Genomic DNA, 71,072 nt, shown 5'->3' with positions numbered 1-71,072 from the left:
TGGGAAGGTGGTGGATCTGCAGTGTTAGTGGGAACAGAGTTTAGCTTCTGTTTATTGCCTTTGCCTTCTGCCGCTCTTAGGAGATACCCTGGTAATGCATGTGCTGTGAAATCTGCCTGAAACTCTCAAAGAAGGTGAAATGGGATGAGGGAAAAGAGGTTCTCTAGAATAAATTGTAGGAGAAGAAATACTTCCTTGGTAGTTTCCTTTCATTGGTTTTTATTTGATTTGGACTTTCACTGTGATGTCCATCAAATCAAAAAGGTTCTGTGCATCAAAAAAGCGCCAATACATAAAGCAAGAAATGCTGCTCCCTCGCACAATTAAAAGCAGGTATAATTCCAGCGCATCAGTGCTCTTTCAGGAGGTAGCGCTGCCTGACAGCAGTAAGCACCACTCACACGTTTACAAACATCTGCCAGAATTATTTCCTGAGGCAAAGTGACGTCCGGCACAAGCTCTTGGCTGAGTTCATCCTGGCTTCCAGAGCTGTGCATGTAAAGAACCATGCATGCTTCCAGCAGATACCCTCTCATGCTGAAATGCTTTGGTGGGAACTGGGCTGGAGGAAGCAGCACCCACTTGGTCTCCACCCGTGCCGGAGGCTGTGAAGCATAAGCATGGATGTAATAAATCAGGGAACGGGAAGAGCCCGCTCACACTCGGTACCGCAGGGGCTTGCTTAAGACCGGCAGCACAGGAGTCAGCCACTGCTCCAAGCTGGCACGCTCTGAGAGCTGGAGCCAGACCTTCCAAGCCCACACTTAGTGTCCTTTTAAGAACTATTCATTCATCAGAGTATTTCATATAACCTGGCAGGAAATTATATTTACGATGCTTTTAGCTCCATTTGGGACATTTTTTTAATACTACTTCTGGGATGTAAATTATTTAAAAATCATCAATTTAGTTCTTTACATGAAGAGATGAAAGCTTAACCAAAAAGCTTTCCTGCTCATGGCACTCAGATTCTGAGGGAGATCTATGTGGTTTTGCTTAATTGAACACCTAAAGAAAAAAAGAGCTTGGCCTCATAACATTTTTAGTAGAACTAAATGTTAGATTTATTTAGCCCCATTGACTTTTGAAATACAACCACTAACAGCATCTGTTTAAATATTGTCCTCCAGAATGGCTAAAGCGTTTTAGCACTTAGGCATTAAATCCCCTGACGGAGCACTTGCTGTACCTGTGTCCCTTGCACAGCCTCTCTGGCTGCTATTCCCAGCAGTGGGGCAGGATGGGCTTCCCTAAGGAGGAGGTGTTGGGTTTGGGGAAGGCAGCTCAAGACCCTCATCCCTGCAGCAGGGATCCCCTGGGGGTGCCTGGGGGATGCTGGGCCTCAGGACAGAGCCTGGAGCCCTCCTGCTCCACGTTACCCATTCGGAGATGGGGAGGTGCCCATGGCAGTGCTTGGTGCCAGCTCTGCATCTGCTTCTTCCCGACAGCCAACCTGGTCTGGGTACCAGCAGGGCTTGTCCTGTGGTGTAACCTTCTGGTCACAGACCTTGTCCCTTGTCCTGAGGTGATGTTTTGGGTTGAGGATGATTCTTTTGTCTTGGTAGTTCTTCCAAAGAAATAATGGCTGCAGTGCCTAAGAGATACTTGAACATATGGCAGACGTAAAGCAGACATAAACAACCTCAAAGACCAAAGACAAATGAGAAATAAAGCCAAATAAAAGATGTCTGTATGGATACCATTTTCCTCTCTGAATGTTTCCAATCCCAAACTAACCCTCAGGAAGGAAGTATGGGGTGGAGCCACAAAACTGGCTCTCCAAGGAAGGGACTGCTCTAATTGCACAAGAGAATTGCAGTGAATGGTTTTGACATTCTTTCAAAACCAAAATACATCTGTCATGAATAGGAGTGTGAGAACTTGCTAAATATTCATGAATCTGAGTTTTCTTTTGTTCCAGTTATTCAGGCGGAATATGGGATGTTTCCTCCCTACCAGTTACTGACTGAGGGCAGGAGGACACACTTCCCATCGAGGTGCTGTGCCTGATGCTGACCTTAAAATCAGTATGTGAAGAGGTGGTGTTTGCAGGCGAGTGTCGCTGCAGATGCACTGGAAACGCTGGATTCCCCATTGTCGGTACATTGATTCCATTTTCATTTGGGAGCTTTGTTGTCGGTGAACTCATTAAATTGTGACCTGCAAGCAAGACTTGCATTTATGCTCTGGAAAAGTCAGCATATTTGCTATAGGTTATTATACTCCTGAGGCTGGAGTTGTTTAAATGCATGTGATGAGAGGGCTGTTTAGAAATATTTCAAGAAAGAACTATAAAAGCAGGTTCCAAGGGTACTTTTTTATGGCCAGAATCTGTTCTCTTGCCTAAATGTGACATACTAAAAAGGCAGCACTCTGTTTATAAAACCAGCGTGGAATCGCAATGCCTGTGCTCATTGTTGCTGATGAATAGGGGGTGGCAGCAGCACTGATGGAGCTTGCTTGGAGGTTGATTTGCCTCAGTTATTGCTTTCTTTAGGAGGACTTGATGCGGTTTTTTGTGTGTGACTTCCAAGTGATGCTGGAAATCCCAGATCCAGCACAAGGTGCAGTACATCCAGAGGGGCTCTGCAGAATCCCACAGGAGTCTCAGGGGAATTTATTCCCTGTGTTTAAAGGGCACGGGGAATAAGAAAGGAATTGAAGTGGGGGAAAGACAGGATCATCTTAGAGCGGCAAGATGGTGATTGGGCAGTTGAAAAGTCTCCTCCTGAACAACTTCTTTACTCTTAACTTTATCAACAGATGTATTTCCACTGGGACCATGATCACACTGCGCAGTATCGCTCGGCCCTGTTCTCCTCCATCCTTTTTCCCCTCTCCTCACATTTAACCTCAACTGCTTAACTGGTTATTAGGTTATTGTGGGATGGTTTTTGTCTTTAGAAGTCTTACAATTTGTTTCAGTTGATGAACAAAGGACTCAAATTTCCTTTTAAGCACTAATTGGGAATGTGCTTTGTACTTCAAGTGAAAAATGCTCTGAACATCCTTGTGCTGCTGACGGGGCTGAGGATATTTACATGACTTATGGTTCTGTTCCGTTATTAAGCTGCAACACAAGTTTTGACCCTCTTGTCAGGGAGAGAAAGGAGCAGCTATTACACAGCCCGGTGCCATTTGATATTAACCAAGTTCAGATTTTGTTGCAATTATGGGGCTGGTTGGTTTGCCAGTGTCAACAAGCTGCACTCTATTGCCTGGCTGGGCGGATCTTGCTGGTTCGTGCTCCCCACGTATCCCATTGTCCTGCAGCAGCTGGTGCTTTCCTGCAGGATGCTCTCACTGCCCCCAGCAAAGGAACACCCTTTGCAGAGACTAAAGAAATAAGGACAACCTAACCGGGGTGTTAATGGCTTGTGTGCAAAGCTGAGCTTTGGTTCAGATGTAAAGGTAAGGGTTAGTGTGTGTTGTGGATCAAAGTTGGAATACTTGGGATCAGCTGCAAAACATCTTTTTCTTCTGTTTTCAACCTAATCAGGAAACAGTTCAGTTGTCTTTGGTCTAACAGTTCTATCATCCTGAAACTCAGCTTTGTCAAAACCAATCTAGTGAGCTCAAAAACTGACCTGAGAGGAGCATCTCCTCATCCCGGTTCGGTTCCAGCTACTCACTGCATCCCGGGATATTTGGCAATACTGGTTCTGATGGCATTTTCACAGTCAAGGTCAGAGATGTTAAAATCTCCTGGAATGGTACGATTTCCAATAGCAATTTTTCCTGTAATAACACTGTGGCTCCTCCTCTTCCTGCTCTCCAGTACACCTCACGCTGACTCAGCAGACTTCCAGTGTCAGTGCAGTCACACTCCTTCCAGCAGCTTAGTCCCTTCTTTTGGGTTTTCTTGGTGAAATCTGAACATCTTCATCTAACCCAGGGCTCTCTGGAACACTGAATTGATGAACCTTGCTCCTCAAGCTCTTCCTTTCAAACAGGAACCGATGAATGACTTCATTTCACTGCGTGAGCTCTGCGGTTGCTGCCTGGTTTGGCACCGGTGTAACTGGCAGGTGTCTGAAGAGCTCCTGACAGAGACAGTGCTGTCAACTCTGCACATGGGTCTGAGGGGTTATTACACACTTTGGTGGTTTCTGTGGGCTTGAGGCTTTTTCACTTCTGGAGTCCAACCAGGAGTTACACTCAGTAAAGCAATTTATTGTCCCCACTCTTAGGCCAGTACTCACCAGGGGGCCAATTAAAATAGTGCAGTGCTTGTTAATAATAACTCAAAGTAACTTTTCAGTTCAGTTTTGGTTTACTTAGGGATGCATACTGGGACATTCCCAGCATGCTTCAAAAGACCAAGTGCATTGCATGCACCAGACCTACCCCAGGTTCTCCACTCTTTTAACCGTGACTTCGAGGGCAGCAGATGGCTGTTTTACTGAGCCTCAGTGGAAATACCAATAAATTAAGGAGAAACTAGCACAAGGTTTATGTGTCGTTTATGTCCCACTTCACTCCTGGGTGCTGAGGTGGAATTTCAGTTAAAACGCTGTTCTGGTTCTTTGCAGCTCTGATGGATGGTGTCTCTGCATTAGTCATGTACTACGTAATAAACCCGTGGCATGATTTACATACATCACTAAGTAAATGGACACACATCCGTAAGTCTCATAAACTAGTGAAGCTCCAGTGATTTCATTCTCACAGTTAATGAGTCGCTAGAATTAATTACAAATTTGGTTGATGATATTCACCTATATATGGCTTTATTTAAACCTCTCTCCTTCAAAAAGTGAGCATGTGCTGAAGTTACTTGTCCTCAAGGCAACTCTGACCTGTGTTTTGTTTCAGATACATGATTAAGTCTTAGTAATCTCCATGGTATCCTTTACTGAAAAGAGGGATTGTCTTTAGCTGTGCTTTAGGGCGTCTGTGTATGGTGGCAGCTTTTGTGTATGATCAGAAAGTATGGGTATTTTGAAGGGGGAAACAATTATTTTCTTAGGCCTATTGATAGAGCTGGCAGATGTAAAACTGTTCTATGCCCTTCCTGCTGGCTATGGCTCATGCACACACAAAGCCTCTGGCCTCTGGATGTGGGGAATTCCTCAGGAACCCCTCAAGATAAAGGCATCCGTCAGGTCAGAGCCTGATTTCCTCTTGATCTGAAAACGCATCAGCCCGCAGGAGCTCTGGGACTCAGTGCTTTCTGATAGAGTTGTACAGGATTGGTCCTGAGGGATCTCCTGCTGCTGGGGGCAGAGTGGGCCTGGTACAAGGCACAGCCTTTGTGCGCTTGCTTTGCTGGAGGACTTTAGAAAATATCCCATCTTCATCTCTTGGACTAAAAATGCTTCCTTGCCTCCAGTGCGGCTCTTGGGCACTGCAGCTTTCCTTGAAACTCTTCCCCATACGGTTTATCTTTGTCAAATGCAAGTTTTGCTCTTCTCTGCAGCCTGGCCTCCCATCAGTGCTGTGGTCCAGATCCCCCAAGTCCTGGGTTCAGAAGGCTCACACTGTGCTTCCCTGTGAGCGTGTGTTCAGCTGACTCCATAAGGACGTTATCATAAGCTCTACCAGTTTGGTACAATGATAATTTTCCTTAAAAAGTGGCTGTAAGTGTGAATTTAATCTACTTATTTTTGATGTCCAGTGAAGCTTTAGACAGCAATTTAATCATTATTATTGCTATTGTACAGCTGCTCTCTGGAGGAGCTTAAACCATCTCAAAAAGGGAACCAACATAATGAGTCTGACAGAATTTCAGAGGGAGCGATTAAATTCAGGATAATGAGTTCTGCTGAATTTTTAACGTTAGTGTAACAATTCACACCACTGCAGCCTGTTCATCCCGGCCTCAGACTGAAATGTGCGATTGGGAATTGGGCCGTGCAGGTGTGCGCTCTGCCAAGGCTGTTCCTCGTAAGACAGAAAGACCAAGACAAAAGCAATGCTGCAAGTTCCTTGCTGCCAGCCAGCATTCCCACATTCCAAGCCTGTGACGGGCACACCTTGAGCCCCACTTGAGGGTATGGGGGTATCTGTTCTATTCCTTCCTGTAGCTGCAGGGAAAGTCCTGGACTCTGTTCAGGGGATGCAGCTGCTGGACCAGGATTTCTTCCATCCTGAATGATGCACTGGTGAGAGAAAGCAGAAAGCACAAACCAGCTCACACTTAAGACATTAAAAGAGAAGCAGCAGCCCCAAATGCTGCTGTTACTCTGGTTTAATCAGCCCACCCTACTGCTCCTGCCCACACAGAGTATCGGTTGCTAAACCCATCTGTGAAATGTGGCATTGGACTTGCATTGGCTGAGAATGAACAATACATCTAATGGTTGCCTAATCTGTCATGTGTTTTTTTCCTGGTGTGATGATGTGCCAGGGTGAAAGCTGAGATGTCTCATTTATTAGCTCGGTATTAGGAAGTATAAGGATGTAATTAGGATTTGAGAAAATTAGGTTAAATACCCATTTCCTGATGCAGGGACATTAAGGCTCATCCCATTTCACATTAAGCTCTGAACTGGAGGGCAGGCAGGTCAGGCGCCCTGTGATGGGTGCAAATGACACTGGACATGCTTGAGAGCACCTCAGGAACTTAACTCCAGCTAATCTGGCTCACGATGACCTGCAGGAGTCCTGTGTCCTCACACTGTCACTGCAGGCTAAATTGCCCTGGTCCTTGCTTCTCCTTGGTAAGCCAAGTCCTGTTTGCAGTTCAGATCTCAGCAGCTTCTTGGTGAAGTGGATAGTCTCCATTGCTGCTGTCTCTGCCTCTTCTCCATCCCCTTTCTCAGTCTCTCACCCCTCTCTGATGCTGTGGCACATGAAGGGAACTCAGTGTCCTTATGAGAGGTGCACACTGCCAAAGCCTCCCTATGTCCCTATGCTGGGCCAATTAAATCTGCTTCTTTCTGGGTGCTTGGATCAGCTTTCCAAAAGGGCCTGATGTTTGGAGATGCTATAACCTCTCTGAGCAAAGAATTACACTGCTGGGCTCTTAATCTTTGAGCCAGCTTGGGAATGCATATTCCCAGGATAAGCAGAAATGTACAGGGGAGAAGGTCTTAAGCAGGTACCAGTAGCTGTACATTGGTTATTTCTGAGTGCTGGGATGAAATGGAGCAAACCCTCCCAAATCCAACTATCCATAGTCCTGCACCCCTGCAGAATCATGGGATGACTGTCCGTGTGGAGTCAGGAGCTGTCGGTTTGCAGCAAAGAACCACCCTCTGTTGATAGACCCATGGCATTTCCTTTGAAATACTGATGAATCGGCACAGCCTTGTCTTGCTGATGAAATTCAGCAGCTAATTGGTCCCCAGACAAACGGCCTTTGGATGAGGCAGGGCCTTTGGATGAGGCAGGGCCTTTGTCCTGGAGAAGACCCTCAGAAAACCAGGTTTTTCTTGAAGAAAATATTTAAAAAATACAGTTCCTTTCCACTGTGTCCCCTGGCAAACGGGGAGTGATGTTGTGTAAATGCCCGTTGAAAAACACCCTCGAGATGAGATCATTAGGATATAAAAAAGGTTTCTTAACAGAGGCAGCTTTTGTTGGAAACCTTCACTGGTGGTAGATTGGGAGTAATTAAGTGCAATGTAATTTAATGACTCAAAACAACACAGAGCCTTTGGCGCAGCAGTGTCTGAGCGCGCAGCTCCTGGAGAAACCTCCTTGTCTGAACTGAGCGGCAAACCAGGGGCTGCTCCCGCGGGCGGTCCCTGCCGCGGCCACTCCTCGGTGCTGTGCTGGTGCGCGCCCCGCGCTGCGCTGCCCCCATCCCCGCTGCGCTGCGCTGCCCCCATCCCCACCGCGCTGCGCAGCCCCCATCCCCGCTGCGCTGCCCCCATCCCCGCTGCGCTGCCCTCATCCCCGCTGCGCTGCGCTGCCCTCATCCCCGCTGCGCTGCCCTCACCCGCACCGCGCTGCGCTGCCCCATCCCCACCGCGCTGCGCTGCCCCCATCCCCGCTGCGCTGCCCCCATCCCCACCGCGCTGCGCTGCCCTCATCCCCGCTGCGCTGCCCCCATCCCCACCGCGCTGCGCTGCCCTCATCCCCACAGCGCTGCCCTCATCCCCGCTGCGCTGCGCTGCCCTCATCCCCGCTGCGCTGCCCTCATCCCCACGGCGCTGCCTTGCACTGCTCTCATCCCCGTTGCGCCGCGCGCTTCTCTATCCTGGCCTGGAAGCTACTGGGGACACTGACATCAGGTCACTGTGGCCGGCAGTCTTGGCTGTCGGTCTGCGTTCCTGTTGTCACCAGCATTCATGTGCATCCTCTCTGTGTGCCTCCCAATCCTTCTTGTGCTGCTGAGTGCAAGTGGTGGCTTCCACACCAAAGTGGAAAACCCAAATGCAAACGAGAAAGTGTTCAGTGATTTACACGGGAAGTGACTGCTGCGGGTGTTGTGCTCCAGCTGAGCGATGTACCAGGAGTCTTCTGGAGGACAGTCAGTCCTGTGGTGCTGTTTAATTCCTCCTAGAGACGCATGAAGATGAGAAGTTCATTTTCATGTCTCTTCTGTAGCTGCTTTGTAATTAATTTCTCTGAACCAGTTTGTTTTTCTGCTGCCAGACCCTTCAACACTTGTATGTAAATTATCAACATCTGACGCTTGCTTTCTTTGGAAAAGAATACAGGGCAATCATCAGATAAAAGTCATTACATATTCAGAGCTATTCTGCTTCACTGATAATAAAACATTCTTAGGGGAAGGTGACCTTTTTACAATAGACTTATTAATGTCAAGGACTTCAGAATTGTCTTTCCTCCTTACAAGTCTTACCAAAAGCATTAAAAAGAGTGAAGTTTATGATCTTAAATATATGTCAAAGCACGGTCCTTAAAGACATTTTCACAGAATGTTATTTATGTAACCTATTTTTTGTGTTTTCTGCGGCAAGTATGGAGAAGTTTAACAGAGCTCACGATGGCTTCTGCTTCTGGCCTCATTCTAGGGGTTCCAGAGAAGGTTTTCAGCACTCGTGGTCATGGCCTTGGAGATCTTTCCTGGCTGCCTCTGTGCTTTGGTTGAGATGGACTCATCTGCACTGCTGCCTCTGTCGAGGAGCAAGGAGTGAGGACAGTTTGAGGTGAGGACATACACCATTGTTCTGCCAAGCGAGCTAATGAGAACTCTGCTGTATTATTTAAAACAGGGTTTAAGAAAAAGCTTCTAGTGCCAACTGTAAACATGGAGGAGGATGTTCACTTCCCTGGGGAAGGATTAGTTCCTCTTTGGGAGGAATTAGAGCACCCACTGCATTAAAAAGAAGCCAGTCCCAAAGCAGCTCATTCAGAGGGCACAGGCTGGTGAGAGACCCGGAAAGATGCAGGGTGTAAAGCTGCAAGTTCAGGGAAGTTTTGTGGGAAAAGAATAAAAGTAAAGTAAGTCTGGTTGGTGGTTATTTCATGTGATTGTCTAGTTAAATGAGCTGGTTTGTGAAACTGGTGTGGAAGCAGAGGAGAGAAGTGTTGGAGTGTTTTAGCTGAGATGTGTGACAGGCTTTAGCAAAGGGAGCAGAAAGAGGAAAGAGAAAACTGTGACTTAACTTCATAAATTTATCTTTGAAAACATTCACAAGATTGAAAGGTGAGCCCATTTACCCAGTGAGTTACAGTGACAATGCAAGTGACAACTTGATAGGTCTCTATCGTCAAATATTCCCATACACATGAGGAGAACATCAGCTCCTTCACTCTGAAAGCATTTTTGTGTGGTTCTTGCTCTGTGAAGTTGTTCTGGGAGATGGATGAATCCTTCTCCCTGCCGCGGAGTAACTGCTGCAGTTGGTGATGCTAAAGCAGGCACCAGCCACCCCTCCTGCTTCCTCACCAGTGCTGCCTGTATCACACCTCTGCTGGCAGGTTTGTGTCTGGTGCTATCTGCCAGTGGAGCTGTTTAACCCTGCTCTCGATGGGATCACTGTTAATCCTCCGCTGGCTGCCTCTGTCTCCAGTGATGGATGAAGATGAGGAGAGGTGCGGGGCTCGTCACGGCGCCGAGCTGCCGTAAGCCACAGCACACCCCTGTCAGCAGTGGTCTCCTGTTGCCCCAGGTGCAGGGGCACGTAAGCCTGAGCATTCCCAGGGCCCCATTGCCCAGGGACAATGGCCACGTGCAAAGAACCTTTACCAGAAAATGGACTTTTTAGTTCCCTCTGAATCTTCTGGCTTTCCTGAGAGTGTTGGTGACATTTCTTACCAAAAGGCTCTTCCATTGCACTGGTCCAGGATATACAGAGCCCACTGTACAGTCGTAGTTATGCAGAGTTACCTTTATCTTATGGGAGATCACCACTGACAGGGCATCTGTGTCAGTATTGTGTCCCTCAGTGTGGCATCTGTGTTTAAAACTGACCCCTCTAGTTTGTCTGCCATAGGAAGTCATTTTAATTGCATCTGTAATCAGGGTGTCGGGCCCTCCAGTGCCTCTGGGGCTTCCAGAAAAATAAAGGACCTTGATTAATGCAATCACAACAGCGACTGAGCCAGGACTTTAACTGCAGGGAGCCTTGACAGTGCCTGCTGAATATGTTGAGGGCAAATTATCCGCAGCATATTATTTTGATCATTTCCTTCATTATTTGGTCTTAATCCTAACTTGATACCTTAGGCCAGATGATACAATTCCCCCATTGCAAACAAATTATACTCCCCACTCTGAGGGTTTTGGTTGCTCTTGCCAATGTGATTTCCTGGAGGTGGGCTTCCCCTCCTGCCCTTCCAAACCATGTGTTTTTCATGGCTCTGATTTTTCTGCAGCTATTTTTCCACTAAAGGAAAGCAGAAATCAGACCTAACAAATCTGCTTGGTTTTTATCTGACGCAGCTGTGCTGGGACAGAACCCATCGTTCAGATCTGTTACCTTTTACACAACAGAGATAAATTAATTACAGAGCTTTCCCCTGACATCCAGGCTCTTGCCTGCAAATGTTCACATAAAAGATGAATGACAATGAGATTCTCATTACAGGTTGATGAATTAGCCTTTTCACTTCGGTTACAGCAAAGTCTGCTTCATGGTCAACAGCCTTGTTTAGGCCCAGACATATTTTCCTCTCTTTGAATTCAAATCAAACAGTTGCTGTCAAACAACTTCTCCGGGTGCAATCCATTATTTTCCACTGCCCATTGCAGTTTTTCACTTTTCCAGGGAATTTGCTACACTGATTTCCCAGGAAAAATATTAGTCGGCAACAGCATCTTCCTCCTTTTCCTGAGTGCAGTGTGCTGCAAACCTAAGGCTGCCTTGAGTAGAAGCCTTCTGTAAAACAAAGAAGGACCAGAAGACATCGCCTCTGCAGTCCTGGGCATGACCCTCCAGTGAGGGGCCTGCAGCTGCCTCAGCCCCTCTGCTTGCCCATGGTTTGGTGTCTCAGCAGACAAAGCCGCTGCGATGGGGTGGAGGGGAGGTGGCTCTGTCCCGTGTCCTCCTGCTCTGCCTCTGTGGTGTTGGGTGTTTGGGCAGCTTGGAAGTGAGACTGAGCCATGAGGTCTTCAGCTTTATCAAGGGAGAGATGCTCTGAAATCCTGCGCATCTTAATGCAGTGCCTCTTTCCTGTCTCTGTTGTGCTTCCTGCATGGCAGTGCTTTCATTCTGCTGCTATTTGTTCGTTTTAAGTAGCAAAAGCTTAAAATAACATAAATATTGTCTTTGGCTGGAGTGGATGGGGTGACACAAAGCCAGAAGGGACAGAAACCAATTATCCTGCACTAAAGCCAAGTGGGATGACAAGGGCTGCACCAGCCCACCGGTGTCCTGATGGAGCCTGCGGGACGCGGCTCCCCCAGGCATCTCGGTCCCCAGGCATCGCGGGTCTGTGGGAGCCGCGAGCTGCTCCTGCCGGCCTGCTCAAGGCTCCCAGCGCTCCCATTGAGTCCCGGTTCTGGCACATGATGAACGTTTCCTCTTCGGGTGGATGGGGTGAAGCTGTAGGATTCCAGGAGTGGGAAGGCAGCGTGTGCTCGGGTCGTGTGCTGGGTCCTGGGGAGGGCTGAGGTCTGTTGGTCTGATGGTTTGTGCCTCTGACAGCAAACGGTTTTGCTGGGTGATTTGAAAAGCCATTGTCTACACAAAACCAAAGGCAAAATAAGCATTTGTTGCAAAGAAAGAACATTGTGTTTCTTGCTCGTAGTGCTTGGCAGTTTATCATGTTCATTTGCTTGTATCTCTTAAGTGTCAACACCTCCAACAATTTTATTGCACCTGCCTGTGGTCAGAACATTACTAGTGGCAGCTCTGGTTGGTGTTTGGGGACAGAAAAAGTCATTTATAATGACCCTAAGTGAAAACATCAAAACATTGGTAGAAAAATAGTAGCCATAATGTCAAGCTGTCATTATTACGTGGCAGGATTGCCTGTACATCTTTTCTGTGTATCCTAGTGCTTCCCAGGCCACACTTCGCTTTGCCAGCTCCTCTTGGTTTTAAGAGGTTTGTGTGCTTTTGGAAGCGCAGAAAGGGCAGGCAACAGGCAAAGGGGCTCACAAGGCACCGCGGGTGCTGCTGCTGCTGCAGGAATGAGTAATCTCGTGTGGGAAATCCCGAATACATCAGATGTAGAAGGGCTGCTGGATGGAATTTCCTGGAGCGGAACTAAGCCCTTTGAGCAGTGGCGCTGGCGTCCTGTCCGCAGCAGGCTGACACTTGACTGGCAGGAGGGATTGAGCTGCTTTGCGGGACATGAAATGTCAATACTATTAATTTTATGGTGCAGCAGCCAAAATGCTTGTAACTGTCAAGGGCTCCCCTCAAAGTAACATCGTTCTGTCTGTGGTGCTGGAGCGCAGAGAATTTCACTTGCTTGTGCTTAGACTTCTTTATGTAAAATAATAGTAGTAATAATTTTCTTAACAGAGTGCTTTCAAAGGCAGTTTCTGACATTTATCAGAACTGGAAGTTTTTACTGAAATAGAAATTACATCAGAAAATTGTTTCCTTCAAAAAGCATATGAAATATTTTAAGTGTAGCCAAATTATCACTTACATCTGTTACCTAAATTATTCCTGACTGGCAAAATCAGGCCTAGAAGGGCATCATAAATGGATCGAGGGAGGTCATCTGCCCCCTCACTCTTGGTTTTTATTTGGTGGCGGTGCGCTGCGTGGTCCTCTGGAGGCTGGTTTGGAAACACTGGGTTTGAGAAGCTGATGGCCAGGGCTGAGGCCAAGGAGAAGGAAAGCTGAACTCCCTGAAGCTGAGCCACTGAGCCCTGGGCAGTGTTTCCTCTTCCCTCCCAAAGACTGTAAACGTAGTAAAACTGGTGAACATTTATTTAGTGCAGCATATTTATCTAGCCTGTATTTGGGGCTCTGCTGTGCTTGTTTATTTGCAAGCCCTGGAGAATTGAGATTTAGTGGCACCAATGTTAATTAGAAGTCAATTTTGGTAATCGCTCAAGAAGTGCTTGTATTCCCATCCAGACGAGGAATGAAATCACACCGTGTCACTCTGACAGCCAGGCTCCGCGATGCAATTACCATCCTCGCGCAGAATATTCAAAGTAATTCCCTGGAGTGCAGTGTAAGGGGAAAAACCGCCACGGCAGACACTGTAATTTGCTGTTGGACTTTACACAAAGTGGGAAATGAGCAGAACTTCATAAACATCTTATTTTATGTGAGTCTCGCTGACATGAGGAGCGACGGGCACTGGTGCAGCTGTGCGAAGGAGCCCGGCCCCGGCACACGCTGGTGTGTGGTTATCCACATATCCTGGACCAGGAGCATTTCAGGCTAGGCACGGGCTGCAGGACACTTCTCCTCTGGGTCCTTCCACTGCAGCATGTCCTGAAGCCCATTATATGGTTAATATCTGCAAAGCCTGCAATTTCATTGTTTGATATAATTTTATTCAATAAAGCTGCCTCATTGCATAAAGGTCTTGGTATTTAATATTTAATAGCATAAATCCCACGTGAGTCCTAGGCAGAGGATGGAAATTACATTTTAAATTAAGGAGTGCTCAAAGCCTGCTCTTGTTTCTTTCTGCACTGAAAGGCCAACCGCGGTTTTCAAGCACAATACAGCTTCCAGAGCTGGTGTTTGGGTTTTCTGTCAAAATGGCAAGTTGTCCTCAAAAGATCTGCGGTATTAGCTATTCGTGTGCTGAAACAAAGCAGGTGGGAAGCCCGCTGGTGGCATTGGTGATGTGAAGGTGCTGGTCCAAGCCCTGCAGCCGGGGTTTCCCCCCAGAGCCACGCTGCCCAGGGGATGGCACTGGGCACTGTGTGATGTGGTGCTGTGGCACGCAGCCCATTGCAGAGGTGCCGGTTTTGCCACACGAGGAGCTCATCAGTAGGATGTTGGTGTGGCCGGGGTCCCGGCCCAGGGGTCTGGGCAGAGTCAGGCACCTTCCCGGTGGGGTCTGGGCAGGAGCGAGAGTCCCCGGGTGCCTCGGTGGTGGTTATCCTGGCATTGCCCTCCTGGGGATGGGAGCAGTCGGCTCAGCCTCATGCCCCACCGCTGGTTTTGAGCAAGTGACTCTTGCTCAAGGCCCAGGCAGCGCCTGGGACTGTGGCTTTCGGGTAACATGGTCCAGCTCTGCAGCGAACGTTCGGCCGCTACAAGCATTTTACTGTGCATGATTCTGGTGGAGATGCTCAGCTTGCTCTGTCTTGGGGAGCAGGTCAAACGTCAGTGTTGAAGTCTGCTGTTTGTTCTGGAAACACAGGTCAGCGTTTTTCTACCTCCTCTCTAGGTGAAGGCGGTTGCCTCCAGCTGGGTGGTGAGCTGTGCCCTGGTCATTTCAGCACGACGCTGGGATCCACACAGTCATTTATTGCTCCTGACCCTGGAGAGTCGCCCATCAAAGCCATACACTTACAAATGAAACAAATGCTATTTTGAAGCCCGGTCTGGCAAACACTGAGCAGCCAGCTTGGTACTTACAGCTAGGATTATCCTAAGTGCCTTCAAGACCACTTCCTGAGTGAGCTTTATTTACATATGTGAATAACTGTTTGTGTGCAGGCCAGGCAGAATTCCTCCTCTCAGTCCTGGAGGCAGGGAGGAGAGGCAGGACTGGCTGTACTCTTTCTGTGCTGCTCTGAAAGCCTGAAATGCTCCAAAAGGAAGGTCAGACAAAGCGGTTTCTCACATGAATTCCTTTGAGTGGCATTTAGATTTAGACTTCACCGGCTGCGCTACGGACTCTCGTTACAAAGCGGTCGGTGCTGGGAAGCTTTGCCCTCACAGGGTTTGTAGCTCTGGTGCTCCAGAGACCTTTTAAGAGCACGGGAGCTGCGGGAGGGAGTTCCCTTGGTGGACCCTGGGGCCTCTTTCTGCTGTGGCTCTGCTGCCCCTCCAGCAGTGGGCAGTCAACCACGCGGTGCTCCTGGCCACGGGCGCTGCCGGCAGGCTACGGCACCGGCAAGCTCATGGACAGGAGCCCTTGGAAAGACAACGGGATGCGGTGGTGGGAGAGCAAAGCTGCAGCGAAGGCCGGGGCACGTGCAGGGGATGCAGCACATGCTGCTGCAGCAGAGGCCCCTCTGCCCCTTTCCCAAACCCCTCCAGAGCTGGGGACATTGATCTAAAGTCCGTCCTGGGAAAATCACTGTGAAGCACTACGGATGATTCTAGCTGTGGCTGCAGAATGCTCGTCTTGCAAACACTACATGTAGCAAAGTGATGGTAATTTCTTTACTTTCTCTCTGATGTATTTTAGCACAAATTACTTCCTTTTTGCTCCGGCTGGGATAAGGTTTGAGGTGGAATCTGCATCTCAGTTTTTTGTTCTTGAGACATAGCAGCCAGGAACGTGTCCAACTTGTCACACAGTTTAAAGACCCACACCACAGCTAGCAATAGGCAGTGTCCCCAAGATGTAATTTCCTACAGCCGCAGTGAAATCGGTGTATAAATACATATACACATATATAACATTTCTGATTATGTAATTCCACCATCTGCTGCTTCACATAAACAGTGCTCATATTCCACCTCGGCTCCTCTGCTCCCCACAGGAGTCAATACGTGTGCAGCACGGGGCACCTGGGGAGGGGGGACTGTACCTTTTGTTCTCCTCTGACTGCTCCTCCCTTCAGCGGAGGGCAGAGGAGCAGAACTTGCACCGTGTATTGTACCATTGCCCATTCGTTTCCCATTTACTGTCTTTGTTCTTACATGGGCAGACCAGGCAGATTGTGTTTACTTTGAGCAGCAACTTTGCTGCAGGGTCAAGTGGAAAGAGGAGATTGGCAGGAAAGGAGCAAATCTTCCTTAAACAAAAGTGCCTGCAATAATTAGCGAATGTGGCAAGGAAGAGCTGATAAACAAGGGAAAGGTGAGAAGCGAGAGGGAGGCTGCAGGGCATTTAATTAGGATGGTAAATGAAAAGCAGACCAGAATTTCTGCAAGCAGTCGGCAGATGGAGGGGATTCTGGGCCATGGCATTTGTTCAAGCAGCGACTGAAAGTGAGAAACACACGGATTCAGGACCATTCTGGAAGGAATTGATGGTTTCTGTGTCAGAAGCAAGCCCTGAGGAAGGCAAGGCAGCACTTACAGGGTTTTGCCTGCACTTGTGTTTCTGTTGTGGTGGTTGGGGAGCCTAAACCCAGGCAGACCTGCTTTCAGACGTGGAGACCCCACACCCGGCTCTGCGCTTCAGTCGCAGGTGCCAGCACAGCCTGAATGAACCTGCAGCACAGCACACGTGGGATCCAGCCTGGATCCTGCTTGGAGCCGAGCCCGGCTGGGGGTCATTCCCTGCTACCTGCACCCCTGGAGCCTCTGGGTGCTCTGCTGGGGCCTCGGCCTCTCCATGGCCCCGCAGCTGTGATGCAGCTCTGGGGGCTGAGGGGGGCTCAGGTGGGTTCAGTCTGGGGTAATTGGTGCAGGTGGGGCAGGAGGTGGACAAAAGGCCGGGGGTGACTCCCTGTTGGTTTTTGTGCTGGGTTCCTGTGGCTTCGGGAGGCCTGGGTGGCTGCAGCTGGAAGCTGGTGTGTATCGATGGGGGTCTGCTTCAGAAGGGGGGGTGACATCAGCTGAAGCTCTCCTGAAGGCTCTAGAAGGGTTCAGCCCCGGACTGCCTCCAGAGCTTTCTTCCAGCTAACCCCAGGAGAAGACCTTCTTTAATGACTGTGCCATCAACCCAATGCATCTTCTTTCCAAGCCTGAAAAATACTTGGCTCCTTAGGGTGGCTGCTTTATAGTTATTGTTAGGGGTTCTGGGGGGAGGAAAGGGTTGGAAGTGCTCCGTGGAGGCAGGACTGCCTTCCATATGTTCAGCTCTTGGTGGGCTTATTTTTGATGAGGAGCAAGGGACTGATACGTGTTATGTGGAGGTGATGAATTACTCGGCACATCTGAGCACTGGGGTTCTCTCGCAGCAGGATGGTGGTGATGGATTTTTGTTTATTTATGCCTTTTTTTTCTCTTTCAGACCTGCAGCAGAGGAATTTCCTGATGCCCGATTGCAGCCACAGGTGAGTGTGGCACTGCCTCACCGGGACTGTGACAGGCCTTCCCAACCCCTGTCCCCAGTGCGTTTTAGAACGTAATGGCTTGCTGAGGGTGTGCTGTCAGGATGATGGAGATGGTGAGATTATTAGATCAGGACAGCTTCTGCTTGCTAAATTGCTTTAGTCTCACAGGAGGCCATATTAGCTCGTGTTGGCCACCCCTTTGTAGGGGTTAGAGGAGAAAGCAAAGTGACAGAGAGCAAGGAGTGGGACTGCAAAAACGGAGCAGTGTTTGCTTTCCTGAGGAGCTGGGGCAGAGCTGGGGAAGGGAGGTGGGAATCGCACCTCACTTTGCTGGTGCTGCTGGCACGGTGCTGATCAGAGAGGGGCAGAAGATGGGTTTAATTGGTCCCAGCATGTGCTGGTTCCAGAGCACTGTTATTGGCTTTGGTGTGTGTGAAGCACAGCACATCTGGTGTCTTGTCCCTTGCTGGCTATGGAAATGATGAAGTTATTCTGTGTCAGGCTGCTCTTTGCTGTACTGTGTTATGTGGGTTTATATCCTGCACCAGGGAGAAGAGGGCTGCAGCATGGTGGCTGGCACTGAGATCTCAACTTGAGTCTCTGTTTCTCTGGAAACTAGACTGCAGTGCAATTTATATAAAATTGCTCTTTTCCAAAAGAAATGATGAAGCTGGTTTGGATTAATTACAGTCGTTCAAGTGTCTTTGGCGTGACAGTGTGACTTGAAATCCCATGCACTCCGTTTGTTGTTAGCTGGGAAGCTGGAGGGGGGGGGGGGGGGGGGGGGGAAGGAAATACCAAAAGTAGCAGAAGTTAGGGAGGAAAGTGCTGAAAAGGGAACAAAGCAAAACAGGGGAAGGGGAAAGATGTGCTTGAGGAGCAACCACTACAGTGAATGCAGCTGTCCTCTAACAGCATCCATTGTGAGTGGGAAGGCATGTGCCGCCATTCCCAAGATGAAGTAGGAAATGGTCTGTGAGCTACTGGTAATTTCTGTTATGTTTATTAGTTGCTTGCTGAACTGTGCTCTCCTCTTGGATGTCACAGCAAAAAGGATGGTCGGAAGGGCTGTAATGTGATTGTGAGCATCTAAGGCGTGATTGCTCTGCTGCTACATAAGCAGGGTTTGCTGGGATAGAGAAGTGCTGATGAACTGCTGGCACTCGGGATGTGTCCCATTGGAATGATGCAGGACATGCAAAAGCACAGTGACTTGGTGGATGTTTTTATCCAGCTTAGGCTTGGTGTGCACTGAAGCCTTCCGGCCTGGTTTCCCTGAAACCCAGTCTGATTTCCAGGTTTGCTGAGCTACCCATGTCTCTGGCAGCAGGTCCAGCCAGGCTGTCCCATCTCTTCCTTCTCCGTAATGTCTATGCAGTTAACAAAAAACAAACCCAAACAACCCGCAGACTCAACAAAACTCCGCCAAAAATGAACTACACAACACTGAGTAACCTTCTAGAACGAGACTGGCGCTAATCAAGCTGAATTTATTAAAGAGATCTTTGCAGCCAGAGGAGCTGATTACCAGTAGGAAGAAACTTAGTTTATGATCTGATTTTTAAAAGCTTGAATAATTTTAGCCATTGCCTTTATTGTCAGCCGAAGAACTATTTCAATTATTATCTCTAATAACTTTGGAGGACATCTTTAAAGTCCTTTTCCATGAATCCTGCTTCAAATGCTACTGCAGAGATGAAAGGAACAAGCTCAACTCAATGAATAACTGATAAACCAGAAATATCATTGCCTTGCCTCGAAACATCACTGATCAGAGTTCATCCTGTGAATACAATCGCAGTGTGTGCTATCTCTGGCCTTTATTGGGAGCGAAGCTCTTTTATGATATTCTGTCATTTATGACAGTTCCTCCAGAGAGTTCATTAGGATGAACATTAATGTGGCTGAATCTAGGAAACTGCTTTTCCTGACATAATGCCAACATACATTACAGCACGGTGCCGGGGTGGTGGGGGAGCTTTATGGTTGTTTAATGCGTGTGTGTGTTGCAAACTGCATCACTTTTACCTCCTTCTGTATCCTGTTCTCTGGATTGCCACCGTGATAAATGCGTGCAATGGGGAGCCTGAACAGCTGTTTTGTTCAGCAGTTAACTGTGATGATTATGTATTCATAGGGTAGAGTTTCCAGCACTGGAGAGCTGCGATCAATCTACACTGTGCTTCAAACCATCCAAGGGAGCACTTGGGTTTCCCCCTCCTTTCCTGGGGTTTCTTAGCGTTCCCTGTACTTGAAAACCTGCATTAGGAGTTAAGGCTGTGCCCAGGAGCCTGCCGCCAATGTGGGCATTGTCTCTGTTAGCCGGAATGAGCCACATCCGCTGGTGGGGAGCGGAGCTGCAGTGGAGCCAGATCCGCTCTGTGGGCAGCTGCTGGCCCCAGCGCTGGGGTGGATGGGATCTGAGGAATCCAAGTCGGGGAACTCGGCTGGCAGGCAGGAGTGCGAGCTGGGCTCGGTGCGAGATGAACTCGGAGCCCCAGGAACATGCACTCAAGGTTTATAAAGTTTGGATCAAAAAGCAAGCTGTTCTGAACTGCTGATGGCTGCCGAGAGGCTGGGGTCCTGATACCTGTGCGGTGGGAGGAGTTTAGTGCAGCGAGTCACGTAGGGCTGCCTGAGAAATGGGATGGGAATGTGGAACAGGGAGAGAAGAGTGATGAAACCTGCTGCGAGGTGTGAACCTGGGGCAGTGGGACCATCCCTGACCGAGATCACAGGGAGCTTGTGAGGACGGGCCCCGCTTTGAAGCGATTGTGGTTTGAAGGGAGGGCAAGCAGCCGGGAAACTGGATTGTTAATAGATGTGAAAGTGAGAACCAGGGAGATGCGGCTCTTCTGCCCGCGCCTGGCAGAGCTGGGAGCAGAGGCTGGCTTTCCTTTGTCCCAGGGCACCTCCTGACGTCTCCCTGTGAGCCGAGGTAACAACTGGCTGCTTACAGCTCCTTTCAGGTCTATGTCAGGAAGAGGCAGCCAGGTTACGACTCTGTTCTTAACAATTGGGAAGGTCGGTCTAGGACTGTGGAGAGGTTTCCAAATGGCTTTTAACAGCTGGTTGTTTCCTGGAGCAGCCTGGGTTGGTATCCCACACAGCTGATGACTATGCCAGGGTGACTGGATTGATTGGTGGTTATTTCAGGATGTGACTGGGAGTTCAATTTTAAATGTTTAAACAAACAGTTTAGAGAGTTGGGTTCGTGGGGTTTTGCAGCCTTGAAATGTTCCAAACTGGAACAAAACGACAAACCCCCAGTTTTACTGGGCTATTAATGTTTCTAAACGATGTTGCTTTGCTGCAGCAAAATCATTCTGTTTGACTAAATCAGTGCCTCGTTCGATTGTATTTTACATGAATATTGATATCTGTACAGCACATGGTACTATTTTGTACTGGTTTGTGCTCTCTAATGCTCTGAATGATAACTAACAGCACAACTTCAAAGTAAGAAGCTGTTTCAAAGACAACCCCCTCTGGTTCTCCTGTTCGATAAAGGCAAACCAGACCCCTTTGACAGACTCAAGGTTCTGTGTTTTGAGGGTTTTCTCAAAACGCATTTTTCCATCAGCAGTAGCCAGTCTTGTTTCCAGGCAGACATCACTGTCCAGCAGAAAAACATTGCTTTTCACGGCTGATGAGCTGGGGCTTCCCTGTTCCAGCGCTGGCACAGGGGCTGTGTGCGCCCTGGTGCACATGGTGTCATGGCAGGCACAGCCCAGCAGAGCCACAGCTGCGCTGGGTGTCCTGCATCAGGAGCAGTGGCTGTCCCTGTGCAGCGGGGAATGTCCTCAGAGCTGGGATAGCGGCTCCTGCCTGTGCCAGTGCCCGGCAGTGGTGGCACTGGGGACACTCGTGTGGTTCACATGCTCTGTGCCACACTGGAAGGAGGAGGCAGGTAGAGCCCTGCGTTCCAGTGCCAGTGCTGTCTGCAGCCTGAGCCTGCTGCTCGCTGCCCCTGCAGTCCCCTGGGGTGGGTAAGAGGGATAAAGAGGAGAAAGAAAAGCATAAAGAAAGGGTATCAGTTAATTGGTGAAAGCATCTCTCTGGCTGACTCTATTCACTTTGACAAGAGCCTCCCCTTCCTCCCCAGAGTGCTCTGGCAAGTGAAACTCTCACAAATAAAGCGGAGGCTTAGCATGCATAATTTAGTGATGCCAGAGCCTTCTGCACGTCTCATCACAAACTTGCATTCAGCGAGTGCTAACACAGCCCCTTTGTGGACAGGGATTTCTGTGTGTTTCTTGGTGGTTTTGGTTAGATTTGGACATCAGACCCCTGCCAGGAATTAGAAATTGACCACTGGGAAGCTTGTTAGCAGGGCTAATGCTTAACAAACACGTCCATTCATACAGACACACATGTAAGATAAAGAAATGTTTGTGAATTCTTGAGTGGGTTGACTTTGAAGGAGAGTATGAATAAATAATGGCAGATTCCGCTTTCCTTGAATTCACACTTTTCACCCATAAGTCATAAAAACAAACTTGATGTTAGAGAAAATAGCTCAAGGGGGACAGGAGGGGGAAAAAAGACAGACAGCTCTTTCATTCTAAGGAGGAAAAAGAAGTTCTGTGTCTGGATGAGGTGTTTGAGTGGAAAAAGCCGTAACTGTAACTCGTGTCTATCCCCATCAGGTGGATGTTTTATGCAAGGAGGAAGACAAAAAATGATTAAAACTAGTGTTAATATTTACTTGGCCTAACAGAATGTTGTGCAACAACACCTGAATTAAAACCAGGATTGTAATTAGTAGGTGGTTCATCTTGTTCTAACAATGCAGAGTAATTAATTCTTCTTTTTCACTCCACAAATAGTAATTAAAGAGAAATATTACACAGCTGCACCTGGGTTTCATTATACGGTTGCCACAGTGAGTAAACCAACTCTTTTACTGATGTGAGCAGCCATAAGTCTAAAACTGAGTGAAGAGCATGAAAACCCCTGCGAGGTTCCCCAGGGACATGCAAGAAATGGGATTTATTAAAGCATATGGTGGCACATACTGATCACCAGCAGCTCCTCTGCCGGCTCTGAGCCCCAGTTTCTCTTTGGCTTCCAGCTTTCCTGGGTGTTCTCATCTTGGCTGGTTATTCCTGCCCTTCCTTCAGTAAATCTCTTGTGACAGGGAGTCAGCGTGACGCTGCATAAGCACCGACTGTTGCGTGTTGTTTCCCATCCACCTTTCTCGGTGCTTTCACTTGATAAGGTATCATTTTTATTTTAATGGCAGCATGGAGATGGCTTCTTTCTTGTGTCTGTGCTTATTTGTGAGGTGGGGGCAGTGGGAGAAGTGAGCAGGTTCAGGTTACTGCCTTCCCCAGAATAGCCGGTGCTTTACAGCAGCAAGTAACAGAAAGGTATTCAAGGGCAGAGCAATTGTAGTCAAAAACGTATTGTTTGTTATGATGGAAAGAGCCTTAAAGCTGGAGATCTGGGGAGTTGAAAGTGCAAAAGGTGAACTTCTGAAGGAGGTTATCACTGGGGATGGGGCAGGTGCCCTTCAGCATGTGTAAGATACTCCCTTGAACGTTAGTTTGACAGCAAGGAAAGGGGAAAACAACTCTTGTGTTAAGTAAGAGCCATAGTGAGTAGAAGTGTTTGTATTGGGTGGGTGACCACGCACTTGCTTTGAGAGAATATGGAAGACGTTGTTTCAGCAGATGCCAACGTGTGAGCATTGGCCTGTGAGCCAGCCCTCCTGGCCAAGCCTCCTCAGTGCCTGTGGGTGCTCTCCTGATCCGTCCTTCTCTCTGGGAGTGTTAATGGTATTCTGGGAAGTTACTAAAATGGGGAGAGCCTCCTCGTGTCTCACAGCCCCACTGTACCAATCACAGCATGAGTAACAAGAGCTAAGGCCTGAGCGAGCCCATGGTCCTGGGCTCAGTTGACTCAGATGTGAGGGAAGGAGGAAAACATTAGAGGCGAGCACGGCCGCAGCTCCTCTGCGGCGAAAAGTGGGTCACTGTGAAGCAACGAACAGCCAAAACAAAAACAGGTAAACAGAAGGAAGAGAAGATGGGAACAGGATAAAAACTGTTTTAACCCATTCCTTCTGAACACTGGTGGTGGTGCCAGGAGCTCTGTGTGTCCCTGGGACATGCTTACCTGATTTATGATTTACCAACAAATCCCAGTCAGCCAAGTGCAACCCGGTCCTCTGCCCTAGTGTGTGTTACTGCAGTGCAAACCTCATCATTTGTTGGGAAAGGCTGATGCTGGAATGGTTTGCCTTGGGAAAAACCCATTCCCATTACATGGAATGGTTGTTCCCTCAGCAAAAAAGGTGGGCATGGGGAGAGGCACCAGCCACAGCCTTCAGGCCGCAGCATGGGGAAGGCTGGTCTCTTCTGCAGGCTCCTCTTTTCCTGCTCTTCCCTTTGGTGAGAAGACAAAAGGGTGGTGGATCCTGTGATGGCATCCCCAGGATGCTGGGCATTGGGGAGTTCTGGGTTTGCCCATGCAGTAATCCCATTGAGCCATTTTTTACATATAAGCTTTGATGATCAAAGGGCAATTATGTTATCACACAGCACTTTGCTACCCAAGATCTCCATGCTTTGTAAAGAGGATGGGGATGTGCACTGTGCCCTACAGCAGAGGCCTTGGGAGCTGGGTTAATGTGGAAAGCCACAGTGTGGACCTGAGGTCAAATGGGGCATGGAGGATGTCCACATGGCATCCAAGGATTTGGTTTACTTGGATTTCCACTGCTCACTTGCCCCTCCTGGTTTCCTGACTTCTGTGGGTTTGTCCTTGCACATTTGTCTCCTAGTTTTATACTTGTCCTCAGTAACCTGACCTAGTTTCCACTTCTTGCGTACTTACTCCCTATGGCAAAGCCCACAGTCCGCAAGACATCAAAGATGGTGCATATCCTCTTCCAAATGTGTCGTGAAATGAGTGTCTGGAGGCGAATGATAATTTCCACAAAGACCATGAAAGGTTGAGCAAATCCCTGCTTCAGATGGCAGCAACCCCCACTCTGCACTAACCGCTCTTTTGGCTACTCTGCACAAGCTCCCGTGGCTTCTGCTCCCGTAGCCTTTCCTAATCGCTTGCCAAGGGTCACAGTGTGTCTGATCCCATTGTTATTTTAGCAAGGGGAGGATGAGACGCTTGTGCTTGTGTGCAGAGGGTGTCTGCTGGTGGTGGCAGCCTGTGGTGGGTATGTGCTGCTCCAGCTTCGTCCCTGTCTGACGGGCACAGAGCAGGGGTCCTGCGGTGGGAGAGGTGGGTGCAGAGCTCTTGGTGCTCCCCTGCCCAACACGAAACACATTTTAATGGCTGGGTCCAGAGGGGCGATCTTAAGGGTCAGATGAGTAACAGGGAATTTAATTCCGTTGGCACTCTTTGCATATCTGCTGTTTTTTAGAAAAAACAGCCCAAGGAGAGATTCTCCATCCTGAAGCAGTTACATGTTTTGTCTATCGGGAGAAAACCTGGTGTGGAAGAGCATGACAGTAACTTTGATCCGTGGGTAGCTCTGAGCCTGGCAAAAGAGACTCCATTAAAATACGAAAAAGTCAAAGATGTGCATCACTGGCTGCCTCACATCCTCTGCTTCTTAGGAGAGAAAACACATTGTGTAACGTGCTTCAAGCTATCACAGTCAAAGCTAAGTGCAATACCTGCAGTGTCACGCTGCTGTGTGTAATTTGGATGCTCTGCATCTCCTAGTCAGTACTCGGGGATGACTCCGTGTGAAGCCAGGCTGAGGACTGGAGAGGTGGCTGCAACTCCTGCAGCTTTTCTTCTTTTCGTGTTAGTTTAAGTATTTTCCTGCCAGAAAATGCCGTGGAGCGAATGGCTGCAGCGCTCAGTCAGTTCTGGCTCCGTGGATGCGGAGCTGCTCCGTCTCATTGGAGGGGAGATGTCATTAGGGAAATGTTGAGGGGTTTTGTTTTAATTAAAGGAGGTCTCGCACTCGGTCAAGCTCCAGCTGCCGGCTCCCAGCTGCCGTGGTGGTGTGTGTTTAATGAGGAGCAGAATTATCTGCACGTCTGGAGAGCTGTGGGATGGGCTCTGCCACTGGCAGGCAGGAGCTGTCCCTGGGGTAGGTCAGCATCGCTGCCAGGGCAGTCCTGCACCTTCCACTGCCTGAGGGTAGGTTAGAGAGTGGGAGAGGGCAGCAGCAATCCTGGTCTATGGAATGTCTTCCTGGGCTGCCAGTTAAACACCGCTAATGGTGCTGATGTCTGCCCCCAGACCATTTTCTGTCCAAGGTGCACTGTTCACCTCTTTCACGCGCCTCAAGACAAACCCCAGCCCCAGACGTGCTCTGCTGTTCTTCACTTGTGCCGTAGTTTGTGCTCAACTTTCTGGTTTACCAAATTAATTCTTAGGGTCTTTTCTTGCCCATCTTCTGGGGAACTGAGTCGATGTGAATTACCAGTCATGTTCCTGTGTGTTTGATTGATTTGTAGACTTTAAGGTTCCCATCAAAAATGTATGCGTTATGACCAACTGTAATTCAGTTAATCAGAAAGATAGACATCGTTATATTAGCTTAGCAAATTGGTATTACGGAGGGGAAAAATCCCCTGATGGAGATAAAGCAGTTCTCAGACACTAGTCATCATCTTGCTGACCTTCAAATGAGTTTGGAGTCGTAGCCTATTATCAGCCCAGCATGAACAAAATATCAAAGACTTCTCTTAGCATCAAACGGAATTAATGATTATTTAGCAAGGAACAATATAAGGAATTTTTTTCTTTATAGGACATAAGAATGAGTGGTTTGTGAAATAAAGACTAGAATTAGAAAATTCATTGTAGTTTGTTATAATAGATTTAAAAACCCAGCTTTCAACCTTCTCTTTCATGATGCACACGCACAAAGCAAGCAATTGGCCACAGTGTTGTCTATGCAATGTAACACACCAGAGGCGGGTGACCTGAACAATGCCTCTCCTGCCACTCTGGCTCATCGGGCTGTGAGGCAGAGGCTCCGTGGTGGGATGAAGTCTCAGGAGCTCCATGGCCGGTGCTCCAGCACCAAGACTGGCTACTGAGCACCGGGTGAAGCAGTGCTTGAAGGCAGCGATGCCACGGCCATTGGGAGCTTGTCAGAACGCTTCCCGCTTGAGCAGGGCTGGGTGTCGGGTGCTAGCAGAGGTTTGTGCCCAGTGGGCAGGAACTCGGAGCTGGTTTCACTAAACATGCGTTGCACACTAACAGCAGCATTGACACAGGGCTCAGAATTCCCTTCCATACAGCAGTCTGAGATTTGGCTTAAGGAGCAGTGGTGAAATGAGCCGGTGTGGAGTGATGAGCAGTGGGTTGCAGTGCTCAAAATGCAGATCGGTTTTTGATGTAGTGGGTGGGGAGAGAGGTGTCTGTCTGTGTATGTGTATGCATGTAAAGGGTGACGCTTGGCAGACCAGCTTTGGGAGTAACCCAAGGTAATCCCCCATAATCTTCTTCTTTTTTTACTGGATCAACGAAATGGGAAATTGATGAGTCTAAACCCCACTTTTAACTTGTGTCTGAGCAGAACGCTGGGTCCACTTGATAATACAGTTGATGTATTGAGTTTGCATAGACACTCAGACTCTCATGTCTGAATGTATAGCTTGACTTGAAGCCCTCTCCAATAAATTCAAGGCACTAAAACTGTAATAGGACCCCAGAGCAACCTCCAGTTTCCTGAACTAAAACTTAAGTTTTCAGAGATTTTTGGAAGGTATTGATCTTTGGTGTGTTTAATGATCATTATTAAGCTCAGAATTATATAGGGGGAAAAAATGAGATCCAGAAGGGCCCTTTAGAGGCACAGGAATTTAAGCATAATCCTTCTTTGTAAATGCCAGAGTGCTGGAAACAGCACAGCAGCGAGAGCCAGGAGCCCAGGGGGGCTGCCTCCTCCCTCGAGGAGGTTTCAATGCCTGGAAAGGTATCAACCCATTAAAAAATCTCATAACAGAAGGTGAGAAATGTGGAGAAAATCTGACCTGTTAATAAAGGATTTAGTCAAACAGTTATGTACATATTTATTCTGCACTGTACCATTAGCTTTTGCAGTTAATCTGCTTTCTCTGCTAATGGCTCTGAGCAAAATACGCTCCCAGAGTAGTTTACAATAAAAATTGGTGCTGTATCTGGCCTATTACTCTTCTTCCATGAATGATTAAAAAGGGATAGATGCAGAAATTGATTTCTGAGTGGGCTTTTTTCCCCTGACCACTGATGCTTCTTTTCTCTATGGAGAGCAAAACAATTAAAAGGCAGCAGGAACGGCTGTTTCTGGGAAGTCTGCTCGGATTGCTTCTCGTTTTGCAGGGTGACTTTTGTTTGCAAATGGGAAAATCTTAAGAATTTAGAATGTCACTTTGAGCATCTGCAGTTGCCCCGTGGAAGAGTTTGCTCACCTGTCAGCCTTTATAAGCGTATCAGCATGGATTTCCCTTACTCCTGGGAAATCTTGTCCAATTCTAACACGTTCCAGAGTGGCTGGCAGAGGGGCAGCCTCAGTTTAAACACAAGAATGTGCTATTGCATGTGACACTTCTCACAAGCATTGTGCTTGGAGTATTTTGAGTATTGAACACAATCGACAGGCCCTTCAGCACGGGATAAACCCGGCTCGTGCCATGTGCGGTTATTGCCAGCAGAGCAGCTCCAGGCCTCAGTGTTTTGCTAAGATGCTGCCGCTTCACTTTGCGTGTGAGGAGGAGCTGCAGCAGTTGGACACCGTGTGGCCTGTGCTCAGATGCCATATAAAGCAAATCTTAACATCCCTTCTGGTCTGTGAGCAGCTTAGAACAAGGCTGTAGATTAAACCTACCCAGGGCCAGTGTTAAAACCCCCTTTGTCTTCCAGATCCGCCCCAGCTGCAGCTACTGGTTGAATGGGGTAAATGTTTTTAGAAGTGCTGAGGTTTAAACCCCTGCACCACAGAGCTCTCAGGGACCTGTTCCGCAGTCGCCCAGCATCGGCTGTGCTGCAGTGACCGAGCCTGGGCTGCCCTACGGCCATCCCTGCAGACAAAGTGGCGTTCAGTGGGAGCTGCCTGTCCTGCAGGCTCAGTCCGCAGATCTTACAGCGAGGATATGCGCTGAAAACAACGGCTCGGGTCGAGCGCTCCCTCGGTGGAAGGTGGCTGCGGGAGGTGCCCGTACGCGCTGGGCTGGAGGCACCGGCGGAGGAGCGGGATGAGCACGTAACTTAGCAACAGGGAGCGGGTTTGCAGCGGGGAGCCGGAGCCCGGGCCGCCGCTCATCCCTGCCCGAGCGAGCACCTCGGCCTGCGGAGCTGAGCCCTGGGCCGCCCGCAGCCGTCCCTGGCTCCTGCTTCCCCGGGCTCCTTCAGTCTGTTCTCTTTCCCCCGGGTCTGGTAGCAGCCATTGTGTCCGTTTCCTGCCAGAGGGACCCCATCGTGAGCAGAACCTCCGTGCTATTACCCACCTCTTTCTCAAAGTGATAAACAGTGAGTTGAGCCTGCAGCATCGTGCCATATGTCTGCCTGAATTCTTGTAACAGATGTGCTGAGGCTTAGGAAAACTTATTTTAGATAAGCCAAATAATCTTTTCAATTATCTTTTGCTGAAAATATTGTATTTTTGTAGGCATTCAAGAGCGTTATGGCATAAAATACCAGCCTAATTATCATTATCTTCTCTATTATGTTTGCTGAAATATTTTTTGGAGTTGTCAAATATGTGTCTATTTTGTGATTTGGGAAGGAGTCTGTAGGCAGCTGTGTATTTTGTTTTCAATCATGTAATTGATCTGTGTATTTGGTTGCAAGAAGACTGCAAGCACAAGGAGAGGCTGGGGGAGGCGGGATGGAGAGCAGCCCTGAGGAGGGCCAGGTGATGCCCGGTGCAGTGTCCCACATCATCCTGGGCTCTGCTTGGAGTCAAGCCCGTGAGCAGTGGGCGAGGCTGTGCCCTTGCTCCAAAGCATGTGGGTGGTTTGGACCCCTTTGGGCTGTTCCTGGCAGCACCCAGAGGGTAACACTGAGATGTGCTCTGTTCCCGCAACTTTGATGCTGAGGTACAAGGGGATGGGAAGTCCCTGCAGCTGCCGGTGCTGCACATCACTGTTCTCCCGGAGCTGAGGCATTTTATTGCAACAGGGAGCCAGCAGAGGGGATACATTCACAGCTCATCCTCCAGGAGAGCTGTTGTGTGGAGCTGCTCGCAGAGCCGTGCAGGGGCTCCGTGAGTAACCCCGGATAGGTGCTGGGAGTGCGTGTGCTCATGGTCAGTGGGGGGTAAAGCAGCATGCTTTGAGCACTGGTGTACCCATTTACTTCAATTACCACAAGCCTAATGTCACCGCAGCTACTCCAGTGCCTGTTATTGAGTGCTCCAGCTGAGTAATCTCATTAGAATTTGTCTCGTTTTCACCTCCGGCAGCAGCCATGTACACAGCTCCGGGAAAGGTTATTCACACAATATTGCATGACCTTGATTAAAGGCTAATTTGATAAGAATTCAATTTAAAATTCCATTTGTACTGACAAACCAGGGTTTTATTGATGTCACAAATTTCCAGCAGTGGAAGTGACATTAGGAGCGAGACTGCATTGTTTGGAGGCCTGGAGGTGGAAAAGGCAGGGGATTTATAGGGCTGCTTTATCAAAGGGTCAGCGTCCCTCGCAGCAGTTTAGTCTAAATGCTTCAGTAAACTGTCCTTAAGTTTTCTTGCTTTTATTGCTGAATTTTTCTTCCTGGTTTGCTTAAGGAGCTCTTTGCGGGTGCAGGGACCAAGCAGTGGCTGGTAACTAAGGTTGTTTCCCAGCACGTTTCCCGGTGCCTTTTCTGCTTGCCCTTTCATCCTTTGGTCTCTGCGAGGTTGAGACCAGAGTGGACAAACAAAGAGCAGGATTTGCTCTCTCTGAAGGGCGAGTTCATGCTGTGAACCTGCAGTCAAAGCATGACTGTAGCCTGCTGCCACAACAGTCCATTGCCAAGGGCTGTGCTCAGGGGGAGCACAGGCAAGAAAACTGCTTTGGGAGTCACCATGGGCAGAAGAAAACAGTGACTGAGGAGTCACAGCAGCCTGTCACTGTTTCTTCCCCATCCAGAGAGCTTAGCAGCACTCCAATCTGTTGTTTGTAGAACATGCCTTGTTGTAAGGCAGGGTGGGAGAGCCTGCCTGAAAATGGCACTTGGAAGTAGCAGTGCTCCAGCATGGAGGAGCATCTGGCGAGGAAGGGCGCAGGCATCTGGCACGAGCTCTCCCCAGGTCTGCACACAACGTGCGCGGCAGCCAGGGTCACCCCTCTGTGCTCCTGTTCCCCCGAGATCTTCTCTCTTTTCCTTTCTTATTTAAACCTCAGCACAAGGGAGAAGAGGCTCAAAAAGACAACTCCCAGTGGCACAGGGCCATCTTTGTTGGAAAGAAGTGTGCCGTTTCCTCCCCTCCACTGAAAGCCCATCTTATCCTGCCAATCCATGACCTTTGAGGTGCCCATCTGTGCCCAGCATGGAACAGAGATCCTTCTGATCCCAAGCATCCTGCTCCTGAGCCAGCCAGGACAGCTGAGGAGAGGTGCCTGTGCAGAAGGGCTGCAGATGGAGACAGACCCCTCACAAAGGCACGCTCCTGCCTTTTGTCACTCATCTCTCTTGGAATACTCTGGAAATCCTGAACATCAGCTGCTTTACTGTTCTTCCACATGTGGCTATTGAACCTTCCCCCTCTGCCCCCAGCTGAGGGTTTCTTGAAGTCCTCAGAAGGAGCTGAGTGTAACCAGGGTTTCCCTGTTCGTGTCTGGGTTCCAGTGGCTGAGGAGTTGCCCCATGGCACAGGCTGGCATTTTCCTCAGGCAGAGCAGTAATCCAAGAGGAGTCTGAGCTGAGCGGGGAGGAGCACGGCCATGTCTGTCCACATTTACAACTATTAATTTCACTTATCTGCTATTGATTTAAACCTGATCCTGCTGGAGAGGATCTTGGCTGGGAAGCCCTTGGTAGACCTTCACTTCTTGCTTTTATCCATTCTAATCACTCACATTGTTTCAGGTATTTGATTTTAAATTGCGCAGTGATTGCCATGGGCTGGCTGGATTTAGAGATAACTTGCTAAAATACCCAGGGCGTGTGGCAGCTTCCTGGGTACCACCGCTGGATCCAGGGAGAGCAGACTATATGAACTGCGTTATACCCAGGGATGCCGTGAATCGGTGTAGGCACAGCAGCACTGGTCTCGGGGGCATTTAGGGGTGACAGGGGCACTCCTGCAGCTATTGCCAGTGACCCAGCTCAGCCCTGTGCAGTGTTGGAGGTGGCTGGAGGTGGTCCTGACCAGGGACACGCGTTCCAGGATGTGGCTCCAGCCCCAGAACGATGGTTACTGGCCCCTGTTTATCGCAAGCTGCTCATCAGCATGCGCTGTGGTCACTGCACCCAGAGCATCGCGGCTCTACAGCGGATCCAATGTTATAATTACTCTTAGTTAGTACCTTGGAAAAATCAAACGTGCTCGGAAAGTAACGATATCCTCTGCAAAACCCCCCGCAGAATGAGAAGCCGGTCTTATCTGACTTAATTTCCTTTTGCTTTGATAGCTTTTGCAATAAATTACTTATTTAATGGATAGCATGAAACATCACACAGTGATGCTTCAAACATTCAGATGCCTTCATCATTTAATACTATTTTCCCTTTTTTTATTATGCCACAGGCGGAATTTGAATTATAATATTTATGCAAATTATGTTTGTATAATCGTGGTTGACTGTGTGGATCAAATTTTCCAGCCAATTTATCTAAATACAAACCTTAAACTTTCCCTTTATCACTGCCACAAATACTTTTCCTCTAAATTTGTTATTTCAGCCACTTCCTTTTGCAGTCCCCGTGAGGCTCAGTATCATTTGTGGCCTCCAAAAACCCACAGGACTCAGGAGCCGTGCTAGGAAAACCCAGGCACGTTTATGTGTGTGGTGCAGAGCCTCAGCACTGCACTTTAGAGTGTGCATTTCTGAACTGCTTCACAGATCTGGGCCTTGCCCATTGTGTTCATCCCAGATATCAAGCTGCAAGGGCCTGGGATGGACTTAGGTCTTCCCTCCCTCTTCAGCCTTTGCTGCAGGGACGTGAGGAAGGCAACACTGGGAAATCGGAGCATTTCATTAGAGAGCTGCAGGTTTTGTCGCGTCTCCCCAGTTCCTTACATCGCTGTTCTTGCATGTGGGTTTGAAGGAGCCCCTGGGCTGGAGCCTGGGGCACTTTTTCAGGCAGAGGTCCCTGCACTCACTTGTCAGTGAGACGTGAACTCGGGCACCGAGTGCCCTGCGCTCAGTCTGAAAGCGTTTCTGTTTCCAGCAGAAGCTGTGGGGTTTTTGCTCTGAAATCTTCTGTGCTGTACATTTGGTACCAGCTATCAGTAGAGGTTGACGTGCGCCGCAGTGATCTTGGAGGGACCTGCTGGTGGGAAGGGAAGACAGAATATTTGCAGCTTCTTGGGCTTGGCAGAGTTTTCAGTGTGCTGTGACAACAGGAGAGCAGAAGCCCGGAGTCAGACGTTAACTGTTCCCAGCTTCCATCTCCTCTCACGAAAGGTGGCTCCTGCGGGCAGAGCTTTGGTGGAGGTGATGCTCCTTGTTGCTGCCCTCCGTGGTACAGCCCCTTGTCCTGTGCAGTGGCACTGAGCTGCCCTCATTTAGGGCTCAGATCCCAAGGGAACAGCTCGGGAAGCTCCACAACAACAGGCTCGGTGTCTTTCCCCTTCTCCTAAATCTGCTTTGAGTGCCACATGTAAATCCTCCATGCCATGTTAGTGTGTGACCGTGCTCATTAGGAAATGACTCCAGGGTTGTCTAAATGAGAAAAGCAATTAGGCAGATTTGTGGAAGACAAAACATGGATTGATTAATGTGAGGATGACACAGGCAGAATCATTTTGGATTGAAAGAGAAAGTAAAAATCAAAAGGGAAGAAAAAAAGGCAGGTGTCTTTAAATGAAGGCATAAATCAACAATTAGCTTTTTCTGACTGCCTTCTGAAAGTGTTGGCATTAATTATTGCTGCTCTGTACATAATGCTCTAAAGAAAGGAAGCAACCAATATTTTCATGTAATTAAAGGAAATTATATATCCAATACCTTTTAACGTGATTAACAGCAACGGGAGGAAACTGTTTAAGAGCAGCAGTTAAGAGGAATATTGAAAGTACCGTTTAGACTGAGTTAAATAAGCAAGATTCTATTTGCCTAACTGTGAATTGGGAAGGTCTACCTGGCAGGTAAGATAAAACTGTTCGCTTGGTTAATGAAGCAAAGTGGTACCTGGAAAAGATTGTAATTGTTGCTGTGAAACAGGCCATGGTGGTATTTATTTATCTGGCTTCTCTGTGATGAATAGTGAAGTTGTGCAGAATCTCAGTAGATCAAAAGAATTCCAATATCTAAGCCAGGCATTTTATCCTGCAATAAAAAATAGAGACACACCTAAAATGCATTATGTAAAAGAGAAAAAATGATGTGGGGCTGAGCTTTTCACTTGGTCACAGCTCGGTGGCCTGCACCGATTTCTGAATCGGAAAGATGGAGACCACTGTGGGGCTGGTTTTTCACAGGGCTGCCCCAGGAGCTGCAGCACCGCGTGTCCAGCCGAAGGGCTGATGGGGTGAAAGGGCTGGTGTGCGGTGGATGGATGTCCGGGTGGGTGGATGGATGTCCAGGCGGGTGGATGGATGTCCGGGCGGGTGGATGGATGTCCAGGCGGGTGGATGGATGTCCGGGCGGGTGGATGGATGTCCGGGTGGGTGGATGGATGTCCAGGCAGGTGGATGGATGTCCAGGCGGATGGATGGATGTCTGGGCGGATGGATGGATGTCCAGGCGGATGGTCACCGTGTGATAGCTCTGCAGGACAAGGGCTGCTCTGAGCCCTGCTGCAGGAAAGCCTGGCCGGAGGAGTGGGGAGCAGAGCAGCGTGGGGGCAATGTGCTGCTGCTCTCTCCCACTGACGCCTCACTGAATCTGAGCACTCCTGTGATCCTTGGTGGGAAAGAGAGTATTTCACTCGATGGAAGTGCACTTCTTGAGGCTACGTTTGTATTTTGTTCTTAACTGTCTGCTTGAAATGACACATTACTTAGAGGAAAAGGAGCACTAATACGCGTAAGGATTTCTGTTAATGTAAAGTACAAGACAGCGCACAGAAAGAGATACTCTGTCATTAGGCAGAGGGTACATTAAATGAAACTGTTATGTCCTGGCACGGGCTCAGTTTTCTGGAGGGATAATTTGTTGTATGAATGTAGGACCTGTTAAATTAACTAAGACCTAGTAGATGAAGTAGAAATTAAGAGCTCTTCTATGCCCTTCTGTTTTCTGTCTCCAGAAGGTACCCATGATCTTAAACAGCAAAGCGCTTCCTTAGAGCTCATTGTGATTCCAAGACAGGCAAGAGGACTGAAGTGCTGGGTAAATACCAGTTGGAGGATAATTGTGTTCCTGCCCCTAACGCTCAGCAGTGTTATTGGAACGCTGGGTAATGAGCTATTCCCTGGTGTGAAGCGTGGTCTGTAGTGCCCTGGAGCTGGTGAGTTCAGGCTGTCTCTGCCCTGCTGCTCCACTCCTCAAGGGATGGCACTGGGGCAGCAGTGTGAGTCCCAGTGCTGTGTGAGCCCGGGGCGCGGGCCTGAGGGTGGGAGCGGAGCTGCTGCCCTGGGAGCGTGGCTGGGAGCAGTCCTGCAGGAAGGATTGCTGCAGAAAGCCGCCGCATGCAGAAATGCCTGTTAATGCTGGGTCCTAACGACAGCAGCTTAAATACCAGTGTCTTTGGTTATTTCCTGGTTTAATTTAGCAGAACCAGACAGCTGATGCTTTTTATTTTCCTTCAAGCAGAAATCCCTGCATTAACCGCCAGCACAGCAGGCTGCCCGCACAGATGCTGGAGCGCCAGCTTGTTTGTCAGGACACAGCCTCCATGAGCTGGGTGTGGGTAACTGGGGACTGAATCTTTGCTCACAGAAGGGATCCATTCTGTCATTCCCTGTTGTCCCATCAAGTGTCTGGATCGGGTCTCGAGGGGAGCTGGCTGAGGGGGCAGGTACAGACCATTCCCTGCTGGTGGGAGAGGGGCATGAAGAGGGCTTAATGCCTCTGTACCAATGAGACACGAATGACCTGCAGATGCAGACCTGCCCCTAAACGATACTGCAGTACTGCATTGGTCTCAGAGCAAGCAGACACTGCTATGGGGTGACCTGCTCTGCTCTGGACCAGGCTGCTGCAGGTGGTGGCTCCGGTGGGCATAGGGACCCTCCACGGCGTGCTCCAGCAGCGACCTGGGCTGCGGCTTTCGTGTTCGCTCCTCAGTCTGAACCAGTATGACTGCACCTGGTCAGGAGCTGCCACAGTGGAGGAGCAGGGGCAGGAGGAGCGCGGCTGCCTTGGGCCCGGGGACTTCAAACACCCCGAGCGTTTGTAACGCGCTTTAAACGCTGTGTCAGTTCAGTGAAGGTTTTGCTGTGTCCCCCTGAATTACCTTAGCAAACCCTCTGCGAAAACATGGCCTGAAAAGATGGAAATCAATCCCTGGATGGCGGAATCTGCCTGGTCCTCTTATTTCAAGCAGTTAAATGACTGAGTAATAGATCCATAAATGAACATCTTATTAGCCTAATCCTGAATGGAAGAATACACAAATCAGCCATTTGTTCAGTGGATATCATTTAAGCTTGCCATTCATCTTAGTCAAAGGAGATGCCTGGTTTAATTTATCAATGCCTAGACAAGAACTCCCGGAGTGGGAAGGGGGGAGGGAGAAGCAGTCTACAACTGGCACTCTCCCGCTTGCCATTAATGAAGCTGTTGTATCATAGCAAACACACCTGAATGCAGCAGCTCGACCGCTGTGGGCTGCCCCACTTCACTGTGGAGGCCGTGGGGTCAGCAGAAACAGCCAATTGTAGATGGACCGGGCGCCATAAACCTGCAGGAGCGCAGTGAGGAAAAGGGGGATAGGAAAAGCAGGTGGTGGTTGCCCTGGGGAGTGGGGATTGGCTGCTGCCCTGTGCGGCAGGGATGGATCAGGTCCATAGGGAATGGGGCCTCGGCAGCCGTGGCTCCCACCCAGCCCCTCCTGTCTCCATGCACCTGCCATGTGTGCAGGCAGCCGCTGGTGCTGCTCGGGATCAGTCCCCAGGAGCCGTCAGGGCAGCAGCAGGCCCTGAGCTGTCAGTGGGAGCGGTGCCTGCAGCGTGTCCCCCCCGGCCCCGTGCCCAGTGCGGGATCACCCGGGCTTCGGGTGTCCTTGAAGGAGGCTGGAGCCGTTCTCTTTAAAATTGACTGATTGAGGCGTAATTTGGATGCAAAACTTGTCATCAGTATTCATGTCCTTTGTCTCAGATGGCTTTTATTGAGCCAGATTTGAAATGATTGGAAATGGGAGAGGGGCAGATTTTTAGAAGAGACTTAGAGGGGGATTGCAGGAGGGGGTGCAGGGATCTCCAGAGATGAGCAAGAGAGTCACGGTCTGGACATACAGGAGGTTTTGTGGGTTGCTGGTTTCCAGGTCTTTCTGAAGCTGTGTACTGTGAGGAAATGGTACAGGAGAGGTGGGAGAATCACCTTCAGTCAAAGTTAGAAGCTCGGTAAATCAGCGTGTGGCTGTTCTCCAGAATTAGTATTTCATCAGGCGTGATTTAAATACTGCTGATTGAACTAACATGGCACTACTGCACTTAAAGACTGTGCTGCCCCATGAACACGAGAGGCAGCACTTTTGCAGCAGTGAGTGTGACTGCTGCAGCCAATGGCACGGGCTGGTGATCAGTGGTTCCATTGAATAGAACACTTACGGCACAGTATTTATTGCCTGGGCGCACGCTCCATGTGGATCTGAGCGGAGCTTTGCAGGGTGCATAGCACCAGAGGGAATCTTCTGTCCTGAAGCTGTGGGTATAACCTGACCTGGATGAGGCGTGAGGGTGGCCTCGAGTGGGTCAGGAGCGGGGCAGGGGAAGGGGAGATGCTGCGGTGATGGGCGCTGCTGGCTCCAGCTCTGCCCTGCCCAATAGCAGCGTCCCCGCAGTCCTCATACGGGGTTTTGGCCAGAGACTCCTCAGATCATCACACGGCTCCTTGGTGTCACTAACTGTGTGATTTAGGCTTTTGATCAGTAGAATATAGTGATCCAGAACACTTTTAATGAACTATATATTTATCTAGGGAGTCATACCACTTTCATCCTCCACATAGCTAATAACCACAGCCCAAAAGAGGCCACTGGCTCTGCATCTCATTTTCAATTTGTGCCGTTTTAAAAGAGATAATCATGAATGGAAAAGTGCAGTAGTTGGAGAAATGGGTTTGCTCTGTGTGGCCATTGGTGTGGGCAGTGTGTGAGAGCCTGCCCAAGGGGAGACCCTTCACAAACCACACACGTGGCCGGCAGCCTGGGCGGGGGGGATCGGAGGGGTGCAGATCACAACCTTTGATACCCGAGTTGTTGTTCTGCGTGAGCCTTGGTGGCTGCCAGCAGACAAAGAAATAGAGCCAAGGGCAGTTAACCTCTAAGTCCAAATACTGTGGAGAAGCTGCTCCCGCAGGAGGCTTCACCCTCCCCACTTCTTTGAGTGCTGCATTGTTCCCGGGGTTTCCAGTTTCTTTTTGCTTTGACTTTCTCCTTCCTTTCTGAAGGGTTCCTTTAGTGCAAGTCAGACACTGTTCAAGCCAGGCAAAGGTCTTTGTTAACCCTAGTATCAGAGCTACAAAGAGGAGTGGAATTGCACAGGTACATTAATGACCTCGCTTCTAGTCACCATCTCCTTTTTTTAAGGAGGGAGTCTAAAAGGTGAAGCCTTCCTAATTGTTCTGTTCTCATGTAAAATCGGTGTCTGATTGGAGGTTACAGTTATTCTGAAGGAGTGAAGCACTTAGGGCTGAAACTGCATCAGCCTGATGTGAAAGAGCTTTTGTGGTGTTTTGTTCCTGTTTCTCTCTGGGGTGAATGCTGAGGAAGGGGGGCAAGCCCGCTGCTGCTGGGTTCTGAGGGAGGGGAAAGGGCTCGTTTCCTGGAGAAATGAGGAAAAAGCCCTGCCAGGGGAACACAGCAAACCAACGGCTCCTCCGTCATTAACTTTGCATCAACTTGCCGTGTTTCTGCCCGTACCTGCAGAATGCTTTAAACGCAGGGCAGCTCATGCTTTAAACATAAAGCAGTGCTTGACTTTTATGCATGTTTCCAGAAATGGATTAATCTCTGCAAATGACGATTTTAGATGTCCATTTCTGACTGGGAAATGCAGACCAGGCCTGGCTCCTTGTTCAGGCATCTGCTGTGTGCTGTTTCCACCGGGGACTCGGCAAATCCTCTCTTCTAGATTAACGATTGCACCGGCCCGAGAGCTAGCAAAGGAGCAGAGAAATCCGTGTATCGAAGGGGGTTTAGGCTGTGTTTCCTGGGAGGAGATTTCACTCCTGGAGAAGTGAGGCTCTGCTTAAGCCTGCCTTGGTTTGTTGAATGAAATGCCATTGGCATCATGGCACGGTTTGGACAGTGCCCTGCGGGAGCCAGGAGCAGCTCTGGGGCCCGGAGGAAGCAAAGCTGCCTCAGCCTGGTCAGAGGTCTGCTCTGCGTTACAAGCCTCAGGCAAGGATTAAGGCTCTGTCTGAGGGATTCTGCCATCTCTGACAGAAGCTGTGATCGTACTTGTGTCCAGTGGTAACTGACCAGAGTTGTACTGAACCTGCTGGTCCAAACCCCACTGAAAACTGGGGGGAAAACCAGGGTTGATGTTGGAGCCTGATGCAGAGGAAGCCTCTGCTCCTGTGCCCATGGGTAATGCTCCCTCTTCCTAGAGACGCAGTGAATGATGGCCCTGGGTGGGCTTCCTTCTGTAGTGCTTGTTTTCCATAAACACCTATGGTGTGTCTTTAACAATATGTGCAATGACTGTGTGGAATAGCAAATCTGCATCTCACCACATTAGCTGTAATTTGGGGAATGTGTTTGCTGCCTGATTGGTCTCGGTATCGTAAAGCAATACTTTATTGCAGAGTGCATGTTTCCATGTGGTTTGCTGAGAAGGGCACTGTTGGATGTGCACATCCACTCATCTGCATATTGATTCTGGGGGAAAACGTCCGTGTTTTCAGCCTAAATCATTGTTTACCCATCTCCTCTGTGTAATTAAGGTAATTCTTGGCTTGTGTTTGCATCAGAGATGTGGCTTTGTGGCAGCCTCACAAGCAGAGGGGGTTCAAATTCCTCCCTGCCCCACACAGGAGTCCTGGCACAGCGATGGTGACGGCCCAGCCGGTGACCTGCTGCTGAGGGAAAGGAATGGGAGGTTCAGGCAAGGCGGGGAGGCAGGTGCTGTGTTTCCTCAGGTCAGAACGGTTCCCTTCTATACACAGGAAGCTGATTTGGACCATAGGCTTTACTCATCAGCCTCCTGGGGCACAGGGCGTACAGCAGTGTGTCCCGTCCTGTGTCGGGTGAAAAGCGGTAGGTCTGATGTACCGGAGATCTGAGTCCTGCGGCTGGTTTGTGGCTGTTCTCGTACGCTGAAAGGCCAGTTGGTTTTCCTGAAATAAAACCAGCAACAGCCAATAGTTAACACTCGCACGGTTGATGAAGTTGGTCCAGTTGTGTACGGGCAGCTCTGTGCTCCGGGCTGAGAGATTTGTCTGCTGGGGTTCTGAAGCACCTGCCTTGAAGCATAGTTAAAATGGGGGAGAAAAGCCTGCTTGCACAAGCAGCGTAGAAGCCTGTACGTAGTCTCTGGGTACGTTTCGGTAAAGGGAAGGTCCCCCACACACAAGCGTTACTGATTCATGTATCTTAAGGCCCCAAAGGACTGGTAAAAAATCCCCAGCCTGCTTTCCTGTATGACATGGTTCAGAGTTTCATCCTATTACTTGTCTCAAGTACAGTAAATTGTGCCAGAATAAAGCCAGTTAGGCTGCGTTGGTCTCAAGATTTTAGGAAATGGATGAAATAAGAGTAAGTTCAGCAGGCTGTTGTCAGAAGTGTGCAAGCAGCCATTGCGTCAGAAACCCCTGTGTAAGCGCAGTGGGATGAGTTCTGCTCTGGTGACGGTCCGGTGCCACTGGATTAAAGTTGGGCCCATTTTTGGTTTTAGCTTTAAATCTCTCGTGTTTGTGTTTTCCTTGCTGCTTATCAGTGCTGTGTTCTTGTGCTGTAAGAATAGAACTTCATGGAGCCACTACAAGGCTGCCGGTTCATCAGTTTTTAATTAAATTTGAATTGAAGATTCTTTTCCTCTAGGCTAATTTTCAAGTGACAAACAAAATCCCCTTAAGTGCCTTTTCTTTTCTGCCATAAACTAGTAAAGCTGCTGTCAAATTCCCTCAGAAGCCAAACTTCTCCAGCCCCAGAAGAGAGCAGATTACTGTTCCATCTCAAATACCAGAGCAGCTCTTAGGGAAACAGATCAAATAGACCACGTTCTCTCTTTGCACAGCCCAGAAGTCAGTGCTTGCTGTGGGCTGGGTGAGCTGTGGTGCTTTCACAGCACTCACCATGCTGTCCCTTTGCTTTGCATGCCCTTAAGATCCCAAGTCCCTTGGCAGCCACCAAAGGAATGTCAGCGGGAATAGCAAGTGCAGGCTCTGCTGCCCTCCCCGGTGAGAGCAGGCAGGATGCTGAGTACCTGCCAGCCTCGGTAAAAGCAACGTGTTTAGATGCAAGAACGCGTCAAGGAAAGCAAACTTTGGAGCAGCAAGCGGTGCGCCTGCCTCTTGGTCACAGGGGCTCATGGTGCTCAGGAATGCTCCCCAGGCTTTGCATGGAGGGGAGGATGCGAGTTCCATCTCTGCTACCCTCACCCAGCCTAGCTCTGCAGGCTGGCCCTGGCAGTGCTGGCCAGGGGCTGCGGCAGCTCTGGGGTCAGTGGCGATGCTGCTCCTGGCACCGCTCGCCCCAGCACAACTGATCCAGCACAGCAGCTCTGCCCCATGTGAGCTGGGGAGCATTCCTGAGGCTCCTTGGCCATGGTCCCTTTGGTGGCTGGTCCCCAGCCAGGGCTGCGTTTGCATTCTGCCGCCCATCACATCTCATTCTGCTGAGCGGTAATCACAGGACTAACCCCGTATTAATTGACCACTCCAACAGGCACCGTTCATGGAGCCCAGAGCGTCTTTTTCTGACCAGTTTCCTATGATTAACTTCAATTAGGGAGAACAGGTTTGATTAGAGAGAGATCGACTTCTGGGGAAAGTGCTCGCTGTTCTTAATGGGGCACAGGAAGAATACAGGGCTTCTTGAAGAAATCAGCTGTGCAAAATGAACCCACTGTGCTTTTCAAATACATTCGCAGGCCCTTTGGAGCCCAGCTATGAGTGTTCATCTGCACCACTTACCTTTCTGAGCGGGTTCTCAGCTCAGCTCTCCCTCTGGCTGAAGCACCCATTTAAAACAAACCCAAACCCCTCTTTTATGTCCCGCACTCAGGCCTGGCTCCCTCACAATGAGTTTGCAGCATCTGAGGCTTCTTGGAGGCAGCTGCTCTTGTGTGTAACTGTGCTTCCCCGCTCCATCACTGCGGGCAAGGTCAGTGGGGTGCTCGGGAGAAGCAGAGGGGATGCTCAGGAGCTCACAAGGTGTGGGTCAGCAGCTGTGCGTTTCATGTGCTGTGGGAAATAGCCTCAGTTCTTCACATCAGACCATGAGGGGCTGAATTGTTTCCTGATTAATGCTGTAAATTAATCCAGCATCCTGTATGCAAAAAGAAAGAGGAGAGGGGGGAGGTATTACTTGGTTTTCAGAGGGATTTGATAATAATAACACTTCTGTAGCCAGTCTGTGAATAGCATGATAATGAATTTTAGCTTATTCATGCCGGTCGCTCTTATTAATATGCCACTCTTGTAGGCTTAGAGCTAATTTTAAAAGGACTTTTTCCCTTCCCTGTGGTGGCTGCATGGGAGCCACTCTTCTCCTCAGAAGCAGAGATAATTTGGGGGGTTTTCCCCTTAAAGGCTTTTTGTTGTTGTTCTTAAATCCTGTTGTTCTAAGAGTGCACAACACTTGTAGTGCAAGGATGGACAGGAGCAATAGAAAACCAATGCTGCCTGAGCTGGGCTCTTTTGGGCAGTTGGGTGCATCCATCTGCAGCTTGGACGATCCTCCCGTCAGCTCGCCGGGTGCATACACGCCACTGTTGGATTTATCTCCCAGCCCTTCCTCTGGCATGGATGCTCCCATCCTGCACCTAGGAACCTGGGGCTGGACACAAGCTGGACAAGCAGTTATGGGTGCAGGGGGATATTCCCAGTAATACCAAGCAGGTTCTGCCTTCGTCTCAAGGTTCTCAACCCCAGCATCTCTAAATCCTATTCAGAGATCTTCTTGTGAGCCTAAGTTCCCAACCAGCTGCAAAAGCTGGGCCTAGGGCTAAGGGAGGCAACTCTGCCAGGGCCCCAGAGGACGTGAGTGGCAAAGCACTCAGTGCTATGTCCCGGTGACCATCCTTCTGCCCGCACTTCAACAGACTGGGAAGCTACATCTGCCCGGAGCTGCGGGGTCTGACTGCTCCTGTGGAGCTCGGATCTAAATACAGTGCTGGTAGAATGTATTTTTCATATCGTTCTGGTGAGAATTAATCAGTGTTCGCAGTCCATGCCGTGGTCGCATCCCATCCTTCCTCGGGAGGTTTGATTCTTCGGCATCAAACTCAATTCCCCTGCACAAAAGAAGATGAAACGTAAGTGCTGTCTTCATGGAATTATGATCACCTTGCAAAAAGAGGCAGAGAAAGAGCCATCTACCCTCATTAATCCCACAGGAAAAAGTGCCAGGGAGAGGTATCCTGTCACTGGAACTCCATTCTGCTGTTTGCCCCTCATATAACTTCTTTTCCTGTAATTTATTAAATGACCTAGAAAATTAATCTGCAGCCAGAAGATGGAGATCGTTTGTCACAGGATGTCACACAACCTAACAATCCATCACGCAGACAGGGTTGCTGTACATCACGTTCTGGTGCCATCCTGAATTACAGTCCAACTCAATGTCAAAAAAAGGATTTACAAAATATTTTGGGATGTATTTCATGTGCTGACTCAGACTTGATGTCCCCCATTAGATTAATCTACACAAGGAGGGAGTTTCAACCAAGGAGACTTGGATTTTTGCTGCATACCTCTCCTCTGTGCTTTCTGAAACTCCCCCTGCTCCAGCACTTACGCCTTGTGGGTCATTCCCTCTTCCCCCCCTAGAATTATGACTGGAACAGACTAAGCCCCATTGACCCCCATTCTCAGCCCAGCTCTCCATCACCCACACTCACCTTCCCCTTGTCACTCAGGGTCTCCTGTCACCGCCTGCATCTGATATTCCAGCTGCTGCTGCTTCCCTGCTCCATCCTCTCATTCATGTCCTCCCAGACAGGAGCTCCCGACCCTCAGGACCAGGCTCACCCCTCCCAGCCCCATTGGAGCTCTTGCTCAGGAAAACCCATCCGTTGCAGTGAGCTGGTGGGAGTGCAGCAGGAACCCTTTGTGACAGACGGGAAGAGCACAGCTCATCCCCTTCAGCACAAAGTGCTGTTAGAGCTGACCGGTCCGAGCACCTCCTGTCTGTTCTGAGCAGCTGCTGGCAGCCCGGCACAGCACTTCCCCAGAGCACTGGCCTCTGAGCACCCCTGTGTAGATCCTATGAGGGAAGCTTACTTTAGACTGAAAGCCATGTTTGCATCTCCTGCCCCCGGTACGTGTTGCAGCACTGGTGCATCTGGTACAGCAATGTTAAAATTGCTCATAATTAAGTTAATTTCATTGTGTTTCAGTTCTCGATAATGATGAGCAACTGTTCCGTGTCATTTCCTTTCTTGTCTGTGCACCACAATCTGCTAGATTCATCTTTCCAGGAATACAAGTTAAAGGTGATAAGTATAATTTATGATTCGTTTCTGGGCTGGAGTTCGTTATTAATAGCCATGTTCACTTACGGTGGCATCTAATCTTTCCTGTAAAGGGCTTATCTTTGTGCTGGGGTGCAGAACGCAAACCGTGCTGTGCTCTCTGCGTTACTGGAATGTCAGTGGGTGAAGCACATGGAAGCAAAAGCAGGGAACAGATTTTTAAGCTCCTGATTTGTTGTTCGAATTTGCAGCTTTGTGTCAAAGAAACAGACCCGACCTCCCCAGATCCTCCTGTAGCCCTCTCCCACCGGTGGCATCTATTCCTTGGCCCCTGTTCCTAATTGAACTGGTGAAGATTTTTGTCTATTTAATCTGAGCTCTTAAAGGAAGGCACTAAAGAAGCAGCATTTTGCATGCAGAATATTGACACTTTTGTCACAGCTCTGCAGGGGTCTGTCAGAAAAATGAGCTCCCAAAGCCTTTGCTGGGGCCAGCTCTGTAATGGAGCGATGCTTTGGATTGCTGAGCCAGCCCAAGGTGCTGCAGCACAACCTGGGCCTCTTGGGCGGGTTCCCTCCATACACAGCCCCTGCCCCAGCACCCACTGAGGATGCTGAGCCCTGCTCAGACCCAGAGCCGGCTCCTTCCAGGCTTCCCCGGCCTCAATAAATCTCCCTTTCCTCCCCTTGTGCCTGCAGGAGGTTATTCTTTTTATTTGCCAAGTGGAAAAGCGATTGTTAAAAGGTGAAAGAGTATTTCTAACTTTGATAGCATGATTAGCTTGGCCTAGAATATTGTTATAGCTTATCTTGCTCCTCCGTGATAACTCAGGAAAACAATAAATGTCTTCTTGCAGCAGACTGACATTCAGTATTGAAATTGGTCTCCTAATCTTTATGTGATTGCTTTCTCTGTGATAGAAATACTGCCTCTCGTAGAGTATTTATTGTCTAGTTCCTTCCAAAGTATTGACTTTATGTAACAGTTTGATATACATCAAATCCTTTAGAGATTTAATAAACTCTTCTGGTCAGTCTTCTGTTGTAAACACATTGAGATTTATGGTCATCTCAGCGTAAAGCCCTTTCTCGCCGAAATTCTCCACTTCCGATATCAAGAGATAAGAATGGGAGCTTTGATCACCATGGAAATCCTCACCCCTGCCTGCCGAGTGCTGGTCGGAAGCTGCTGGGGGCTGAAGGGCTGGAATAGGGGTGATGGTGCTGGTGCCACCGCCCGCTTTGCTCCGCAGGAGCCATGGCCTATCCTTAGTCCCTGCCACATTCTGTGTGGTTTCCCATGGGGCAGGGGCGGTTCAGGCGCTGCTGCCCTCCGAGTCACTCATTTGAGTAATGCCTTATTCTGGCACCAGCCCAAACTGATCTAAACGTGGTGCTTGTTTGACTGTCGGGTACTTTGGGACTGGAGGGAGAAGCCTGCCGGCGTGATCCCTGGAGCCTGCCCCGCAGGACTGGGTTACACACGCTTGTATTTAGCAAGAAACTTTGCACAGGGATCAACTTTCTGGAGCAGCCTTCAAGAAATCCAGCAGAGCTTTTAAAATGCACTCATTAAATGCAAACACACTCATTTTCATAATGCATTAACCTTCCTTTAACAGCGTGAAAGCATCTTTTCATTTTACAGCTAAGGTATTTAAAGACTGTATGGTGGGAGATTTTTGGAGTGACATAAATCCATACAAGCTATGGAACAGAGCAGATTCTTACTTTGTTTGTACTGGGGAGGTGGTACTGGGGTTTGAATGTATTCTTTATTTATGAACCAAAAGCCATCACGTTGGGCTGTCAAATGTTCCCACTGCCTGCTGGGGATGTCTTTCTGGGGTCTGGATTAAGGCTTTTCTCTTTGGTAGCTTAAGAACAGGGAGATGAATTCCCGTTTCCCTTCTGATGCTGTAATTTGATGGGAATTTGCCTGGGCTCCGGGTGTCAGAGTGGGGGCATCGGCCTCGTCCCTCCTTGTACATGGGTCCTGTGTGAGCCTGGTGCTGCTCTGCATGGAGGGCTCGGGACCAGCCCAGGCATGCATTGCCCGTTTGCCTTCACTTCCCATGGGATGATGCTCTCCAAGCACGGGCACATCAGAGCTCAGGAATCCCACCCAGTGCCACTACATGGACAGCAACTGCTTGCGAATTGCCCTCTGTTTCTGTGGGCAGTATTGCACCAGGCTGGAATCTCCCACAAAACACATTTCGGGAACAGCTTCCAGGCTAATCAGCACCATCGGCCACCACGTTTGCTCCTTTTGCAGCACCAGGTTGTTACCGGCAGAGCTTCCATGTGTAGCCGAAACCTTGCAGCCTTATTTCGTCTCTGTTATTTTCCCCTCCTGATCTATTGAGAAATAACCACTTTCAAAGACAGGGACAGATTATGGTCATGGAGATGGCCTAGCTGGGACACAGTTAGTCATTTTTCCTCGCTGATCTTTTATTAATAGATGTTATTAACCTTGATTCTCCTTCCCCATAGTGCTTTATCATCTGAACTAATTAATTTTTCTTCCAAGGCTTGGAGGGAAAGGATGGGCACGGCTGCATTTGTAAACCAGACCTGTCTCCAGGTGCCATTACCTGCACCAGCAGATGGGGTGATCCCAGCAGAGGAGGACCTGCACACAGCAAACAGCAGGATACAGCTACCCATGGGATGATTGAACTTGTCCTGTCCCCTTTAACTGCCACAAACTGCCCTTTCTTGGTTTTTTCTCCCTTTTCTCACACCTTCACACTACAGCGCTGACATTTGCTAATAGCAGCAAGTTAGTGAGAGGAGCAGGGGAACCCTGGAATGAATTCTGTGGTGGTACAGCCTGGCAGGGTAAATGTAATCCTGTTAGCGAGATGAAAATACCATATGCCAGGGGAGATGGCAGAAGATGAGAAGGGAGGATTGTGCTTGCAGAGGACAAAACAAGTGTTAGCCCAGTTCATTCAAAGCTAAATGAAAACTGGCTGGATGTGTAAACAATGTCCACAGAATCACTGATCCGACTCATCCCACCCAGGAGCCTCACTGCATTTGGTGACCTTTGCTTTCACAGAGAGGGTTTGTGGCTGTTTATCCCCATGGAGCACCTTTGCTGGTTGGGAATGGCATTTCAGGAGCTGATGTGTACTGCTGAGCCATGGCAGGGCTCTGCAAGGGGCAGTCGGGTGCTTCCAGGGTCCGTTTGTCCATCCCAGCCCTGCTGATCCATCCTGGATCTCCACTGTGAGCGGCTCATTGGGAGGTGATAACTGCAGCTTAGTGCAGCCTGAGGGTGAAGGTGGGCAGAGGTGCAGTAGCTTTGATTTCAGGTGATTGCTCATGGCTGAACACACTGGAATTAGGACATCGGGTTCTGAAACCAAGTCCTGAACTGCATGAGCTGGAGGGGTTAATCTGAGCAGAGAAGTGGCTGCTGTGTGGGACCGGCAGCTAGAGCAGAAAGCAGTGGTTCTGTTCCCAGCCATTTCCATGTTCCTGTCCCATAGCATGCAGTAAAAGAAAAAAAATCATTGACAATTTTATTTGCCATGACTCACGGGTACGGTCCAATCCAGAGAAACAGCACCCGGAACCGTGGTGCTGTCAGTCTGCAGTCCTGCCCCGGGTGGGGGGGTATGGAACAACGCACCCCTCTGACATACCGTGTTCACAGCCTGGGAGGGAAAGCAGTGTCATTACCCGACTTTAACAAATGTTCACAAATTGCAGGGCTTGTTTGTTGAGCCAGAGAATTTAAAGGGTGCTTAGATTCAATGGTGTGTGTCATTAAATCCAGTTTTATTATATCCACTTGAATACTTTTTACAGTGTGTTTTATGTGTTCATAATACAGGAAGAGTCTCAGTGATAATAACAAAGGTTTGGGGGGGGGTGAAGCTCTTCGCTGCTCACAGGCAGCTCGGGAGGACTCAGAGGACCCCCCAAAGGCTGACCAGGTTCTTTTGGCTTTTTAAAGTCTGTTTTGGGGTGGGGTTTTGGGTTTGCTCCCACTGGAAATTCTGAACCGGGACGTGGGTTTGTCCAGCGCCCTCTTACCCCCGTGAGAGCTGACACCACTGCGCTCGGTAGTGAGCTTGCACAATTACTGTGTCCCCTTCTCCCGAGGGCTTCCATCCCAGGTCATGGCCAAGTCAAGAGGCTGAAGTGGTGCAGAGCGTCTCGGGCCTGGGTCCTGCTCATTGCATCGGGTGGGAGGGGGCTGCTGAGCAGGGTGGGAGCTTCGGGCTGACGGATGAGGAAATCCCTGCAGTGCTCCTGGTGACAGCGCCCGAAGCATCGGCGCTCCCGTGGTGGAGCTGAGCATACCCTCCGCAGGGGATACCCTCCGCAGGGGATACCCTCCGCAGGGGATACCCTCCGCAGGGGATACCCTCCGCAGGGGTGTCTGCCACCCTCGTGCCTCACACAAGCTCACGGCATTCAGGGCCTGGTCCAGACATGTTCTTTTCTTTTTTCTTTCTCATGGCAGACTTGGAATTAATTTTTCCATTTATGCCAAGTTGAAAAATAAGCTTTAAAATGGCCTTGGCTTTTCTTCAGCTCGTAAGCAGGGCCCTTGCAGGGAGAGGGAGAAGACGTGCCCCATTCATTAGCCTTGAAAAGAGACCTTTTCACACAGTTTGCATTTGCTGCTGTTCTATTTCTAGATCTCTTACTGCAAATAACTTTCTGCAAGACTGCTTTGCTGTGACAAAACTGCGCTGATTTATGTGGAAAAGCCTCTGCGGTGGGGAAGGCTGTAGAAACTAATATTTTCATGGAATTACGGTTCCTGCTTTTTTCTTCTTCTATGGCTAAATGTTTGTTTCCTTTGTGTGAATTTGCACTTGAACCCACCAGTCCTACAGGCATCCTCGAAAGGTCCAAAAGACCATTACCTTGGTCCTAGTGTGGTTTAAAGAATAAATGCAGGAAGACCAGCAGAAGTAAATCATATTGGGTAATAGAAAGTTGGTTTATTCTTCTGAGTGTGATGTGCACGTATAAACCACGGTGTGTGGCTGGATATTGAATTCAGTCTTTCCTTCAGTTTTTCTTCCAGCAAATTTGCTGTTGTGGGGTTTTAGCCGTACTTCTGTTCCAGGTATTTTTGTCACTTGTACAATTAGAATCAAAATAAAATAGATCTGGGTTTGTACGAACATCATCCCTGCGAAAGGTATGCAGTGGTATACAGTAATGTATAATGGTTTGCTCTGTGTGTAGTATTTAACCTCTCGCTTGGCTGAGCCGATGCTATGAGCCATAGGATGTTGGTGTCATCCCTGTCCCCTTCCCAGAGGATGCCAGTGACCAGTGCTCGGGGCAGAGGGGGAACAGGAGCGGGTTGCCTCTCCTGCCAAGAGAGAGCTGAAATGTTGATACAGGGACACGGTCTCTGATACCAGCCTGCAGTGTTTTACAGATGTTTGAGTGTTCTTCCCTTTGAACTGAGCTGCAATTTGTCTTTGTGGATGTCTCTAATACATTAATACAAATGGTGTAGTAGAGAAATGCATTATAATACTGTGCGATGTTGCTCTTAGTGATTCTCCTCTTTCAGCAAGCGAACACTTCCTGGCTCATTTGTATTCATTGTTTTGATGCTTAACTTGAGAAGTGTGTATTATACAACAGGCTGAAACCCATGACGAGTAAAAGAAAAGAGCCCAAGGGGATAATAAGCATCTCAGCACTGCTGCGATGCCTCATGCTGCCAACATCAGAACTGCCAAAGGCACTGCTGCTGTGCTGGGGGACAGGGTGTGCGCCATGGGGTTTCATCACACTGAGTGGGCCATGGCTGGGGCTGGTCCTTCCCTGCCCGGCCATCGCTGTGATGGGTCACGGTGCTGAGCCCCAGGATAGTGCCGGCCTCCATGACACAGAGATCAGGGGGTGGGCAGTGTGTGTTAATACCTGCACGTACAGCACCCGCTTTGGTGTGGGGCATCTTTGTGCTCTCTGCAGGGGAGCTCAGATTGTGAGCTGCTTCTGGGAGAAACTGAACCCACCAAGGAGCAGTGGAATTCTCAGCAGTTTTGGTTACAAAAGCAAAGGTTTTTGTGGAAGCAGCGAGGGTTCCTGCAGCCTCAAGTGGCCAGAGCTGCGGGGATGCTTTCCTGCGGACACAGAATCCATCACATGGCTGGAAGTGGAAATCAAGGCAGTTTTGAGCTGAAAATGAAGGGTTTTCCCCTTTGTGTTTCCAGTCTGTTGTATGTTGTTAGAGTAGTTTAACAGGTAGTTTCATGAGCTGCAGCACTAGTGAAACCTGGTTTCCTGCAGAATTGTCTGAAGATTGAGCTGATGCATCTTTGATGTTTAAAAGACTTGAGCCTGTTCCTCGGGGTTATTAATAAAGGATTTCTGAGCTATCCAGCCGCTTACCGACATGAAACTTGCAGGAACTTCATGTTGTTGCTATCCCAGCCCCATGGCTAAAATCAGCCCAGAAGTAAGGTCAGAGGGATGCACACAGGTGATGCACGTGTACACAGAGAGATCAAGTGCTTTGTACCAAATGGGACTAAAAATACAGAAGTGGGCAGTTTAGATGCAGCTGTCTGTGCCCTTGAAATGCACAGAAACATTCAGGTTTCTCTTGCTCTGAAGGCGAAGGATGAAGAGGGAATTCTGTATAGCCGCTGAATTTAAGGGCTGCAGAAATAATAGGGGATTGGTGAGGAGAGGCAGGAAGATGCTTGAAGGCAGTGCAGCAAGAGACCGAGAGGGGCTGGAGGCAGTGGGGTGGGCAGGGGACATCACATATTCTAGTATTCACTAGAATACAGCTAATAAACGCTCTCCTGGACTCCTCTAATCTCCTGTGCTTTTAGTTCATCTTTCATCCCTCCAGCGCATGCTCTGAAGCATCTCTTCTGAGAGGGCAGCACCCATGGGTCGGGTTCATGATCCCTGGCCTCCTGCCCATTCAGTCTCACTGTGGGTGCTGAGTGTTAATTCTGCTCCAAGGTGATTTGGGCTTCGGTGCTCTCCAATGAGCTGCTCTCATTGAACTCCCTGATATTAAAGGGAAGGGTTCGGTTATTCCATATATAGTTGTCTTTAACCTCGTCCACATTCTGCCCTAAGATCATGACTGCAGAATCCTGTACTGGGTTCTGAGACACCACGATTGTGGGTTTTTACCATGCAGGAGTACCTGCGGAAACCATTAATATTCAAATAACTTTGCTAAATAAGCAACTCTGCCACCGGAGTTATTTATTACTATTTATGATGACAGACTTATCTTCCTGATTTCCCCAACACGTTTCTCCAGAGGAAATTAGATACAGTTCTTCGTTTAAGCTGTGCCAGGGAGGAAATGTTTCTATAAATACTTAACTCATCTGGAGAGATGACAGCTCTTGGTGCGTCCTTCACAATGTCACGGTGGCCATTGAGTCCGGGTTAGAATTCAGCTGTTTGTTTTTTCCGGGAGGGAGTTAAATTGGTGGGTTTAAAGTTGGGAACAAAGTGTTTGCAGAGCAACCACTCGAGCTCGGAAGCCTCGAGCCTCAGGGCACTTCTTTCCCCTGGTTTTTTTCCACTCGCGTTAGAATTGCCAGCTTAAGCCTTCCTGTTTGCATACATGGCACTAGAGGACAAAGTGACTGTGCCAGCCCAAGTGTGTGTGCCACCAGTTCCATGATGACAGCAGCTATTCGTGCCTGTGGAGGATCCCTTGTGCTGCTCCAGGCAGGAGATTGCACCGAGACCCTTCCCAGGAGGAATCAGTCCAGACCTTCACTTGGGGTTTAGCACCTTTGTAGGTGAGCAGGGGAAATCTCAGTTTATTTAGATGGAAGTTTTGCTTAGGAAACAACATAAAATAACATTACAGTAAGCAAATGACTTGTCTACATCTCAGGTTTTGCCAGATATAAACCTGCCGTCATTTCCAGCAGCCCTGAGAAGCTGAAGCAGCTGGTGAAATAATGGAAAAAGTTCCTATAGCTTCTGCTAAATTGCAGGAGGAATGTAGGGAAATCACATCCTGATTTACTTGAAATAACACAGGAGGAGCTGTAATGGGTGTTAGACTGGGGACAACCTTTGCATAGCTATGTAAGCACACAGAACCAGTCATTTCCAGTAGTAGCCCCTGCTGGAGCTGGCTCCTCCTGCTTCTGTTGCTGATGCCGTTTCAGGTATAAAAGCGACCTGGGGTCACCAGTTAATTCATTTGCAAGTAACTGCTGATCCAGGGCTGGAGCCAGGCACCAGCAGGTACCCGGTGGCAGGGGAGTGCCCCTGGGGACAGGGGATGCTGATTTACTTATTCACTTGAGTCTCTTGCCTACCGATTTGTAAAGACTCGAGTACGAATGTTGGTTTGCTGCTGACTCTGAGGTAACGGAGGGGTTTTGGCAGTTACCTTGTTATACAACCTCAGATGTCAAGAACTACACCTACCAGCCTGTCCGTGCTACAGCTCTATTACCAGCACCAGCTAGTTTAGAATAAACCCCAGGACTGTGGGTAAACAAATGAATTGCATCTCGCTGCAGAAGTCAAATGAGCTAATTCTCCTCGTGCTTGGAAGGCTGTTTTCTCTATAGGTCTTCTGTCAGGTCAGGTTATTTTTAGCCATAATTAAAACCCTAACATACGATGTCATAGAACCCATTCTCTTAACTGATGTTCCAGCACTTTTTTTATTAAATAGACTATAAAAAGTTTTTAATTTTTAGTATTTGGAGGCTTCAAGGAGAAAGCGTCTAACATTGATGCCTGATGACAGTTAGTCAATGAATGAAGAAAAAAACCCAGTGGTGGTTCTGTCTGTCTCCCAGCTCTTGCTAGCACTAAATTACAGAATTAATAGGCTTTTAGAAGAGACTGACACATAGTTACTGTGGAAAAGACAATTAAATGTGGAAAGCCACTTTTCTTACCACATTTAATTTTAACTGGAGGCTTTGAGACTCAATAAATCTTTTTCTTATTTTCATTCTTACATTTTCCACAGGTATTCAAGTCTTTAAGGAAAGTACCTGATATAAGAGACTTAATTTTTCCTTCCCCTGTAGCCTTTGCTTTTCTCGCTCTTGTTGCTTCCTTACTTAAAATCCTGCTTATCCCAGTGTTCTCACACAAACACGAATCTGGTTTCCTCACCCATGGGTCTGTCAGCCATTATTCTCTGCCAGCAAGACAACAAGAAGTACATGATACAGCCTTTTTTGTTTGAAAAGAAAGCATGAAGCCACATTTCTATGATTCCAGAGCCTTATCTGGAATGGCAGCAAATTAGTTCGTGTTTAACACAGAACCAAACAGATCTTAGCCCAAGACTGGATTATTGGGTTAATGGATGGAGCTCTGGCTGACTTGCATGAGCAAAGGCCTGGATTACTTCAGATCTTCAGGAAGAAACAGTAATCTGAATGGATTTGGGGCCGTACAGCACCGTCCGTACTTTCTGTTTTAAAAGAGACACTGTACCTGGGAGCAGTACCATAGAATGTCTCAAGTGCAGGCTTGGGCTCAGCCAGCCTGCCCCTAAAAGGATGGTACAGAACAGAACTCTAGATTTGGTTTAAAACCACTTGTTTTAAGAAATAGCTAAGAATGGATTTATCCAGCCTAAATAGGCTGAGCTCTCCTGGCATGTAGATGAAAGCAGTGATGATTCAGCACCTCCCAAGCATGTGATTGCTCTCTTTGTGGGCTCTATTAGGACAGCCTATTTAGAAAGCCTCTCGGAAGCTGCTGGAGCAGCACGCTGTGCATCTCCTAACTTCCGAAATTTGATTTAGACTCCTGTTCAGCAACAAGTCCTCTTGCTATTTTGACCTTGAGTGGCAGCACCAAGAGACCTGGTGTGACTGCTTCTACCAGTTAGTGCCGGGCAGTCAAAGGTAGAGCCTGCACGACCACTGTGGGCTGTGGTCATCTTCATCTTGCTCAGTTCTCTGCCACTGCAGCCTCCTGCCCTGAGCTGCTTTCAGAGCAGCTTCCCCTGCAGTGCAGAGGCAGAGCAGTCAAAGCTGGGGGACGTTTCTATCTCTCTCCCCACTGGCTTTGTACCATGTGAAATGTTAGATGCCTGTGTACAGATTGATGGAGCAAATCACCCTTTAGAAGAACCCATGTCTCTGACTGTAGGGTCTGGGTTGACTAATTCCAACCTGACACTTAACTTCGTGATGGCAGCAGCGTGCTGAGACGTGTCCTGGCCGTGCACCCTCACTGCTTCCCACTTCAGTGGCTGATGAATGCCCTGGCCTCAGCTCCCGGCGGGAGCAGTGATGGATGTGTTGTCTGGCTCTCCAGTACAGCCTGACGGGGTCTAGCACAGCGTGTCCTGCTGCCTGCCTCCCCCAGAGCTGCCCAATGTGCCCATCACCTGCTCGCAGGGCAGCCGAGGGGGGAGCAGGACGTGCAGCCGGTGCCCGCCACATGTTACTTGTGCTCTGTGCTCTATTGTAATCAATTCTGTTGTGATATTGCCAATGAGGGAGAAATGAACTCGCAGTAGCTTAAAGCAAGATAGGTTAATTAAAAACCCTTGATCAAAGCACCATAAACCACATAAAAGGTTCCATCTTTTAATTATTTTTGAATGGTCTCTCAGGCAGGAAGGCCAAAAAAGAAACAAGTCTCTGCTTCAGGGCCCACGGGCTGTGCAGACTGTGTCATACCGGCAGGCTCAGCTATTGCTTCCTGTGCAAGCGAGAGACAGCAAGGGTCAGGACAGACCCCCTCGGTAAGGGAGGAAAGGAGGAACTGAGCTGTGGACGGGGAGGTGCAGGCTGGGTATTGGCAGGGGCTGGTGAATCGGGAATAAAGGGCCAAATCCCTTCTCAAGTCCGCTGTGTCTGTTTCTGCGCTGTGGGCACCCTGCAGTGCCAGCTCAGCAGCTGCAGGGGCACAGGGGTCGGAGGAGCGTGCGGGTTCACCACGCTGCCGGTCCGTGTCATTTCCAGCTGGGAATCCCACACCTTGGGAACAGGCTTGCAGCGCCCGCGGTGCCCTGGCTCCCGCAGGCAGTCTGTGCTGCTGGGCTGGACTGCGGCTCGGCTCGGCGGCCCCCCCGGCAGCTGCTGCTTCCAGAGCTCCTTCTCGACTCACAGCAGCTCACTGTGCTCCACCAACCGTGTAATTCCGCAGCGACGTGTCCCCGCTCTGGGGTGCGAGGGGAGTCTTTGCTGCAGCAGTCATTTAGCTCGGAGGACACGGAGCAGTTTGTCCAGGGAAGACTTAAGGGGAAATTCGAGGTTGCGGTAGGATTTCTGTAATACGGGATCATCTTGCATCGTGGCCTTCCAGCACCGGTTTGAACCCAGCAATGCCCCTTCCTACCCTGCAGAGATTTGTTGAGTGGGGAAAGAAGTGCCTAGAGAAAGAGCAGCACGTTCTCATGCAGCTGATAACAACAGGGTGCGAAAAGCATTCCGTCTTCCTTTCCCACTCCACAATGACTGGCTCCAACAAGGAGGCTGTGGTGCCACAGGGACGTGGGAGGTGTTAGCAAATGAGTGTTCTGCACCACCTCCGTTTGCTTCAGGAAAAAGCTGATGGCAAATCTACCCAACAGGAGGGAAGAGCAGGGTGTCTCTGGTGGGGGCCTTTGTGGTCACCCCGTGCTCGCAGCTGAGTGCTTCAGGTGGTGATTCCTGTACTCAGCACGTGAGAGAGGGAGGTTGTTCACCGCATCTGCTATGTGCTGACTTCACGTGGACCTCTGGGCTCTCTCTGTTAATTGATTTGATGAGAAGGCAGATTAGTTACTAAGCAGGCATGCCTCAAAAGCCAAATCACAGAGCAGCCTGCGCATCTGCCGGTGGTGCTGGGCCAGCCCCTCAGCCAGCACTGGTCTCAGCCAGTGCTAGTCTCCATCTCCCTCCTGCTCCAACACACGCTCATGCCCTTTTCTCTTGTTTTTCTTCACAATCAAATCGTGTCCCGTGGGCTGCACTCTTCCACTTCCAGTGCCAAAAAGGACAGCTTTTCCCACTCCAAATACAAATCTGTGCAGCCCACTCACCCATTGATTTCAGTATGATCTCTATGACAGAGACATGGAAACACAGTGCTGTCTAGAAAAAGGAGAGATAAAGGGAGGAGAGAATATAGCAGCATTGTTGGCAAGCAAAAGTCATGCTTAGCCCCTGTGTGGAAAAATAACCTGCCCCGATGCGTGCTTAGTGCTGAAGTACAGCCGCACGCAGCAGGAGCAGCCGGGGCTTTGTGCGCAACGTATTCAAATCGTCCATGATAAGATTAAGCAGCACAGCTTCACGCTTCCTCTATAGAAGAGATTTATTATGAGAAGCAGGTCTCTGCTTCAGAGCACATATGAAAACAGTTGGCTTCATAACCTTGGGAAAAAAAGATAAAGAAACCTCATGAGACACGTGTGAGAACCTAGGAAGTATTAAAACATATGTTGGAACATATTGATCCCTGAGAGCAGATATGAATCTCTTTCATTTCCAGCCAGGCTGATGGGGAAGATGGTGTTTGCCGCTCACCCTGTAAATCACTCCTGCAGGGTCTGGTGCAGCCCTGGTGCAAGGAGCCTGGTGCTGGCGGCTGCTGCTCAGGGGGATCAAACCACAGGCTGAGGGGGCTCTATGGTGGAGCTGCTGCTGTGGTGGGGATTGAGCCCCGCGGGGTCTGAGCTCTGCCGCTACCTTCAATCTGGGGATGTCCATGGACCTGCTGATGTGCAGATCAGCCACCCTCCTTGCATTGCTTGTCTGCACACCATCCTGAGTGCTGCCTGCTCCTGGGTAGCAAAGCACATACCCTGTAAGATGAGCAGTGATGGCAAATCCCGAGTGTGCTGCCTAGATTGGCACATTGACTCCCAGCGGCAAAGCAGTGATTTGGTGGAGAAAATGCTGAAATGAGAAAATAGAGTGACTTTCTTCAACTGTGTTTGTGTCCCTGTTACTTTCAATTCAGCAGCCATCTAGCCAAGCATCTTCCTGCATGAATCACGGAGGATGTGATTAAGTTGTAAGTGGTATCAGAAAAACTATATTTAGAAACAGTAGAAGAGCCATTCTAGTGAAAAAGATGCCAGATGATCACCCGATGGGTGGCGAGAGCTGCTCCCATTGGAGCAAAGGTCTGGAGCTGCCAGGGCTGCATCTGGCTGTGTCCAGGAGCAGCGGCAACCAGTCCTAACCGTGGGTACCACCAGCCCCTCACTCCAGCAGCCTGCACCTGCACATGGTCCTTGTCACCATCCACCACTGCCTGCTCCAGGAGCGAGGTGCTTGGTGTGAGCAGAGGGTCCGGGCATGGCCCTTTCAGTCCTGTTTCAAATACACCGTATTTTGTCTCTTTCTCCCCCAAAGTGTCTGTGCATGAGGCCCAGCGCAGGCCTGGGAGGCACTGTGAAAAGATGAGTCACAGCTATGAAAATATTTGCCTGTATTTTAACTAGGGATCACAGCAGGTACAACAGCAGCCATCCACGCTGACGCACTCCACATGTACCAAAAGACACTTTTTCCCCACTCCTGAGTTGTCATTAATTATTCCTAAAATAAAGTGCTACCATGCAGCATTAATTCAGACAAACCAGCAAGTTCCTTGCTATTCTCCAAGGCTTGATTTCACAATGAATTAATGGGAGTTAATTTAGCACTGCACAACAAACAGTACCACTGGAGGAATACAGACGAGTTGTTGGTTCCTAACTTATTCCTCCCCGCTGTCTGCACCCCTCTTTGTTCTTTATTCTGTGTGCTACAACAGGTTTTAGTCTGGCAGGTAGTAAATTTGCTGAAAAAGCAGTAATCAGGAAGAAAATGGCACATGATTCTCTGCTCCTGTGAGTATTAACAGGTTGGTTCAGGTAACGTTGCTCATTTCACCGAGTGAAACAACCTCAGCTGCTGCAGGTTTGACCCCATAAAGGAAAGAGGAAGGTGAGGGGTAAAAAACCTGCTTGGTTTTTCAAAGAGGCTGCATCAGTTTGTAACACATGAGTGAACAGCCCCTGTCCAGAGCATCGGGACAGGGGAGGGATGCTCCGACCTCCCTGGGCATCGTGTGCAGAGCGAGCTGAGGTTTTATTTGCATCCTGGACAAAGCAAATCAGCCCTGGAAACTAGAGCCAGGTGGTTCTAAAGATCCATTCCAGCCTTTAGCAGAGACTGGGAGGGGGGAGCAGGAGCAAGAAATGACACCAAGAAAATTTCATTCAAGCAATTAAAGAATCGCTGCAGTTCCATGATTAACTTCATGTTCACAGGTTGAATGCGAAAGCTGTTAGTAGGGGCATTGCTATTCCATACCTGACATGAACAATGGGAATATTTGTTCTGCCCGGGAGGATTACACCTTCCATTAATCTAAGTTTTATTGAAAGTTTAAATAACAGACAGACAAAATTTGATCAATTAGCAGTGTAATTCCAAGGAGATGTCACAGTGAAATTAAATCTCCGGCATTTCTAACGTGAAGAAGCCGAGGAGCTCCCTCCAGTTTTCTTTCTCAGTAACAGTGTTTACATTTTAATTGAAAGTTTATTCTGCTTTGTGCATCTCCTACTAAATTGCAGTTTAACGCTGTGAGGAGAGCAGTGTTCGTAGCACTTTGCACATGAGTCCAAGGCCTCGTGAATGAAGGGAACAAACAGGTTTGGGTGGGATTCACTCCTGTGGACATCTGAAGGAATGAGATTTTGGTGAGACTGAGGGAGAAGCAAGTGGGAAGTGAGACTTCGATGGAGAAGGATGCTGCGGGAGCCAGCAGCTGTGGCCATTGTGACCCTCTCCTTGGACCCCAGGGATGCACTTGGAGCCTTCTCCTGGTTCCATGGGCCCCAGCCCTGCCCGTTCTCTTGCTGTTTGCTCCACTGAGCAGCAACTTGGAGCCACTCTGCTCCCGCCCACAGCAGCCCCTTCCTGCCCTGTCTCCATTCCTGCTTTCAGTGCATCCTGTGGTTTTTTTTGTCCCTGGTGAAATGTTATTGCTGTCGTTACTGTTCAACACTCTTCCGTTTTTATTATCACAAATGTCATTCTCATGCAGTAAATATCAGAAGTGCCACAACCTTGCTGTGAATCTATTTCAGCGCTATCTTTGGAGACATCCCTCATCCGAAAAGGAGAAATACTGAAAATAGATGTATATTTTTATATGTGTGTATGTCAGAGAGAGCAGCTTCTTGGATGGCTGAAGCATTGAGGCATTCTGGTGTGCATGGTTCTAGTTTCATTTACACAGTAAGACTTTGTGTTTTAACCTAGGCCTTGAAACCCTCATAAAAAGCTTCCCAAAAGGGACAGACAGCCCAAATTTAACAGGAAATATTGCTGAGGAAAGTTTGCTTGCCAACAGCGTTCACACAGGATGAAGCCGCGGGTACCCAAGTTGCCCAGTATGCAACACACGGGCTTTGGTAGCAAATCACTTCAGCCAATTCCCGTATCAATTACTGTCAGATAAGCAAATACTGGGAGGAAGTGCTGCTTATTAAAACTAACGGGTTTGGCTGTACATACCTGAACATCTAATTATTTTTAACTGTATCTACAAAGCCAGTCTGCCTCCAAAGTCCTGCTGCATCAAGGCAGCCTGGGATCCTTGCCAGGGCATCTCCTGCCCATGGAGAGAGGTGAGGACCAGGGGCTGTTTCCTCAGCGAAGGCAGCAGTGGGATTAACCTTGCTCCAGCCCCGTTCAGCAGTAGTTAAACAGCAAACCCCAAAAAAGGCAGCTGAGAGCTGCTGGGAGCTTGGCTGCCGCAGCTTCTCCTCCATATGGCATGTTAAACGCCAGCACATGAAATTAACTCTCATAAATAAGTAATAAGGGATGATTTGCTCTGATCCGGATGGGCTGGCTCCCCACGCCATGCGGTGTTTAACTGCCACGGTACCGCAGCAGCAGGGACACCGTCCGCCACGGCGAGAGGCGGCAGAGCCGGAGCGTCAGGGCAGGGTTTCCAGCACTAAGGCATCACCCAGCCCTGACAGAGATCAGCATCGAAGGCAAGCGATGAAGCTGCCAAAGACCCGGAGGCTTTGGGACAGGGGCTTTTCAGCTCCACTTCCCAGGGCAGCCTGGTGTCCATTCATAACAGGCATTGGTTCAATATGGACCCCACTTGAGGTGCCAACTCCTGAACCACCCCTGTCCTGCCCCACCAAGGGATCCTGGAGGCCTGACCCCCCTTCTGTCCTCAATCCGGACTCGGTCTCCTTTGGAAAACAGCAGGAACAGTTGATGTTTTCCTCTGTCACCATCAGTACAAAGGAAGTGGAGTCATTCAGGTCGTGGGTATTGACGAATGGTGTCGGAGGTGCAGTGGTACAATTCGTCACAGCCGAGGTTAATGAAGGAGAATGTTAAATAGGCTGTGACTGTGCCGCTGACATAATCTGCCAAGTTAACTGAGAACTACTAGCACTGTACTCCTAGCCACTCACTTAACTGTCATTAACCCCAGGAACGGGCTGCAGCACCGTGGTACCCACAATCCACACCAAGGCTGAGGCAGCTGCTGGGGCTCGTGCGTTCAGCTGGGAATGGCTGGGAATGGTGTGGCTGGTGCCAGGGTTCAGGCATCACCCGGGCAGCTCCTCTGAGCAGGACGGTCATGGCGGCCATCGTGTCGGTGTGGTACCAGCCTTGGTGTCAGTTTGTTCCTGCAGCACTCTTTGGGCACGGAGATCTGAATGGCAACAGAGATCATAAATAAGGGGAAGATGTGCAGAATAGCTAAATGATGTAAATTCCTGGCAATTTAACAGTAAGCAGTGATTTACCCAGATGAATGTACTTTAATGCAATACTGTCAGCTGAAATTTATTTGTCCCTGGTACAAAGACAAGTGGAAGACCAAGGCTCGCTTCTTTACACCTACATCACAAGGCTGACCATCGTGGTGAGTGCTGATCCAAGCCAGGCACAGTCCTTAGTGGTTGCAGCATAAATACTGAAGAAAATCGAGTGATTTAAGAGCAAAAATAGATCCTAATTTCTGTCGATGCTGGCTTGTTGACTTGCAGGAAGGAAGGTACGTTTAGAGGCTGATTTCTGCTCTGAAGGCCACTGCTCTTTCATGGGAGATTCCAGCTCTTCCCACTGGTGTGGGAGATAATTCCCGGTTTTAAAAAGTTTTTGTTCTTGTCCTGGCAGTAAAATACAGCGTTGGGATTGCCAAGAGCCATTTTCATGGTTTGTGGTTCCAGTGCGGCCTCTCCTGACCTTTGGCCATTCGCCACACATGCTTTAATCCCCAGCAAGCATTTTATGTTAAGCAGATGCTATAAAGGGTCTAAGAAGTAGGTCAGGAGGCATTAAAGAATCTGTTTGATTCATCGTGAACTGTGGGCACATCACTGGTTGTAAGCCTGAAATGTCATTACTCAGATGCCATGAGAGCTGGTGCTCTCAGTGTTGGTTTAGGAAACAAACCAGATGATTGGTGAGAGAAGGGAGACAGGAGGGACCCTACATCTGACCCTATCGGAACAACCCTGGTCCAACTGAGATTACCACCGCCCTGATGTCCTGTTACAGAGCCCAGTCTCCGTCGAGGTGTGCAGTGTCTTTGGTCAGTGGGATGCTATGGAGATGGGAAAGCTCCAGCTGCCCCTCTGCTGCTGAACAAGCCAGTGTTTTGGGACACTCCTTCCATACTTTCCTAAGTATTGATACTCCTAAGATACTGCCAATATCTTTTTCCCTCCTTGCAGTGCTTTCCCAGCCTGTACCTGTCCGGGGTGCCAAGTTTTCATTTCCTTTAATGATCCTCAAGAAATTATTGAGAAATCAGAATATGTTTCAGAGTTATCTTCAAGGCTCACTGTAGTTCAAATGGCTTCTATAAATCCGCAGTGCAAATGCTGTTTTTCAAAGCTTTACTGTTCCCCAAATGACTGTAATGGTGTATTGACTGACTTTAGTGGGGCCCTGGGAGTTTGGAAAAGAAAAAAGTAGCTCAGCAAGCAAGATCTCTTAAAATATGTACATGAAAGTTTTCAGAGTTCACCCAATCTATCTCTGTTTTGGGTGTTTAAGCCAGATGCCGTCTTTAAGGTTAACAGCACTTTTCTGTCCCCAGGAATGTTGCAGCTGATGGATGACCGGGGCTCCATTGCACTGTGCTCGTATGGGTGATGGAGGCTTCCTTGTGAGGAGAGACCCACTTGGGTTGTGGGGATGGGGCTGGTCCAGGCACTGCTCCTGCTTTGGAAAGCGCTGTTGTGGTGAGGGCTCTGCCTTCCAGCACCATCTGGGTGTTTCCATGTCACAGATCCTTTTCCAGCTCAGGGCCTTCCAGTTGTGAACTCAAGGGTGAGCAGGGAGGGCAGCTTCTTGGGGCCCTGCGGCTGAGAAGGGGTGAGCCCATTGTACCCTGCGTCGGGCCTGCTGAGCTCACTGGGCCGGTGGAGGGGTGAGGGCGCAGCCGGTCGCAGCCCCCGGTGCGGGTGAAGCGCCAACATTTCTTTAGGCATTTAGCAAAGGCACGTGAGCTTCATGTGAGCGATTGCCTCGGTGAAAGGGGTTTGCCAGACTTGGAATAAAAATCGCTGTCAGCCCATCTTTTGTGCAGCCGTTCTCTTCATTGATAATCCAGTAAAACTGTTCTTTATGGGACACAGTGAAATCCTAAAGGCAGCCTCAATGGCAGAGGATATTACCTGCTAAGGGCAGCAGATTGTTCTTTGCTATTCAGAAAGCTGATTAAATTGAAGTGCTCTTTATATTTCTACAAAGAACTGCATGCCAGAACATAAACTTATCTTTTGATAGAAAACAGAAGGCAGCATTAGCGCTGATGTCTTTCAGCACATTTTCATCATGCATTATACCAGAGCCTGCTGTAGCTAGATCGATAGATCTGGACAGAGATACACAGCTACCTCTGCAGCTCTGTGTGTGCAGGGCGGGCTGCTGCTGGTACCTTCCCTCCGTGCTCGGCAGCATCGGCACAAGGGTTCCTCAGGCAGGTCCCAGCTGGTGAGCTGGAGGAAGCAATGGGCTGTGGGAGGTTATTCACTGGAGAAGTACCTGAGGAGAAGGGGAGATGGGGATTTTAGGGTGAAGTCCAAGGTTATATTTATCACACACTCCATGGGCCCAAAGGGGCCAATGTGCAGGAACAGTGTGGCTGGGGCCGAGGGGTATGGGACACCTGCACCCAGTGCAGTGCTCTCGATGCCAGACCCCAGAGCAATCCTCCCTCTTCCCTGTGATGGCTGGAGCCTTTGGGATCCTAAAGTGTTGTGTGACAGCATTAATACAAGATGAATATAGCTCCAGACCCTACATCTTTTCAACCTAATAAATAGTTTCAGTTAATGGACAGCAAAAGGAATGATGCTCAGTAAATTTGGTTTTATGAGCCTTTCACTTATTTGCTGTGCCCATTAGGTCGGAAGTTAGGTAATGGTAAGTGTCCATTAGTGCATTAGCTCAGTGATGAGGGAGCTGAATTAAAGAAAAGGGAGAAAAAATGTGGAAAAGCCCCTCAAGCCACGTGCATCCATTAACCCCTCAGCTCAGCAGCAGGCACCCAATGGCCACCGAGCTGGAGGGACAGCAGAGGTTGGTCTTTGTGGGGCAGAACAGTGATGTGTGACTCACCTCCTGCTTCACTGCAGGGTGTGAGGCAGAGCTGGGGCCGAGCAGGGCTCTGTCCTGTGCCACGTGTGATGGGGTCACTGCACAGCAGAGAAGCCTTCCGACAATGCCTGTTCTGACCACAGGTACCTGACCCAGCTGATAGCCACCAGCATCACCAAATAACAACCACTGAAATCACCAAATAACGCCAACCAAAATAACCAAGTAGTAACAACCCAAATAACCAGAAAGTAATGACCAAAATAATACCAGCCACCAAAATAACAACCACCAAAATAACCAAATATCAACCGTCACAACCAAAATAACCATTTCATTGACAATCCCTTCTTTTACTCATTTCCTTTTAAATTTTTACCTTGCCCAGGCCAATTGGATTTTAAAATCTCTTTTCCCAATCTCCCGGATTCCCTGGGATTATTTACGCACTCCACAAAGAGCTGGTCACTGTTCTGGATAATTCAATGAACATTCGCCTGCTTTGAATTAATATGCAGTGGTGTTCCAAGTGCTAGCAACTCGCTGATAACTGGAACACCATCTTACCCTGGAAAACACCCCCAGCCCTGCAAGGCAGCTTGCTTAATGCAGTGGGAGAGGCAAACCCGCTTGTTTGCGTGGCAGCGAGGGAGGACGGTGCTCATGAGCGGGTAGAAGGTGAATTTTGTTCTGTGTCTCTCTCAGGAAGAGGGGACGAGCGGTGCAGCCTCTGCAGTTACCCAGGGGTGCATTGGGGATGCTAGGAAGGAGTGAGGAGGGTGGAGTGGTTCTGCACAAGCGTGCGGAGGAGCAGGGCACAGCCCGTACGCAGGCTGGAGGTGCTCCCCGTAAGCTGTTTGTAAACCAAGTTATCACTGCAGAGAGCAGTGCCTCCGGTTTGCTTACAGGCCTCAGTGAGTGTCTCTAAGACTGATAGCTAATGAATTGCAGTGTGCTTCACTCAGCTGGTGATTGATAGTTAAACCTAATAACAGCATCAGTCTCATCAGCAGACACATTTCAATTTCAATTTGTTGAGCACACTCTGACCGTGGACAAACAGTGGGTGTAATAGAGACCTAGCTTTGAAACTAATAGGAACTGATACACAGAAAATGAAATCTGTTTTCTCTGCCTGTGCTGTCTGCTCGCTTCCCTAATTTGGTTCCACTTACAAGGGTTACTTAAGATGCTAACACTTCACCAGGGGCTTCCCAGATAATGAAAACAGCTCTGTTAGGGACTGCAAGACAGGGAAGAGACAAGAAGTTGCGTTTGTTTGACACAATTTTGAGTCCCCAGTGGGAGCACATTAGGTCAGTGCGATCCAAGGGGGGGGTGTGGGGTGGGTGTCTGTGCCTTCCAGGAGCCTTTTCCTCTCCTGCAGCTTTCCATCTTGTGTGTGACCTCCTGCCCAGGCATGGCACGGATCCCAGCTGGAAGTTCTGCTCAGTGACCTTTTGGTACGCGCCCTGCGAGGGGCAGCTCTCCTGTGGGCAGGAAGGGTCCTGGAGCAGCAGGTCCCTCCCTGCAGCTTGGGTTTCTCTCAGGCCATTTTTCCCCTCGCTGTGTTTACTGCAGAGCTGAAAAGCCTCAGGATACAAATATTTCTGGTGATTTTCAAGCTTTGCTTTTGACCTGTGAAAACACGTTCACAGCAAAGACTGGGTAAACACCCTGAGCATAAACAACTGCGGATGCGGGGCTGAGAGTGCCAGCACAAAGATTAACACATGCAAAGTTAAATACTTCCAAAGAATCTGATTTCATTAGGGAATTTGGTGCTTACGAGGGCTGGCGAGCTGACAGCACAGAGAGCTGAAATGAGCTGGCTGCTGCAAGAGAGGAGTCCGCAGGATGCTGCTGCCTCCTCCCCCTCGCCTGCTGCAGGGACACGTGTGACCCCCCTGCAGGGCTTACAGGGCATGGATGGGTCATTCTTCTGCAGCTGCACCTCAGCCATTTCCTCCTCTGCATTGGCAGTAACAGGAGATGCTGGAGCCAGTCTGCCGGGACCCAGCCTAGGACAACCATTCAGCATCACTTGACATAGGTCTCTGGATGGAAATAGCTTCCAGTCCCTAGCACCAGCCTGGGGACAGTATGAACCCACAATCTAGAGGAGGAATCCCTCATAGCCAGTTGTCAGTCTCTTGAGCTATCGAGAACCTTTTTACCCGCTCGCAGAGGCTGCAGAGCTCAGGGCCCATGACAAGTCCCTCCATCCCCTTCTGCCCATCACAGCTACTTGTGGCCCCAGGCTGCAGCACTCCAGGATGTGGAACTGATGCTGCCAGGGCTGGTGGCGATGCTGGCTCCCCTGCGTTCCTGGTAACTGCCTTCCCAGGTGGCATCTCCACAGACATGCGCAGCAAAGGGGTGCTACAGCCTTGGCTCCAACAGTGGGTGCATGGCACAGGCTGGCAGGAAGTCAGTGCACGGTTAAAATTAGGAGTAATGTCTCCTTCACACCCAGTGCAGTCGTTATTCCCCGAGACCATGCATTCTTAAACAGTGATTAATATGATGCTTGGAAGAGGACATTAAGTGAGACATCCTATTTACAAAAGCTTCCTAGTGGAGTATTCAAGAGAACAGAGATTCGGAGAGAGCTTGGTGCGTGTTGTTGGTAATATGAAGGGACACTGTTATTTGTATTGCATCACTGAACTCCATTAAGTCTTTTATTCACCTTGTTCCCAGGACAAATGCTGCTTCATGTGAAGCCATCTCCCGATCAGCACCCATCAGCAAATCACTATTTCATGTTTTATGCCGGAGAGGGAACAGGCTGCTGCTGCATCCGAGCGATGCGCTGCTTCCAGGCTGCTGGTGCGTGCGCCTGGCTCCCGGCAGCACCCTCACCCCCTTTGCACCGGTGTGAGGCTGCTCCCTGTGGCAACCCCAGCTCTGCCAGCAGCAGCCCACCTGGGCTGGTGAGGACAGGGACACGCAGGGATGGGTCTGCTTGCAGGGTTTATCCTCATTGGGCCAAGGCCTCTTCCTGCCGCTCTGGCTGGAGCAACCCCTGCACATCCCATCGCCTGCTCATCCCTGAAGCGAGCATCGGATGAGGGCTCCCTGCTGATGCTGCTGCAGATGCTCCTGCAGCCCTGCTCCCTGTGCACGTGCATGGTCCCTGTGCTGGTGCTGGCCGTGGAGCTGTCGCTGGTGCAGGTCTGGGATCGGCTCACACGCATCCCCCTCCGGTCTCGGATCCTTGGCAGAGCTCTGAGAGCTGCCACTTCCCTCTTTCCTGCATTAAGATTAATGTTTAAACAGCCCTTGGCCTATAAATCTCTCTCGGAGGTTTCCTCAGAACAAATAGTTAGCAGGAGAAGGCGGCATCTGTTTGAAAATGACAGGGTTTGAATCTCTTTATTAAGCAGGTAACGGCGCACTCTGGAGCTGTCAGATTGACTCTTCATCTTGTGCTGGTGCAGTTACAAGTGCATTACGGCAGCAGGCGTCACCGCCTGTATTTATTTACAAGGAGAAAGAGTCATTGAGATTAATTGCACAACTGAATATGCAATATGGTAAACAGTTATTTGGAAATGATTGTTTGTGTTTAATTATGACATCCAGGAGAAGTTTAACAGCCATACATTTTTCATTGGATTGTAAATGCAAATGCAGGCATTGCAATATGGCAGTGAAAGGCAGAAACCAGAGCCTCCCTTTGCAGTGGCCTCTGGTACCACAGTGCTCCTGGTCCTGGGGAGCTGCTGGCTTTACCCACTATTAGCACTAGTATCGCACACTACTTTCTCAGCAAGGCACGGAGAAGCTACGAGTAAAAGCAGTTTCCATGAAAATGACTTGTCTGGCCTTTACCAGAGTATCTCCAACCTTTTCTCTCTTCTCATTCTTTCCCTGTCTCTTTCTTCTCCTTTCCTCATCCCTCCTTGCCCCAGTATTTGCACGAGCTGTTGTTGCTCTTGGCGGTTGAGGAAAATGAAAAATAGATGTGTAGGGAGGAAAAAGTGTAATAGCAAGGAAAGATGTGCCCGAAAATGTTGAAAAAGAAAAGAAAAGGAGGGTGGTAATAACAAGGAAATTTAGCTGAAAGGGAGTATTTTCATGGGAAAAGGGAAAATGCTGCTGGGGGTAGGCGGAGGTAGAACATTGTTTTCATCAAGTCTACTAATTTGAGGGAAGCAGCAGCAGTTCCCAGCTGTTTAAAAACTGGCATGATAATGAAAGATGGGTGGTTTTCTGTCTCTGGGTTTCTGAAGCTCATTTCTCATGGGACAAAAGAGATCACTCGGCGAATTTCATGATGTTTAATTTTGTATTGGGCACAGAACAAGCTGTTTCCATGTTGCACAACCACACGCTCTGGCCTCCGACAAGCTGGAAGGCAAGTGCTTGTGTTCTGAGCAGCCACCGAGGCCACCAGGCAAAGGCACTTTTATCTTTTCACCATCTGCAGAGCTGGAAAGAATGCTCCGTTTCTGATGACAATGTTAATGGCAAAAGGTCTTTTTGACCAACAAGAGCCAGATTTTTCAGTGAAGGGTGTTGTTTTCAGCCGGTCCTCCTGGAGCGTCTCCTGTTGGTGTGGGTTTATTTCATCTATTGTGAAGATACGGTTGGGGAAAAAAAGACACGTGGCACAAGCCCATTCCATTTCAGTTCACTGTGGATGCACATCTCAGAAAGTGAGGATCCTGTGAGCTGGCAAAAGGCATCTTTGCAGCGGGATCCAGCCCGTTCACTCACGTGGGTTTGACAAAAGCCGTCACTCAGATTCTGTTACTGGCTCCACTTCAGCAGAACACTTGGAGTTGGGTTTGATTAGAAGCTGGTAACTGCTGCTGAGAGGCAGCCGGGTTTAAACAGCTCTCGGCAATCCTGGGTGATGATGTGTGTTGTTCTGGGTTTTCCCTTTGATAATTAATGAGCCTGAGTCATATAATTCTACGTATAATTAGTCTTATTTACACATGTGCCACCAGAATCAGGGCAAAGTGCTTTTCCTGCCACATCAGGGCCAGCCCCAGCTGGGGTCTCTGTGCTGACATTTAACAGCAAACACTCTCTGTCTTTCTTGGCTATCTCGCATCTTGGACGTCTTTGAAGTGTGGTTGCTTTGGTGCGGAAAACCTTTTCTGACAGTGAGATCTCCTGGGCCGTCATTGGTGGGGTGGGTTTTCAGAGGCTGCAGTTGAGGAGCATCTCACAGGAAGCTTTATGTACATCGATTCTTCCCTTCCCACACTAGGTGTGTGTAGCACCCTGACTGACCTGGGTTTAAAATGCACTTCTAATGTGCTACAGGAGCTGTCAAGGGACTGTAGACTTCAAGAGCCAATGCCCAGGTCAGCTGTATCCTAGGAGAGATTTCCAAGTGATGATCCAGTGTAGGATGTTCTACAGAAAGGAAATTCTGCTTGGCTTTGGTGAAGGGTCAGAGGTTGCCAATGAGCTCCCCAACGTACCGGCTGTATCACAGGATGAGGTTTCAAGGTGAGACATGAATCCAGCTGGTCTCAAGGGCACATTAGCGGGGTGTGGAGGTTGGCATTATGTGGGTCTTAATATAGGATGTGTGGAAAGGCCAGCCTCCAGCTGAAGGATGCATTTAAGTGCTGCCGACCTTGTCACTAAACCTTAAAATGAAATATCTCCCCAGATGAGTCCTGTTTATGATGGTTTCAGACTATTTTAATAGAGATATCGTAGCAGGTTGTGGCTGTGATTTACACCCTGATGGCAGAGGGTATCCTCAGTAATCCATCAGAGGGGTCACTCGCTGCCATGGTGCTGGGGACCTTCCCCTGCCACTGTTTTACTGCCATTTCGGCGCTGGTGCCTGAACTGCGGACGATAAAGGACTCACTTAACCTTCAGCCACGGAGTCACCCAGACGCAGCGCACTGAGGGGAGCGGGGCAGGAGGAGACGGATAAATTGCATGTGGCTGTTTGTATTTCTGCATATTGTGGCTCCATTTAGCTGTCAAACACCTCATTGTTATTCTCTAATGTACGCATTCACTCCTTTATTCTTTGATTAATGAGATGTAAGAGGGAATCTATGGCCATGGGGATGCAATGAATCAGTTCTGGGGAAAGCTGATTCCCTCGAGAAGCGACGTGGAGATGGGGGTGTTCAGCCAGGGGTGGGACTGTCTGAAAAGCTTTCCTAGACTTTATCTCCAGATGATTCCTTGCTGGTTTTCACTTCTCATCCCTCTCCCAGCGTCCTCGTTGAAGGACACCCCTGAAATTGGGATGAGCCATAATGAGGAAAGAGGTGCAAATTAATCAAAGATGACACTACAGATGATGTGAAACATAATTCCTTTGGTATAGCGTTCAGACGTAAGGGTGTATGTGTGTGTGTGTGTGTACGCAATCACCTGTACATGAGCTGTCATTGCTCATCGCCTGTAATGCTCCTGAAGGGCTATACAAATATGAAAACTAATAACCCCAGACAGAGGCGTGGGGTGACCTTCAGCTGGGCTCCGGGCTGGGATTCAGGAGGTGTGGACTGGCTGCTTGACTCTCTTTGTTTTTCTTTGTGATTTCAGGTAAAACCCTGAGCGTTGCAGGTGGTGGCTGGTCCCAGTGAGTACCAAAGCCTCTTCCCATGGAGCAGCCAGGCAGCGATGAGATAACACCAGGGGCGGATGGGGAGACGGGGAGAAGATGAGGGAAACCAATTGTCTCTGTGTCGGACTGGGAGCCAGCGCAGGGTGACGTGGCTGAGCTGTGCTGCTGAACCCTTTTTTAACTACAAACATGCAGGTTTTAAGTTATTTAATGAAGCATAATAATCGAATGGTAATAGCTGTGCATAGCAAGTCCGGAAAATAGCGTTAGGATCAATGTATTGTCTACAGGGAACTAATCTATCTCTGGGAAAAGCTGGTGATTTGTTCTTGTTGGTCTATGAAATTAGAAAATATTGCTGCTTATGAAGCACATTTATAAAACTCGCTCTCTGCTTTTAAAGAGTTGTCTTAAGGGCATTTGCTATGATTCACATTTATCAAGAAATGCACATGTAGCTGCACAAAACCAACTTCAATTAAAAACAGATTTGAGAAGTAATGTAGTATGTAGGCTGTAAAGCTCGAGTGGAAGGAAAATGCACCTGGTCAAAGAATCAGATGCAGCTCTTCAATCCTGGCCTGGTGGTGTTTCAGCCTGTAATACACTTGTGTTCCCATAAAACCTTCTATTGGTGTGGTGCTGGTTGTGGAGCTGGCTCCCGAAGTCATCCTGCCAGTGACTTTGCAGAATTTGGTCTGCTTATAAGCAGCAATGCATGAGTAGCTAAGCAAGATCGTGTGTCTTGTGATGAGCATT

At 49.0% G+C, this 71,072-nt stretch overlaps 1 long non-coding RNA gene across 1 annotated transcript; it reads left to right on the top strand.

Annotated features, from left to right (window-relative positions):
* The first annotated feature begins 16,873 nt into the window (after positions 1-16,873).
* On the top strand, positions 16,874-48,020 carry LOC136021733 (uncharacterized). The gene is made up of 3 exons (XR_010615878.1): positions 16,874-16,918; positions 17,362-17,404; positions 46,744-48,020. It is a non-coding gene; the product is annotated as an uncharacterized LOC136021733 (long non-coding RNA).
* The last annotated feature ends 23,052 nt before the right edge of the window (positions 48,021-71,072 follow it).

This window comes from Lathamus discolor, chromosome 14 (genome assembly GCF_037157495.1).
Source record: "Lathamus discolor isolate bLatDis1 chromosome 14, bLatDis1.hap1, whole genome shotgun sequence".
Classification (NCBI taxonomy): Eukaryota; Metazoa; Chordata; class Aves; order Psittaciformes; family Psittacidae; genus Lathamus; species Lathamus discolor.
This window is presented reverse-complemented; position numbering and strand designations above follow the sequence as displayed.